The sequence below is a fragment of the Ochotona princeps genome, chromosome 14 (assembly GCF_030435755.1).
Source record: "Ochotona princeps isolate mOchPri1 chromosome 14, mOchPri1.hap1, whole genome shotgun sequence".
Classification (NCBI taxonomy): Eukaryota; Metazoa; Chordata; class Mammalia; order Lagomorpha; family Ochotonidae; genus Ochotona; species Ochotona princeps.
In genome coordinates this window covers 21,900,212-21,972,300 of record NC_080845.1, presented here as the reverse complement: position 1 = coordinate 21,972,300, position 72,089 = coordinate 21,900,212, and the positions used below count along the sequence as shown (strand labels likewise).

The following is a 72,089-nucleotide window of genomic DNA, read 5'->3' as shown; positions in this document are numbered from 1 at the left end:
TATTGTTATCTGTGTGATAGAAATTACCGTACTAAGCTTTTCAAATTGTATTCACATAGGTTGGCTATGGGGCAAGAGCTCAGCAAAAATTATAGAAAACTGGACCCAGGGTGGTAGCCTAGTGGCTAAGTCCTCACCTTGCAACTATTGTGATCCCAAATAGGCACCGGTTCATGTCCTGGCGGGCCCCACTTCCCATTCAGTTCCCTGTTTGTGGGCAGAGAAAGCAGTAGAGAGTGACCCAAAGTCTTGGGACCCTGCACCTGCATGGGATACCCAGAAAAGGCTCCAGGCTCCTGGCTCCTGGCTTTGGATCGGCTCAGCTCTGGCCTTGGCGGCCACTTGGGGAGTGAACCAGAAGATGGAAGATCTTTCTGTCTCTCCTTCTCTCTGTAAATGTGACTTTCCAATTAAAAAAAAATAACAATAAATCTTCAGCAAAGAAAAAACTACAGAAAACCTTGTATGAGAATCAGTTTGCTGTATGGAACATAAAGAATCGTGGCTCTCTTGCTGTAATGCATAAGTTGTGTGCTACACATTCTTTGCATCATCTAGTTCATAAAAGGATGATTTTTTCCCCTCCGGTGGACAGCCAGTTGTTTAACATTTCCCAGCCACTTCCTCCTGCCCTAGGATGAGTCCTATAGTTCCATTCATTCTATAGTTCTGTTTGCTTTCCATCCTGAGAGGCTGTCAGAGGGTGGGAAGTCATGTTCAACCCACTGTGACCTTGTCCATATGGAGAGACATCCACTTGCATAACACACCTGGAACCTTCCGCTCCCTCCCACGTCTCCCATCAAGCGAAGTAAATCAGCTTATCCAATGGCTGAATATAGAAAAATGAGTAAGCCCTGCTCCTCCTGGCTCTTTTTCCTGTTCTTAGGGGTAACTTGTACCAGACAGGACACCTATCCCGCTCTGGTAACAGCCCGAGGCTAACGGCTACATGGGCCAAATCTGGAGTTCACATGGCTGAGAACTGTACCTCCTTAAAATTAGCATCAGCAGCAGTAAGCACCACACAGTGGTCTCCATCTGCTGACTCCTTGGCCTCACTTGTAAGTTAGTTCAAAAAATGGAATAGGAGAAAGCAGTGTTCATTGGATCCTTTAGAAATGCCAAAAAGGTCCTATCCCACCAGCCTTTGCTTCTGAGGTCACAAAATGCCTCAGACTGTGCCGTATGTACGGTGTAAGCTTTTACTGTAAGATTACAAAAACCTAACTGCAAAGTAATTCTATTCAAAGTCCCTTCCTAATATGTGTATGAGATCATCATAATGCTTCATTTAGCAAGTGAGCAGGTTACATGCTGACATCATACATTCTCACATAAATCTCATACGCTTAGAGAACGAAGTCTGACTGTGTGTGTTACAGATGTGACTTGGCCAAAATCACCTCACTCTCTCTATTACACTTTTTCTCTCCCCTCATTCTTTCTCTTCTCAGCTCCATCCTTCCAGGCTCTCCCCTCCCTCTCGTCCACCCATTCCTCTTGTATACCTGCCCTCATTTCCACATCATCTAGCCTATTGACACTAAAAAAATAATAATAATAATAAACAAGCATTTGAACTGCAGAGATCTTGATCCAAATTTTTATTAAGCTATAAAATCTTAACCCAACCACTGGGCCCGCAAGAAACCTGGCAGCTTGCAGAAGAAAACCTGGCTGACTTTTCAGTCTCCTCCTCAGGTTTCCCAGGAGAAAGGTTCACCATCCCATTCAAGGGCCAGAGGGCAGGAGTCACAAAGAAACAAGTGTGTACACAGAGGCTTCCCCAGGCTGGAGCTGGAGGCTGGGCTCCGCGGGAAAGCAGCCTCTCCACAGCAGTGAGTCATCACCTGTGAGCGCAGGTGCCTTTCCCGGGTCAGCAGTTGTGTAACAGGTTCAGAGACTGAGCAAACAGTTTAGTGATTAACTCGGGGAATCAGTGAGAGAAGAAGAAAAAGAAGAGAAAAAAAAGGAAAAGGGTGAAAGCGAGGGGAGGCGAGAGAGGCGAAGCAGTAAAGGCACACACATACTTCACGTATAGCGTGCATCTTGAGTGTGGGTACTTCCCCACCCAAAGAGATGAAAATTGGTTCTTTGGGAAGACAGTAAAACACAAAACAAACAAAAAATCCTTGCTCCTCTGGAATTTGATTACTGTTTACAGCCTTTGTCTATACTTCTGAGGAATAGCAGGGGTTTTTGGTTTATTTTCTGCTTACTGTGTGTTGATCTCTTTACATAACTGAGTGTTAAGCCTGTGATTGTGAAGTGAGAGGAAATGAAAGTATGCCATCGAAAAACATGGAGACAAAAGAGAGAGGTGAGGAGGGAGGAGAGTGGGTGGGGAATGAAAAGGTGGAGTGTTGGGGTCCGTGCAGCGGATGTGGGGGACACGAGGGTGTGAAGACATTGTTCCATTGCTGGCAGGGCTCTGCGGATACCTACAGCCACCTGGATGCAGCTCCACCTTCCTTTGCATGGATACCGGACCACCCTGCGGAAGAATTCTAATCTGCCCAGGCATTTTTGCTACTGTGAGACTGGCTTTTTACACAATGTGAACTTGGAGGTTAATGTCAATGATAATGTCTTACAAAAGGGCCCTCTATTATTCCTACTGTTTTGGCTGTCCCCATTGACCTTACGCTAATCAAGGGACCTGTATTTAGGGTTTCATTCTTTCCTTAATCTTTAGGTTCTCCTTTTCTTTGTGATATAAGATTAGGTTGTAGGATAAGAATTGTAGCAGGAATTTCTATTGTTTTTGGATAAAGCAGATGGCAGGGTTGTCCTTAGAAACACCCACTTGACCATGACAAAGTCTGACCCAGAGTTTGACTGGTTCTGTATAAATAAAGCGGACAACTTTACTGCGTTGTCCACTATCATCATGGAATCCTAGTGGTCCGTCTCTTTCTTTCTCTCTTTGCGCCGTCTCCACGCACACTTCACGAGTTCTGAACCCCGGGCTGGAGCTGGACTCCAGCAGTGGAGGAGGGCAGGGTGGGACATGTCACTGTGCTCCTGAATCTGTACTGTGAAGTGTGGGAAATGTGCTCACTTTATATAAATAAAGGAGAAAAATCTCTTGTTCTTTTTTTTATGTAAAGCACGGATATAGCTAGAGTATCTAAGCATCTATGTCTAAGGAATGCAAATGTCGTGGAGAGGATGATTAAGGAAAATATATCTTTAAAAGCTTCTTAGGGAAACAGTGATTTTATAGAAAATGACTGGAGAACACCGGACTGTATAAAGAGCCTGGAAGTGCACATGCCACACAATAGTCGCTATGCAGTATATGAGAACTATAGCCGCTATTATTATGTGGTGATTGTCACCATGCTGTCCCTCAATGGTCAGGTGGAGACATGACCAGCTGTGGTACGTCTGCAGATGAAGTTCTCTTCCAGTCCATGCTGCCTGAGTTAGAGGTCTGAACTGTCAGAAGGTCTAGAGCGGCGCAGGCAAATTCTGCACAGCCAAGGGATAACCTCTGGGAGGCCTAGAAACTCTTCTGCACAAAGAACTTGCAATACAAGGACAGGGCAGTGTCCCAACAGCGACAATGCCCACCACACTCTCCTGAGAAAGAATATGTCAGCGGATTAACTCACATGTGGCTGGGTAAAAGGCTTCGCCTGCTGCCTGTGCTCTGCAAGCTTATGAAGCATTAACATCCAATGATTATTCTTAAAATCCATGTTCAAACTGCTCTTAGTGATTCCACATGCTAGGAAAGTCTTATTAAATAAGCATTATAATCCTACAAGCTCAACATTCTGTCCCCACTAGAACAATAGAGACACTGATGCCTCTAGAATCCACTTGGTTGCTTGTTCTCTGTAGCGACCCAGTAGTGTGAGAGTAAGCCTCTTTGTAGTGTACTGCTCCATCTCTCCAACATTCCTTTCTCACAAAGGAAAAAGACATATGAAATGGTAAGGCTGTGAATGGAAGGTGACGTGCTCTGACTTGGGGGCTGTCTCATGAGAGCTGTGAATCAATACAACTGAGCCATGCAAGGAGGAAATATCTTCACAACACAAAAACCTGGCCTAGGGTGGAACCTGCTGATCAAAGACATTGACTGCCAAGTTACCAGGAAATGAAAACCCATTCTGATGGAGTATGGAAGCATCAGGAAATGCTCTAAAGTATGGGATATAAAATGAAATGGGCACACAGAATGAGAATAAAAATGTTAAACCAATAAAAAAAAAGTGACTAGGTGTTTGCTGGAGGCTGGATTTTATCTCAGGGGCATAGCTCAGAATGTAGGAATGATGAATATTTGGCTAAGAATGGAGAGCATTTTTCAAAGACTGAAAAGAATGTGTTTAGTCAGAGACCAACTCATTTAGCCAAAGGGGCTGTAAATAGAAAACAGATGGGGATGGAGAGAAAAAAAAAAGAGACCCTTGATAAAACTGAAATGGATGAAGAATTTCAACTGTGAGGGAGGTTCCGTGACTCGATGACAAAACAATGGAGAAGGGCATCAGAAACAAAACAAAGGCAGCAGATGGCCAGCTATCAAGCTCAGCAAATGAGCAACACAGTAACCTTGAGATTACAACACTGGGTCAAGACCTTGCAGACATCACTGGGTACCTGTGGGCTGGGACGGAATCATGGGAATACAGTGATTCAGGACGCACTGTGTACAAAATACCTTTTGGGAGAAGGTGCGGTGGCACTGTGGCTGGGGATGACAAGAGATTAAGAGGAATCTCTGAAAACCTGGATGAAGAAGGAAGGAAAGAACCGAAGCGATCATTTCATGAGAGCAGACTCGATTTCACACAAAGCAAAGCCACAAAATCAGTACAATACACGTGATTCATGAGGACAGCATTCTGGACACTTCATTCATTAAAGCAGGGTTTTCTCCTTGTCTCCCTAACAATGTCATGTCCTAGGAGGTGGAAGGAGCAATAAAAATAATGGCTATAGGGCCCGGCAGCGTGGCCTAGCAGCTAAAGTCCTTGCCCTGAACGCGCCAGGATCCCATATGGGTGCCGGTTCTAATCCCGGCAGCTGCACTTCCCGTCCAGCTCCCTGCTTGTGGCCTGGGAAGGCAGTCGAGGACGGCCCAATGCATTGGAACACTGCACCCACATTGGAGACCTGGAAGAGGTTCCTGGTTCCTGGCTTCGGACTGGCGCCCACCGGCCGTTGCGGCTCACTTGGGGAGTGAACCATCGGACGGAAGATCTTCCTCTCTGTCTCTCCTCCTCTCAGTATATCTGACTTTGTAATAAGAATAAAATAAATCTTTAAAAAAAAAATGGTGAAAAGGAAGCCATTTGGCAGACAGGCCAGGATGCAAACCTGAGGAATGTGCTGTCTTGTGGGAGGGCAAAGATTGAGGGGCACCTAAGGTGCACAGGACTTCAGGAAGTTAGTTTTCGAAATATTTTAAGAGGATGTGACACAATTCCATATATTGTGAAAGAAAGAAAGAAAGAAACAAAGAAAGAAAGGAAGGAAAAGAGGGAAAAAAAGAAAAGAAAAAAGGAAGAGAAGGCAGTATCAGGAAGTAACCAGAAACACAACTTTGGGAAATTCCAATGGAAAAAAGGTAGGAAAAGTCTTAAAGAAACTAGAGCAATAACATAGAGTCTTTTTTCATTATTACTGTTTTTGATACATTTTAGTTGGCACTGGGCTCTCCCTTTGCCCTCCCCAAAGCTCCCAGCCCTCCCCTCTCTTCTCCCCTCCAGTTTCACAATGTGTGTCTTTTGTGAATTTTCCCAAGTCCATCACGCTGCCGCTGGAGTGTCTCCCAACCATGTCATTTTGTTGTGAACTCATTCTTGTATTCTAGGGCCTCATGTAGGTACAATGAAGATTAAATATTCATTGCTTATGAGCAGTACCAATAACAGTAATACAGAGTCTTATCAGCTGGAATCTAGAATGGGTGCTCAAAAAGATGAAGGCAACAACATCTCTGGGAAAGTAGCAGAGAATAACTCAAGCACTAGTAGGAATATTAAAATCCTGGGAACATCAAAGCACACAACAACATGAAGAAACAACGAAAATGTTATAGGACTAAGGGGATTATGGTATTGGGTGTCACTGTCCCTATAAAATTTTTTAAAATTTTACTTTATTTGGGAGGCAGAGATGCACATTCATCAAGAGAATTCCATCTGCTGGTTGACTCCCCAAATGCCACAATGGTTAGGGGTCAAAGTTAAGTCATGAACTGAGTTCAAGTTTCTCATGTGGGTATCAGGAACTCAGTTCTTTGCCAGAATGTGAATTAGCAGAAAGCTGGAATGGGAAGTGGAGCTGGGCCTTGAACCTAGGCACTTCGGTATGCGATGTGGGTGTCTTGATGCAACTGGCACCTGACGGATACTCCATTTTGTGAAGCTCAAGAATAAATCAAATTAATTTGTGGGGACAGAAGTCACAACAGTGGTTGCCAGGGAAGCTGAGCAGAGAAGCTGTGAAAATGCAAAGGAGCACTGGCTAACTTCCCAGGATGATGCTGTTAGTTTTTCAACTGGGACAACTGAACACTGATTGAACAGATCTGTGCATTTTTCAACCTTTACAGCCATTTGGGGAGCAAGTCAGTGGATGGAAAATCTTTCTCTTTGTCTCTTGATTTCTCTGTAATTTGTCTTTCTAACAAAAATTAAATATTTAAAAAGAGAAAAACTAGCAGTGCTTCCCAAGTATATATAGTGGTCTCTCTTTTTTTTCCTAAGGATTTATTTATTTTTATTGGAAAGGCAGATACACAGAGAAGAGGAGAGACAGAGAGGAGGATCTTCCATCTGCTGATTCACTGCCCAAGTAGCCACAACTGTGGGAGCTGAACCTATCTGTTGCTGAAGCCAGAAGCTAGGAGCCTTTTCCAGGTCTCCCATGCGGGTGCAGGGTAGCAAGACTTTGGGCCGCCCTCCACTGCTTTCCCAGGCCACAAGCAGGGAGCTGGATGGGAAGCAGTGCCTATATGGGATCCCATAGGGTTACGGTTAGGTGCACGTGAAAGGTGAGGCCTTTGGCTGCTAGGCTACCATGCTGGGCCCAGGAAGGACATGTCTTACCAGCAGCAAGTTGTTAATTTTCTACTAACAAAATCTCCCATATTTTGCAGGAGTGATCCAGCACTACTTTCTCTCCCATCTCCAGTACGAGAGGTTTTCAGACTTCCATACATATATTATCTTGGGTAGCTGTTCAATTTGCAGATGCTGAGGCTATTGTTGTGGCACATCAGCTTTAAGCTATCACTTGTTATGCAGGCACACCATATTTGAGTGCTGGTTTAAGTACCCATTGCTCTGATACCAATTCATCTCACTTTAATGTACCTTAGAGGGCAGCAAAAGATAATACACTTAGTTGGGTCCCTGCCATTCATATGGAAGTTTCTGGATGCAGTCCTTGGCTCCAGGCATCAGCCTGGCCCAGACCTAGCTGTTGCAGCCATTTGCCGAATGAACTGATTGATGGAAAATCCCTTTCTTTCTGTTTCTGTCATTCTATCGTTAAAAAATAATTTTTTTTAAATCTCTCTCTTTTTTTTTTAATTTGGAGCCTGAGTTCACGGTTGAAATCAGTCCAAGTTACTGTCTCAGATTCGGTGTTTTCATGAATCTCCTGGGTGATTGACAGAAATGGCCCACAGACCTACACCTTGAGAAACACCTCATGAGATAATCAACTCCTAACACAATCTCCTACTTGATCTAATCTCAGGCTCTCCAGGCACTCTTCTGCTAGTAAAAACCTTCTCCATGCCTTCACAGAGAAAATATGTGCTTAGCTCAACATGGAATTCAGCCATGTGACAGCAGTCAGCCTTATTTTAAACAAATAGTCACTGGGTCTGTATCTCAGTCTGACGAGCTTGTTAAAGACTTGATTTACTCCTGATAGATGAATGTGCACACCATGTGATGGGGGGAAAATCATGCTCCTGGTCTTGTGAGGGACAGAAACACATAGTTGTCCCAAATTTACCAAGATAAACACATAACCTCTTCAAAGAAATCCTATACCTAACCTTACAATGCTGGTGATGGTTTACAAGCAAATGAACTCACCAACAGATACACACAGAAATAGATTTTCATTTTAAATTAACCCAATACTTTTTTAATTTGTGTTATGGCTTAGTTTTTATTTCAAATAAATGTTTATTATTGGCATTTTGAGAAAATAGTTGTATCTATTTAAAAAAAAAAAAACTAGCTGTTATACCTAGGATAACCAGAACTGGCAAGATTTTTTTCTTCAGGCTTTTTTTTTTTCTCTATGTCCTTACATACATGTCATTATTGTGATGGTGGTTGTGGTTTACTTCTATTTTTTTATTTTTCTGGGTTTTTTGGTAGGTAATTTTTTTTTTGAAAAAAACTTTATTATGCTGTATAAACATCTCCTAACATAGTATTAATTTGTCATAATATCATATTTTAAAAGTATTTACTCTCCTCTGAGAGGACTGTTTTTTCTTGTTGCTTACCACATATGATACCATATATATTAACATTTATTTTATTTATTTGTAGCAAAGAGATGGATAGAAGGAATCTTCTTTGCACTAGTTGTCATCCCCACATGACCACAGTGGCCAGGGCTGGGTCAGGCAGATGATACCAGAGGTCCAGCAGATGCGGAGATCCATCGAGATCTCCCCTGTGGGGAGCAGGGGCCCAAGGGCACTTGGACCATCATCCCCTGCTGTTCCAGACACACTAACAGGAAGCTTGCAGGAAGTGAAACAGTTACGACCCCAGTTGGCACTGGCAATGTAATACAGGATGATGACGTAACAAACAGCATCTTAACCAGCTGCACCACAGCATGGGCCCCTATATATCACTTCAGTTACATATTTTCCTCTCTTGAATGTGGGCGCCAAGAGATTAAGTCTTTCACTATGCAAATCAGTAACTTCAACAGTGCCTGGTCTACGTTAGTCACCAATAGAAATGAGTGAACAAAAACAAAGCAGAGTATCCTGATGTGTCAGTACATGTGCTTCCGAAGCATGAGACACAATGAGTACCCAACTCTTAAATGAGTAGAATAATTGGTCTAGCAGAGTGTTCATTACAATTTTTTTTAATAAGATCAATGATAATGTGTAAATCTTTACAAAAAGGAATTCATAGGCCAGTGGAGTAGCTTAGCATGCTAACCCCCCTCCTACAGCACCAGCATTCCATAAGGGCACCTGTTCGTATCCCGATTGCTGCAGTTCCGATCCAGCACCCTGCTTATGGTTTGGGAAAGCAGTGGAGGATGGTTCAATTCCTGGGGCCCCTTACCTGCATGGGAGACTTGGAGGAAGGTCCTGGCTCCTGGCTTCAGATCGGCTCTGCTTTGGCCACAGCAGTTTGACCCTGGCTGCTGTGGCCACTGGAAGAGTAAACCAGAAGATGGAAGAGTTCCCTCTCCTCTCTTTTTCTCTCTCTCGTTCTGTGTGCAGGTGTGTGTGTGTGACTTGGCCTTTCCAACGAATGAATGAATACATAGATTTTTTACAGGAAGGTGTTCATCCAGGTCTCTCATGTGGGTATCAGTCACTCAAGTGTTTGAGCCAGAACTGGCAGGCTTCCATACCCGTTATCAAGAGGCTGGATCAGAAGCAGAGGCCGGGATGGGACTTGCTCTCAGGCATGCGGATATGGCATATGAGTGTCACAAATGGTGGCTTAACATGTCGCACCACAACAAGCTCTCATGATTTTCTTTAAAAGTACATCAGAGCGGACCTGGCGGCACAGTAGCTCAGTGGCTAGCCTTGGCCTTGCACATGCCAGGATCCCACATGAGCACTGGTTCTAACTTTGGCAGCCCACTTCCCATCCAGCTCCTTGTTTGTGGCCTGGCAAAGCAGTCAAGGACGGCCCAAGGCCTTGGGACCCTGCACCCATGGGGGAGACCAGGAGGAAGTCCTGGCTCCTGACTTCAGATCGGCACAGCACCAGCAGTTGCAGTACTTGGGGAGTGAATCATTGGATGGAAGATCTTCCTCTCTGTCTCTCCTCCTCTCTGTATACCTGTCTTTCCAATAAAAATAAATAAATCTTAAAAAAAAAAAAGAGCACCTGGCTCCTGGCTTCGGATCGGCTCAGCTCCAGCCGTTGCAGCTACTTGGGGAGAGAACCAGCAGACGGAAGATCTTTCTCTGTTTCTCCTTCTCTCTGTATATCTGACCTTGCAATAAACATAAAAATAAATCTTAAAAAAAAATACATCATAACTTTTGAGGTTAAATCTTTGACTTTGTAATATATTCCATTATTTTAAATCTATTAATTAAATATGAGTATAGTATGTGGTTAATTCTTGTCTTCGTTTTTATTCTTTATCTTTTCCATGAGTGCAGCTAACTGGAGCATTGGCCACTTCTAAAAATGGCCTCATTTCTGCATTAGAAGCTTGCTAATATTGAAGCATCTAGTCTTTTCCCCTGATTTGAAATGTCACCACTATCACATTCTGTCTAGCGGTTAACAGTGAGGACCCTGGAATTAGAATTCTGCCTTCATGTGTCACTAACCCCTGTAGAAAACGCAGTTTTCCGTAAGGCTGCAAGTGAATTGAAACAGTGGCCTTTAGCACATGGTAAATGCCGTGTAAGTGTTAGCTGCTATTATTGTACCTGCCAAAAGAGCTCTCTCGTTGTGGTTTTATTCATTTTCCTTCTGTGCTTTGCGTGGTGAGCAAAAGGAGCTCAATAAGGCTCAGTTTAGAAACTGCCTTGGGTCAGATAAACGGAGTTCTCCAAATCCTTACCTTTGATGTGCCTCCCTCTGACCCTCAATATTTTTCAAGCATTCCAGTCTGTGTCCTTGGAATGCCATGGATGGGAGGTGACATGCTGAATTTATCATGGCATACTCAGTTTATTGGGGCAACGTGGAGAGGCACAGTAACTACCAAACTCCTTACCACTAAATTTAGGATCTGGCTATGGAAAATTCCTTCTTGAGCAAATACGACTAGCAAAGTGAAGGCTAAGACTTCCTACAGTTACTCAGTTCATCCCTCAACCCCACAACCTCATGCATTATCTTTTTTTGTTTTTTTAAGATTTACTTACTTTTATTGTAAAGGCAGATTTACAGAGAGAAGGACAGACAGAAGGAAAGATAGATCTTTCATCTGCTGGTTCACTCCCCAGTTGACTGCATCGGCCAGAGCTAAACTGATCCGAAGCCAGAAACCGGGAACTTCTAGGTCTCCAATGCAGTTGCCAGAACCCATATGGGATCCCAGTGCATGCAAGCTAAAGACGTTAGCCTCTAGACTACCACACAGGACCTGTGCATTGGCTTTTGATAGATGGCTCTTGACAGTGGTCTTTGAGTCATCTCTGATCTTGGAACAAACTTCCTTAAACTCATTTCAGAAAATCTACTTATCTGAGTATGGTTTTCTTTTTTTCTCATTAGCTCACTTCCAGATGCTCGAGAGAGTCCAGAACCACAGATGAGCCAACGATGTACCAAATACTTAGTAGATGCATGCAACAATGTCTTCCTGTCTCATGATCTCCTGTGTCGGCTGAGTTTGAGCAGTTCTTCTGGTCTCACTGTAGCTCTCATGTGGTTACCCAGTTACCGTCAGATGACAGCTTGACCACAAGCCCCTGCAGGCTCTGCAGATGGACACTTCTAGGCTGACTTATCCACATGCCTACATGGCCTTTTTATGAGGCTCTGCTCCCTAACCTCTGGAGCATCTGATCCTCTGAACTCCTACACATGGTCTCTCTCTACTGCCTGATTGGGTTTCACACACACTGATCTGCTTTCACAAGTTCAAAAGAGTAAGGTGCCAAGTCTTTGAAAAGCAGAACTATAAAAAGGCACAGGATCTCTCCCCACATTCTGTTGTTTCAAGTTCAGCTTCAGGACGAGCAGGGACTACACACAGGCACAAATTCCAGTAAGGGTAATTCACTGAGTTAGTTTTTTGTTACTAACACAGCACTTTATTCTTGTTTCTAATGTGGTTGTATTCTCTGATTTAAAAAATAATAATAAATTTTCAAACATTTACTTATTTATTTATTTAGACAGGAAGATCTTCCATCCAATAATTTACTCCCGAGGCGACTGCAACAGCCAGAGCTGCACTGATCCGAAGCTAGGAGCCAGGACCTTCTTCTGGGTCTCCCACGCGGGTGTGGGATCTCAATGCTTTGGGCCATCCTAGACTGCTTACCCAGACCACAAGCAGGGAAAGCGGGGCTGCTGGGATTAGAACCAGTGCCCATATGGGATCCTGACACATTCAAGGCAAGGAGTTTAGCTGCTAGGCCACTGTGCAGAGCCCAAATTCTGAAATATTTAAAAGAGAAAAATGAAAAATTCCTATTTCTTTTTTAAAATTAATTTTTTAATTGGGAAAGCAGATATACAGAGAGAAGGAGAAACAGAGAAATATCTTCCGTCTGCTGGTTCTCTCTCCAAGTTGCTGCAACAGCCAGAGCTGAGCTGATCTGAAGCCAGGAGCCAGGAGACAGGAGCTTTCTCTGGGTCTCCCATGTCGGTACAAGGTCTCAAGGCTCTGGGCCATCCGCAACTGCTTTCCCAAGTCACAAGCAGGGAGCTGAATGGGAAGTGCAGCAGCCTGTATATGAACTGGCACCCATATGGGCGCTGTTTGGTGTCACAGCTGCTCCCATTCCTATCCAGCTCCCTGCTTGTGGCCTGGGAAAGCAGTCAAGGATGGTCCAAAACCTTGGGACCCTGCACCAGTGTGGGAGATCTGGAAGAAGTTTCTGGTTCCTGGTTTTGGATCAGCTCAGTTCCAGCTATTGTGGAATGGAAGATCTTTCTATCTCTGCTTCTTTTCATAAATGTGATCTGCCTTCCCAATAAAATAAATAAATCTTTTAAAAAATATTTTTTACATTTGTGTCATTCTCTTTTTATGTTTATTTGCTAGTGCAGCATTTAAATAATCTTGATTCTTCTCCCCGTCAACATCAATGAATCAATAGCATTTTTTCTTTGAAAATACAAACCCATATCCTAGCCCAGCCCCAGCTGTTGAGGGATTTGGGAGTGAACCAGTGGACAGATGATCTCTCTCTCTCTCTTTCTATGTTTTATCCTCTCTTTGTGCTACTCTGTTTTTCAAATAAACAATAAATCTTTTTTCAAAAAAATGAAAAAGATAATATCTGGAACAAAAATATGCATATTAAATTCCTTAACTAAAAAAATCAAAATACTCTTATTTTCTGAGTCCTATAATCAAGATGCACACAAATATTTTCAATTCAATTCAATTCAATAGTCAGTAACCCTGAAGCATTTATTACTAGGTATTTTAAGTGTACTGAGCATTTATTAAATACAAGGTGCTCTGATAGGGAATATTATAAAGCACAGTATTATTCTGAAGAATGTTAGTAATTAAAACAAAGAAATCAAATGCAAAAAATGAACATATATTATCCACACACAAAAGTTGGACTTTTATCTAATACCACATACAAAAATTACCTCCAAATGGACCAAAAGCTAAGTCAGAATATAACTAATTAATAACTGATAAAAATGTATAATATATACATACATAATTAGTAAACAATAAAAATATATAACCAATTAATAGTAAATAAAAGTTAATTCAAATGGATCAAAGACTGAAACAATATGTACTAATTAATAGCTAATAGGTACATATTATATAAATATATTTTATAACTAATATATAACCAATTAATAATTAATGGAAATAACTCCAAAGGGATCAAATATTGAACCAATAACAATTTTTTAAATACATAAAACATTATACTACCATAAACATTTTTTCCAATTAAAGATTGTAGAATGAAATTCTGTTGGGCCATCAGAGTCTAAATTAAATGTATGCATGCCAAAGTCTCTTTCAGATTCTCATTTTTTATACTTTTTTCTTGTATGAGGAGATACATCTTTAAGTGCTTTTTAGTACTACTTACAAGTCATACTTATGAAGACATTTTAAGAAGTCACATAACGTAACAACATAATCAGTTTATTTCCTTCCACCTGAAGTGTGCATCCTGATCAGCAGACTTCTTCATCTCTAGCTTTCTCACAGTCATTGGTTTTGTCAGGAAAGCCATACAAAAGGGCAATTTGCACTATATTTAGGAACATGTCAAATTCACAGACTGCTTCTCTAATTTTTCCTTTAATTTTTAACTAAACTTCAATGTGTGATATATTTGCCTTATCTGTAATTTTGAACTTCACTAAGGAACCAAAGAAAGAATGAGACTGACATAGAATTCTGAGGGCACATGAAAGACAACTATTACCTATTCAAACACTGGAGGGGAGAACTAAGCAGGGGTGGGGGAGGAAAGGGGAAACCCCAATGCCTATTAAACTGTGCTATAAAATAAAGAATAATAATTTCAAAAAGAATATCAATGGTAAAGAGAAACTACAAAACCAATTTCACAGGCCAGCTCTGTGCCACTGTGGGTAAAGTCATGAGCTATAGTATCAGCAACCTATACAGGCACTGTTTTGAGACATGGCTGCTTCACTTCCAGTCTAGCTTCCTGATAATGCAGGAAAATCTGGGAAAGCAGCAGAAGTGTGTGGGCCCCTGCACCCATGCAGGAGACCCAGAAGAAATTTTAGGCTCCCAGTTTTGGTCTGGCACGGCCCCGACTGTTGCAGTCACTTGAGGAGCAAACCAATGGATGAAAGATATCTTTCTCTCTCTCTCTCTTTATCTGTTTCTCCCCCTCTTTTGTTGTTCATCATAACCCCAAGAGAAACAAATGTTCATTACACTGAAGTCCATACGCTAAGCTGAAGACTTATGTTCCAGCTTCCCCAACAATATAAGTTATCCTAAGAGACATACAATGAGCAACCTGGACACACTTACAAAGCTGCAGACATTCACCTTTCCCTGGCTTCTCTGCCCACATTCCACTACTGCTAGGCCTCACCTCTCCTGGAACTCCTGATGGTATACAAATTAGAAATACAAAGCATCTTAGCGTTGCTATCTTCATTGTCCCACCCAAGTCCTCAGAGGTACTGGGGAGGCCAAGAGTCAGAGTGCCAGAGCAAAGGAAGAATGATAAGAGTGATAAAGAAAGTGAGCCCCTCCTTATCACCAGCCTTTATAGCAGCTTGTGAGGAAAGTGGCTACACAACAATGCAATACCACTCTCTCTCAGGTGATAGCTGAGAGTCACAGGTGCCCAGGAGGGAAAACCTAGCTGGTGGGAGAGTGACTTCCAAGCTTGTGACCCTGAACTTGCTGCCTACCTCACCACACTGTAACTCTGCTTTTCAAATAAATAAATCTTGAAAAAAAAAATGAATGAGGGAACCATTTAAAGATTTTGTCAGTAAAAGATCTATTTTACATTTATTGCTATCGATTTTACTCTCTTGCAAAACTAATGAGAAATTCAGTTCAAATAAGAAGACAAAATGTTGAGTTGTGTAAATAGCACTGTTTAAACACAAAAATATTGAATGTCAGGGCATTGCCCCAGTAGCTCACTAAGTTCTTCATGAAACCAACTTTCCAAATCAGTTATGCAGCTTAACCAAGAAAAGCAGTTCTAGCAGTATTCAGGCGGAAAGAACAAGGCTTGGACATGTACAAGAGTTGAAATCCAAAGAGTTAAGAACCACCTATATAGCTAAATGGCTTCCTAAATTAGTATAACAAATACAAGTTTAGGAGCAAATTATGAAAGCACCATGCTTACCACCTCTTGGAATCATTAAAGGTTATGAAGTCTTAATTGTTTAATCAATATAACAATAATATTTTGTTCTAGTTTGCTTTAATAAGTGGCTAAGATTTCCTTTCATTATTTAGAATTTTCTGATGCTTCAAGAATGGGAGCACATAAACTATGTGGCTTCTGCTAGGTGAAGCGCCTTTAAAGAATAAATAAAGAAGCTATGCAGTGTGTTAGAAGATAGTAAGCCTTAGCCGTAGCATCAGCTGGCAGAAGCTGGCACTGGGGGCTAGTTCTGTCAAGTTAAACCACAGAACCACCTGGACAGTGCATAATCCAGGAGTGGGAGTGGCCTGGGAGGGAAATAGTGGGCTCCTCCCTCTTGGGTTACCACCCCCCACAGGCAGGCAAGAAAACTAGGACAGGAGCTGGGGTGGCTAGACAGAGAGACACCCAACAACATCCGTGAAGGCTGGATAGTTGAGCTGGTTAGTTGGAACAAGGTTTTAATACCCACTGACATGGGAGCTTTCAATTGACTGGGATGATACTCTGCTGGCTCTGTCTTTAGACCAGAGAGGGTATACCTAAGAAGCCGTTGAACTTGACTGGACAATAAGATGTTGGACTCTATGTTTGGTATACGCTTGCAATGGGGGAATCTCAACTGAACTTGAGCTGTGGTTATGCAACAAGGTGGAGGAATCCACCATGGTGGGAGGGTTTGGGGAGGGGTGGGGAGAACCCAAGTATCTATGTAACTGTGTCACATAATACAATGTAATTAATGAAGTTAAATAATAAATAATTAAAAAAAAATACCCATTGACATGTATGAGAGCAGAAGGGGAAGTGGGACAGACTGGACTAGTCTGCCACACATATTGGCAAACCAGGGTAGGGGGTGGGCCTGGTGGGGGTTATTGTGGGCCGCTCCAACTAGGCTGCAGCTCCCACATGTTTATGTGAGGGCCGAGTATGTGCTGGGCAGAACCAGGCAGGACTGCGACACCCATTGGTTCCAGTGGAAGACAGGGATGGAAACAGAATCAACCCAGCAATTGCAACCAACAGCTCATGGGGCAATGGACTGTGCCGGGCCCTGTGCTTGCTAGTACATACAGGAGTCTGGTTTGGGAACACCTCATACAAAGTTTCTTTGGGGATCCCCCCAATCGAGCTTCCGGACTCAGAACCCTAACCATCAAAAGACAGAGGACAGAACAAGTCAATCAACCACCTCAGAAACATGTTGGCAGTGAAAAACTGGGCAAACAGAGACTCTATGAGGGACTATGTCAATCAGTGGATTCTTCAACGACCTCATGGTGCTTGGCGTGGTGAGAGTGGTGGCAATTCAGAACTGTTGTACTATCAAAACCACTTGAGCGAGACCCTCGGAGCATGCCCCACATCTGGGACCTGGGGTGGGTGGGAGACTGGGTGGGGCTTCTCCCTTAAAAATCCCCTTTTACCTCAGATATATTAAGGAAACAATGCGGAACTAATTGTCTTGCCCATCTTCCTGTAGCGCTTGAACCTTTTTACCCTAATTATGTCAAGGTTGTCAAAAAATAAATTAAAAAAAAAGAAAAAGATAGTAAGCTTAAAAGGGAAGGCAGGGTCATTTGGGGAATGTGAAACTGGCAAGTTCTAGGTATTCTGCTGTAGAGTATCAAATTCACTGACCAATGAGCCAGGGTAGGGCTCATTGAAAAGGTGAGATTTGAGCAAATGTGAGAAAAAAGTGAAGGAGAGGTAGAAATATACAACATGTTTCAGGAACAGAGAACAAAAACCCTAGATGGGAATGGGGTTGGCCAGTTCCAGGGGCAGAAGGAAGCCTTGAGTGGCTGAAGAAGAGTGAACTTGGGGGAATGTGTAACTGATGAAATCAGAAAAGGGAGAGGGGAGGAAGACAAATCAAGCAGAGCTATCTAGACCACTGTGAGCACTGGACTCAATGAAGCAGGGAGCAACAATAAGGTTTTCAGCATGGGTTAAGTGTTCAGTTTTAAAATGACCTGGCTATTGTGTTTAGAATAGATTATAAGCAGGCAGACCAGAAGCATCATGAATAGAGTGACTCTGGAGATGGAGATCATGCGTGACCCCTCACACCGGCTCCCACAAGGCTGAAACAGCTAACACAGTCTCTGAAGAACCAAACTGCCAGAAACAGAAAGCATGGCTGGATTCCCAATCTGGCACTCTGAAGGATCAACTGCCCTGGGCCTTTGGCACTCTGGAATGTCAAGCAATTTGTTCTTATGGGAATAGATGTTAACACTCGCATGGGTTTATATTTCCTGCCCACAGAGCTTTAGCCTGTACCACTATGCAGGCGTTTAGGATGTGTGATTGATAGACATTGCATCTCAACCAACAGAACATCACAGTCAGGGAATCTGTTTCACAGTGAGGAAAGTTTCAGAGTGATCCTACCATCAAAGTTTCACTGGTCTTACAGCATCCCTGCATGTTAGTGAGTTTTTCATCATTGTGGGCATGGACCATGCAAAGAGTCCAGCATTCTATTGTCAAGATAAATTTAACAGTTTCATTGGGAGTCCATCCTTGATCTGAAAGCAGAGATGGCAGAATATCCCCACATCTAGATATGATAGTCTCCAATAAACAGTTATTATAAATCCCCTTAAATGAAAAGCCACAATACAAAATCAACAGGAAGAAAAATGGAAATTTACAACATCATGAAGTCAAACATGCTACTGAATGACCAATGTGTTAGAAAGCACAAGTTCTTTTTTTTTTTTTTTAAGTGCAATTTTTTATAAATCTCCAACTCCCAGCTAGACTCAACTTCCACCCTGAGAAAGCACAAGTTCTTAACCAAGTCCTGTAACTACTTTATTGACATCTCAATTTTAGTTTATACATAACCAACTGTTGTAAACCTTAAAATGGTTGTAGGGTACTATTTGGCTGTCTTGGGTCTTTATATATATATATATTTATATCTAGCAGCTTATAGTATTCAAGCTAGATTTTATTGAACTTTGTGAATTTTAAGATAATCCAAACAGGCTTAAAATTCTAACCAGCCATATATTAACAATTGAGGAATAGGACAGTTTTAGGAGGGGTGCACAGACAAATGTCCAATAAAAATTCCAATAAAAATAAATAAATCTTAAAAAAAAAGAAAAGTGGTTTATTTAGCTCATGATTTGGAGGTTCAAAAGTATGGTACCTGCTGCATTAGCTCTGTTCTGGTGAGGGTACTCTTGCTTGTGTCACACTGGAGTAGAACAAAGAAGCAAGTGATCACATTGCCAGACAGGAATCAAGAAAGTTGGGCAGGGCCAGGCTCAGGTTGAGGTAAGAAGGCAGGCAACTACAGAGAGGAGCTGAGTACTGGCAGCCCCACTGATCCAGAGTTTAACATCTCGAGTGACCTGCTGTGGGACAGTGCCAGCCTAGTAGCCAGCATGACTGGCCACACCATGAGAAGTTCAGTCCAATCCATGTGACAGCCCAGTCTATGCCACCCAAACCTCCATTCTGTATACAGCAAATGACTCTGCATCACCAGGTCCCTCTCTATCAGTTCATCCCCACATCTGCCCCTGAGGTACCATCAGCTGGAAATATCCAGCTTGGATGCAGGATATGCGTGCTGGCCCCCAGGGTGGATGTTGTCTTTTGCACCTGTACCCAGGCAGCAGGCTCACGGGAGTGTGGGCATTCAGGGTCCTGGGGACTCACATCCAGGCAGGCAGACCAAGCCTGGGGATTTTCCCACAAATACAGTGCACGTGGAGTGGGGGAGGGGAGGGGAGAGCCCTCAGCATGCTGGCCTAGTGTGCTGATGGACCAGGCTTGGGGAACTTTAAATGAGCCTGGATCTTGGGTGTGCGGAGGGCTAAGATCCCAAGTCAGCACACATGCCAGGAGCTTGGGACCCTACTGGGAGGGCAGAGTTCCAGGTCAGCACATCAAACCACTGGAAAACTGGCCTTTGGAAGCTTGGTCTGGGGAACCCATGTGCTCCAGGGCACAGGGACTGTGGATTGATCAGGAAAGGGGGTAAGGGGATGTGTGGGAGGGAGGACCACTGAAGGAGTATGCTGCAAGTGAGGGATCATTTCTGGGGGAGTTCCATTGACAAGGCCACCTGCAGGGAAGCAAGGGGGCTGAGACCAAGTACTTTGGAGCGGGGAAACTGGAAGACCTTTATAGGTCACATAGATGCACCGTCCACTTGGGAGATCTCAGCTGGGGTAGTAGGCACGGATCACAGCCGACCACCACCCACCAGTGCATACTAAACCTAGGGCTTGAGGGTCTGCTAGGCAAGGCTAGCTCACAGTTCCCACCAGTAAGAGTAGGAACAGGAGTCAGGTAATGTTAGGCTGGGCCATGGCACTAACTAGCACATGAGAGAACCAGGTCTGGGGGTAGATTCTATGGAGGATAAGTGGGCTCACCACTGAAGAATGAAATTTCCGTTGGTCTGTTTAAGAGCTGGAGGTAGTGATGCACTGATTTAAGCATGACCGTGGAAACCTTCCACAATCATGGGTACTGGAGTAGAAAACAGGCCTGGCAGGTACAGGCTGCAGCACCAGCAGGCACACCCAAGAATAGGGTATGAAGTAGGCTAGGTCACAACAACCATCAGCTCATACAAAGGCCAGGGCTGAGGGGACAGACTATGACAGAAAAAGGGCCTAGAACCCACTGGCAAGTGTGAGATCTGGGTCTGGGAGTGGGCCTGGTGGGGGAACTCGGGAAACTGCCCTGATGGGCCACAGTTCCTGCTGCTGAGCATGTGAATCGGGCCTGGGTCTTGGCCAGGCCAGGCCAGGCAAGGCAAGCTCCACCTGTCGGCAAGTGCATGGGTTGGTTCTGGAGGGGGGCGGACAAGGCAGGACTGGCCCAAACCTTAGCCCATTGACATGTACAGGATCCAGGCTGGAATGCTGGTCATGCTGGGCTAGGCTAACACACGTACTGGTTTGCATTAGCCAGGGATGGGAGCATACTGGGCAGGGCTAAGCTACAGAACCCACCAGTGCGAACTGGGATGCAGGGGGTGAGAGGGCGGGCCAGGATATACCAGACTGCAGCATCCAATGGCAAAGGCCAAGTTTGGGAAACTCCTCTGTCAGGATTCAGTCCCTGCAGGTGAGCATAAGAATGAAGGCTGGGAGCAGCCCAGACCAGGTCAGGTTAGGGTATCCACCAGCATACATGTGGGTTGTATGCTGGGCAGCAGCATGAGATAGAACTGGAGCCAGGCCAGGGCAGGCCAGGCTACAGCACCTACTGGCAAATGCTAAGGTGAGGTGAGCCATGCCAGACTGGGCCCAGCAGCTACGACCACACGTGAGACCCAGCGGCAGGGTATAAGCCTGGTGGGGGGCTGCAGGGGGTTGCCCCCTGCTGGGTCACTGCTCCCAATGGTGAATGTAAGAACTGGGTTCAGGGGCAGACCAGACCAGACAGGGTTGCAACACCTGTTGGTCTGCATGTCAACTGGGTTAATGGGGACAGCCAGGCTGGGCTAACCGACTGTACCTACTGGTACATGCATGATCTCGAGAAAGTGCAGGCTGGGTGGGCTTTGTTGCAGCATCAGCTGGCAAGTGTTGGGACCGGGGGCAAGTCCTGTTAAGCTAAACTTCAGAACCACCTGAGGAGTGCAAGATCCAGAACTGGGAGTGAGCCCAGTAGGGAAATTGTGGGAATCACTCTGATGGGTTGCAACTCCCATTGGTGAGTATGAGAACCAGGGTTGGGGGCGGGCCTAGCTATATAGGGTGTGGCACGTGCTGGCATGAGTGTGGGCTAGATAGTCAGGTCTGCTGTGTTGAGCTAGGCTTCAATGCTCATTGATGTGTATGAGATCTGAATGGGATGTGGGACAGACTAGATGAGTCTGCTACATATACTGGCAAGCAAAGGAAACACGCTGGGGGCAGGCCTAATTGGGGTTATTGGGGGTCACTCCAACTGGGTTACAGTTCCCACTGGTGTACATAAGAGCAGAGTGTATGGTGGGCAGGGCCTCAGCATCTATTGAATTATGTAAGAGATGGGGCTGGATGCAGAACTGACCCAGCAATTACAGCTATTAGTATGTGTGTAGGTTGATGTGGGTGATAGACTATGCTGGGCCCCCATACAGGCAAGCACATACAAGAGTCAGGTATGGAATCACTTCAGACTAGGTTTCTTTGAGGATCTCCTCAACTAAATTGCTGGACTCAGAACTCCAACCACGGGGAGAATAACAGGATCTGTGATCTGACCATGGAGTTGTCAGAACTGGGCTTCCTCAGTGGAAAAAACAGAGCAGTAGACGGCTGCCCAGATGCACATGGAGGATATGGCAGTCCACTGGGGCCTGCAGAGGACATCTGGTATCATAGTAGAGAAAAGAGGACAGAACCAGTGAGTCAACTACCCCAGCCACACATTGACAGCTAGTGTCTGGGTGAATGGAGACTCAGAGGTGAACGATGTTAGCCAATGGACCTCAGAAGGATTTCCTCATCCTTGGAGAGGCGGGATTGGCAGCATTTCAGAATTGTTCAAACCACTTGAGCAGAACCATCAAAGCATGCTCCACACTGGGACCCTGGGATGACACTGGGTAGCCATTCCTCATCCCTGGGTACTGAGGTAGTTGGGGTACTGAGTGTGGCTTCTCTTATCCCTCCTCTTCCCCCACACACAGGAAGAAGAAAAAGAAAGTCTGGAAACAATGGTCTCATTCACTTTCCCCTAACCTTCGACCCTTCCCACTCCAATTAACTATGTGAACACCATCAAAAATAAAATTTAAAAAGAAGAAATGGGCCATACTCAAGTCCCATTCTAAATTTTGCCTTTTCTGCATATTTGGTTAAGCTCTACCTCACATACCATCATTCATGCTCCAAAAGTTCTTGATGGAAGGTTTAATTTTAGTTCATTTGTGCCTTTTGCTCTGTCTCTTCTCCCTCTTTCTTTCTGCTGCCTTCTCCTGTCTGCTTCTCTTTTATTTGCCTGCATTTATATATTGAGTGTGTACTATTCATTTGCCTTTAACAAATTTTCCTTTCTGTATACTTTTATGCCTCCACCTTGAATTCTTTTACGCTTAAAGAGTCGAGCCATGGGAGCCCTGTTGCCCACAACATAGGCTTTTCTTTTTTTTTTTTTAAGATTTCTTTCATTGGAAAGTCATACTTACTTTCCAATATGAGAGAAGTGAAAGAAAGAAAGATCTTTCGTCCGCTGGCTCACTCCCTAAGTGGCTGTAATGGCCAGAACTGAGCTGATCTAAGGCTAGGAGCCAGGAGCTTCTTGCAGGTCTCCCATGTGGGTGCAGGGTCGCAAAGCTTTGGGCCATCCTCTGCCACTTTCTCAAGCCACAGCTGGATGGGAAGTGGAATAGCCAGGATATTAACTGGTGCCATATGGGATCCCAGTGTGTGCAAGACGTGTGTAAGGCATGTGCTGGGCCCACAACAAAGGCTTTTATAAGAATTTTCTTGGGCTCGGCAGCGTGGCCTAGTGGTTAAGGTCCTCGCCTTGATCCCATATGGCTGCTGGTTCTAATCCCAGCAGCTCCACTTCCTCCCTATCTCTCCTCCTCTCAGTATATCTGACTTTGTAATTAAGAATTTTCTCACAACAGTTGTCAAGGGATCCCATGAAAAATATTTTAGTCCTGCAATGACCAATCGGGCATATTCCCAATGACCTGAAGACTTCCCACAAGTACTATAATGCATTTCTTAAAGGTCTCACACTACTGCCCACCACCACACTAAGGACTAACCCTGCAACACCTTAACTTTGGGATACACTGAAACCATGCTCAAACTGTAGTACCATCCCAACCACCAGCCTGAGAGCATGATAGAACAGACTGCAGGTGGCATAGCTGAAGTATTGTATTAGAGACAATACTTACAGGAACAGATTCTTACTCTGTAGGATGCCACATGAATATTCAAGTACAGTTAATTGACAGCCCTCCCAAGAGAACCCTGAGCAACTGAGCATGACCAGGGTAACCGACTTGGCAGTTTTGTCCAAGCAGTGCCTGCTGCAACAGGCAATCTTTACTCCAGAGCTTCCCACTGAGTTTGCCAACATTACATCAGATCTATATGTCAGTTTGATTCTTCCTCTGCCCAGTTCTGCTCCCTACCTCCCTCCTTCCTAGGAAACACACCAGCATCACCAGCTGGACACTTCCTCGACAAATCCTGCTTCTCCCTCTGTATTTTTGCACTACTTGATATCCACTTCAACAGCATTTTGTACTCCTGCTCTCCATCTCTGTCTTATCTCAGGATATCTGAGTTGATATAGTAACAAAGTGAGAAAAAGAATCACAAGCTGAGAAAAAGGGAATGGGGCAGTGGGATAGAGGAAGGCTGAAGTGTAAACTAAAAAAAAAACCATTTTTAAAGGTTAATGTTTTAGACTGATATTGTTTTTAAGAGGATTTTTTGACTGTGATGTTTCAACAGGTCTTTCAATAATGAGTTGAAATATTTCCATAAGGAAATACTTTTGTACCTTACAAAATGTCACCACTTTACAGACAACTAGAATTTGGAAAGACATTTTATGAACCTCAAATATATGTCATAAATCACTCATCAGCTTAGAAATAATAGAAAAAGAAGTTACAGCTCCCTAGATAGAGTAATGTGATTTTTATTGTGTTTTCTTTCTCAACTGGTCATAAGGTCTCTTGAGAGTGGCCATGAGCCAAAATGACTACTCTCTATGACAGTCCTAACTGGGGCACAAATAGGTTCAGGTACGTGTCAGGCGAGACAAAAGAACTGAAGCCAAAACACATGAAACGGGAGCCAGCACAATGGCTCAACTGGCTAGGACACCACCTCCAAACACTGGCATCCCATATGGGCACTGGTTCATACCCCAGCTGCTCCACTTCCCATTCAGCTCCCTGCCTGTGACCTGGGAACGTGGCAGAGGATGCCCAAAGCCTTAGGACCCTGCAGCCATGTGGGAAACTTGGAAGAGATTCCTGGCTCTTGGCTTCAGATCAGCTTAGCTCTGGCTGTTGTGGGCATTCGGGAAATGAACTGTGGATGTAAGATCTTTCTCTCTGTCACTCCTTTTGTAAATCTGCCTTTCCAGTAAAAATAAATAAATATTTTTGTAATACATAAAGCAGAAGACATTTATTACTTTGGGATCCAAAATAGTTCATGGTGCAGGGAGGGTAGACACGACTCTAATGCTGGCCTTTAGGCTTTGCTCTGGTCAACAGCTGTGAGATGTGCTGGCTTCAGGTCAGGTAGATGAGTGGAAAAAAAACAACAACTAGGCTATAATGCAATCACCTACACAGAAGGGAAAGTTTTGACTATTCCAAAGATGGTGGGTACAACTGAGTTTAACTCTATCAAACAAATCAATGGGAGTTTGTGTTTTACCTGTGGCAGGACTCAAGCAAAACTGCCATTTTTCTGAATAGAATGCAGAATCAGACTTTGCCCCTGATTAAACTTGGTACAGAATGGTTGTTCAGGGCACATTTGCAGGATACACTGGTGCCCTGTAGTATACTGTCATCCAGGGTATACGCTCTAGAATAAGGGAGTTTTCTGTGTTCTGTGCTCCTTTTTTTCTTACATCCCATACCAACTCCATCAGAAACCCCTATAAATTTTTCAATAAATCATGAATCAAAGCACTTCTTATTACTTGTATGGCTTTCATCACAATGTAACTCAGCACTTCTTTCTGTATGGTTGCAATAACCTATCTGGTCTCTTTGCACGTATGCCTTGCTATGGGAAGTTGTCCCCAAAGCAATCAGAGTAATTTTTTCAAATGTGTGAGTCAAATGATGCTGCCTCTCGGATGGGACCCTCCAGTGACATTCCATGTTATCCAGCATTCACCGGTTGAACACTTCCTCCTACTTCCACAGCTCCTCCATCTGACCTTGCAGTTCCTCCAAGGTCTCAATGCATGACTCTGCATCCACACAGGGTAAGTGCTATATGAGAAGGAATTTCCGGCTGATATCCTTGTTTCTCTGCTTGGCTCCCTGTATTTTCACACCAGCATCTGAGTGACTATATTCTTTTATTTCTCCTTCTTCTGAAACTTACATTTTTTTTTTTTGAGAAACAGAGACAGATACAAAAATAATTTCCACCTGCTGATTTACTCCCTAAATTTTCTTTTCTTTTTCTTTTTTTTTTTTTTTTTTTTTTAAGATTTATTCATTTTATTACAGCCAGATATACACAGAGGAGGAGAGACAGAGAGGAAGATCTTCGTCCGATGATTCACTCCCCAAGTGAGCCGCAACAGGCCGGTGCGCGCCAATCCAAAGCCGGGAACCTGGAACCTCTTCTGGGTCTCCCACGCGGGTGCAGTGTCCCAATGCATTGGGCCGTCCTCAACTGCTTTCCCAGGCCACAAGCAGGGAGCTGGATGGGAAGTGGAGCTGCCGGGATTAGAACCGGCGCCCATATGGGATCCCGGGGCTTTCAAGGCGAGGACTTTAGCCGCTAGGCCACGCCGCCGGGCCCACTCCCTAAATTTTCACAATGGCCAGGAAGCCAAAACTGGAAATCAAGAACTCAGTCCAAGTCTCCTACCAGAATGGCAGGAAATCAAACCTTAGAGTTATCACTGCTGTTCCTCAAGGTCTAAATCAGCAGGAAACCGGAATCAAACCTAGGCACTCCAATATGGAACATGGATGCCTAACCAGCAGCTTCTCCAACTAGTCTCTAGATTCTAACATCATCTCACCAGGGAGACTTATCTTGATTATCTTGTATGCCAGTCAGGGTCTCAGAAGAACAATGGCTGTCACATTCCAATCAGGAATTGAGTGGTGTCCCCTCTAACAAGACATATGAAGCTCCTAAATCATGATACTCCAGACTGTGACTTCATTTGCAGGTGGAGTTATCCTTTATGGAGATGAATTCTTTTTTTTTTTTTTAAGATTTATGTTTTTATTGGAAAAGCAGATATACAGAGAGAAGGATCTTTTGACTGCTGGTTCACTCCCCAAGTAGCTACAACAGCCAAAGCCAGGAGCAAGAGCTTCTTCTGGGTCTCCCACATGGGCACATGGGTACCAAGGCTTAGGGCCATCCTCGACTGCTTTCCCAGGCCACAAGCAGGGAGCTGAATGGGAAGAGGAACAGGTGGGATATAAATCAGCATCATATGGGATCCTGGTGGATGCAAGGTGAGGATTTAGCCACTATGCTATTGCACTAGGCCAAGAGATGGAGTCTTAATCCAATATAATTGGGTTCTTAAGGACACGGGCACAGACACACGGTGGGGGGAGCGTCATACGGTTACAGAGACTGAAGGGCTGTAGCTGTAGCTACAAGTCAAGACATTCTGCTTGATGAACTGCAGCAGGAGGAGCACAGCCCTGCCAACACCTTCATTTTGGACTTAGCTTTCATAACCGTTAGACCATTCATTTTGGCTGTTTGAAGCCACTCATATTGTGGCATTTCGTTACAGCAGGCTGGGAAAGCTAACACAGGTCCATTCCCGGGGGGAAAGTAAAGGGAAGCCACAGGAAGAGTACATTGTCCTGGAGTGAGAAGAGTGGTCCCTCTGAAGAGGCCTACTGGAACTGAAAGGAGTATGGAAGTGGCATGTGTTGGATCTAGGAGTTAAGTTACTGGTTAGGATGGTCTGCCCTCAGAGGGCCTGGGTTCGAGTCCTGGATTTGGATCTGGACCCCGGGGCCTCCAAACCTCCAGTAGCAAAGCAGGAAGCAATGGCCAGAACCCGGAAGAGGATCACACGCAAGGAAGCAATGACTCGGTACACAGTGCACTGCCACTCACAACAAGGAAGACGTCTCTTAGCTTCACTCTCCTCCCTCCTTCCTACCTTTTGCTGAGACGTCCCAGGAAAGCCAGTTGAGGTAGTCCATGTAGGTCATCCCTCTTGGGGCACGCTGAGGCATAAAGAAATGGAAGGGAACAAATTATGCGGAGGTTAATCGAAAGGAAACCGATCTGGTACATTTTCCCTGGCAATATTCCTTCCCCTGAGCACTATTGTTCCTCTTTAGTCACAAAAGAAAACAGTACATATCATCATCTGATTGATATATATATATATATATATTTAATTAATTTGAAAGGGAGAGAGAATCTTCTATCCACTGCACTCTCCAAATGACTGCAACAGCTGAATCTTAGCCAAACCACAGTCTAGTTCTGGAAACTTCATCCTAGTCTCTCACATGGGTACCAGAGGCCCACATCCTCGGGTCATTTTCCCTTGCCCTGCCAGATGCATTAGCAGGGCAGACAAACTAAAAGTGGAGCATCTGAGACTGGAACCAGCACCAATGTAGAACCTAAAATCATAAGCAGTAGCTTATCGCACTGAGCTACAACATCAGTGTCAATATTTTACTTTTAGTTGATGCTCCCACTTGAAAAGCCCCAAGGAGCAGGACTTCTGTTTTGCTTCCTACTCTTTCCTCAGCATCCAGAACAGTTCCTGACAATGGAGAGAGTCTTAGCACCTCTTTGTAGAAAGAATAGTTTAAAAACTGGCATTTTTGCCCCAGTATTTTCTAAGTCAGCAGCTGGTACATCTTCTCTTGCACATCTTCTTCCATGAAAACATTTGACTGATTTCCAAAAATGCAAGCAGAGTATGTCTGCTTATGACCAAACATTTGGAAACCGCAACTTCCTCCTATCAATATATCTTGGCCCAATAGCTCCAGAAGGGAAGCCCAAGGCCTACTTTGCAAGACTTTGCTGATCAAGAACCTCAGCTCTGCAGTCTTGGTATCAAGAGGTAGGAGTGGGGTCTTAGCACCCAGCATGTGAGCTGGGGGATTCTGGGCTCACATCCTACAAGGAGGCATACAGGTCCAAACTGCACTGGTGGGTCAAGAGGGTGTGTCTAGCCTGTGGTTCTTCTCCAAAAAATAAATAAATAAATAAATAAATAAATAAATAAATAAAACAATACACTTTGATCTGAACTCTAAAAATCTGTTGTGGTGGGGAAGAGGATGGAGTGGCATTGTGGCTAACGATGAGGCTCCTGTCTGAAATGCCAAGATCCCACACTGATCCCAGTTTGTCTCCTGGCTGCCCCACTTCCAATCCAGCTCCCTGCAAATGGCCTGGAAAAAGTAGCAGAAGATGGCCGTGGTGTTTGGGTCCTTGCAACCATGCAGGAGGCCTGGCAGCAGCTCCTAGCTCCTGGTTTCTGCCCAGTTCTTCCCTGATCGTTGCAGCTATTTAGAGAGCAGGACAGCAGATAGAAGCTCACTTGCTCGCTCTGTCCCTCTGTGTATGTCTCCCTCCTGTCATTCTTTCAAATAAATGAACACATCTTTTTAAAAGCTGGTGGGTAAACACTGTCATTAATTAACACTTAAAACCTACTATTGTCACAGTTATTTGAGAAATTCACTGGCATTCTTGTATATGTCTAAAAAGTTTTAAAGATATTAAGAAACAACTCTTTCTTATTTCTAACGATGGGAAGGAGGGGTTTTTATTGTCATTCACTTCCTTTGTACATTGCTATAATTTGCTTTTTCCATGAGCAGAACACAATTCTTTATATTCACTGATACATGCAAAGGCCTGCAGAGATAATAATAGTTATAGCAGCAAATAATATTCCAGCTTTTACAATTTTTTTATCTTCTATATTATAACTATTGTACATTACAAAATGACTCCACCAACTTTTCAGTCAACAAATACTGGATTTTCACTTTGTGTTACTCACGGTGAATCAGAAAGACAATAGCTGGCTGTAGAGATTCAGCCACCACACACTACGGGAGCACACTGTGGAAGAGGCGTTGTTTTAGGTGCTAGGGCAACATTATTAAATAAAGTTCCTCTCCCCAAGAGGAGAGTCTTGCCTAGAAGAAAACACTTAGCATGGGGTTATCATAAGTCACTGAATTTGGTGGAGCAGGCTTAAGGAAGTACAGCTCATTTTGGAACCTGCCTCAGCCGTTTTCTGCTGCTACGTACAAACTGGGTAACTTATAAACAACGGAAGTGTCTTTGGCTCATGGTTCTGGAAGTTGGGGAGACAGGGTGTGGAGCTGGCCTCTGGAAAGAACCTCAATGCTGTCCTGACACAGCAAAGGGAAAGCACACACCTGAGAGCAAGAGAGTTGAACTCGTATTTAGCAGGGATTCACGCCTATGGCGACAACATGAATACACAGTCTCATGAGCTGTGCCCCTATGAGCTCATCATCTCTTCAAGGCCTCACTCCTCAGAACGCTACATTGGCCACTAAACTTCAAAGTGAGCTTTGGAGGGGACCCCACACCACACTAGGATCTGAAGACAGGCTGGAGAATGTCATTCAAAAGATCAAATTCTCTGTCTCTCCTCCCTGTAACTTTGCTTTTCAAGTAAAAATAGAAACAAAACCTTAAAAAACAAAAAGTTTTTTGGCGGGGAAGGCTGGGCTGTGGCATAGTAAGCTAAGCCTCTGCTTGTGGCATCAGCATTCCATATGGGCACAGGTTCATATCCAGACTGCTCCATTTTTGATCCAGCTTCCTGCTTAGGGACTGGAAAAGCAGGAGAGGATGGCGCAAGTCCTTGGGCCCTTGGCCTCATGTGGGAGACCTGGAAGAAGCTCCTGGCTCCTGGCTTTGGCTCAGCTGGCTTTGGCTGTTGTAGCCAACTGGGCTGGCGAACCAGTGGATGAGAGATTTCCCTTTCCTTCTTTCTGTAACTCTGCCTTTCAAATAAAAACAAAATCTTAAAAACAAAAAAGAAAAAAATGGAGGAATCTCAAATCTGAAGGCACTGAGGTTCCCCCCAGGTTCGCCTGTAAGAGGGGTAAAACAGAGTGACAAAGGATGACTGTGAATGAGAGGCAGGGGGGAGAGACTTTGAGACGAATCACATCACCTTCGTGCTCCCAGGCCAAGACAAATCTGAACTTTACTGTAACGTGTAAGCAAGTATTAAGCACAGATGTGACATGATCTGATTCCCAAGGCTGTTGGTGAGGCAGCTGGGGGGAAAACAGCAGAAATAGACTGCCAATGGTGGCTTACATTTGTTAGAAGCAGAAATGGCGGGAGGTGGCTGAATTTGGCCTGTGATTCAGAGACCAATATTGACAGACTTCACAATGCATTTATGTAGAGGCTATGGGGGGCTGCAGTGAGGTTAGGTTTTTTTTTTTTTTTTTTTTTTATATTAGGAATCAAGACAAAATTTTTCTGCCTGAGCAGCTAGGTAAAGGGTGGCACTATAAGCTAAAAAGGAAAAACTGAGAAAGAAGCAGTTTGTCCATGAACTGGAGGTCCAAAAAGAAACCAGTGTGTCTGCTTGGCCCTGCCAGTGCAGAGGCTTGCTGCCCTTCAGGGGAAGATATTGCGAGACAAGCCTGTCTATAGCTAACGGGGGAAGTCCAGGCTGCAGGCACTTTCAAAGAAGGGCAAATTACCTGCTGCTGCCTGCAGGGAGACAGAGGGCAGAGGCCAGGGATTGGATCGCAGTGCCCAGAGATGCGCTGTGAAGGCGGACACTCCACCTTGGGTGGAGAGGGAGGGGAAAACCCCGGAAACCCATGGCCAGCCAAGCAGGGGCCTGTATCGCTAGGATGCTGGCCCAGAGACACAGTTTATAGTCTGTCATGCTGCTGGACTAGAACTGCTTTTTTTAAGATCTTTTTTTAAACTTCCTAGTCAGATATATAGAGAGGAAGAGAGACAGAGAGGAATATCTCCATCTGTTGATTCACTCCCCAAGCAGCTACAATGGTCGGAGCTGAGCTAATCCAAAGCCAGGAGCCAGGAGTCTCTTCCGGGTCTCCCAAATGGGCGCAGGGTCCCAATGGACCATCGTCGACTGCTTTCTCAAGCCACAAGCAGGGAGCTGGATGGGAAGTGGGGCAGCCAGGATTAGAAGTGGCGCCCATATGGGATCCTGGTGCATTCAAAGTGAGGACTTCAACTACTGCGCTACCGCGCCAGGCCCTAGAACTTTTTTTACAGTTGAACCACTTTAAGCCACATATGTTCCAGGGAATCGCTCTGGGCAGTCCAGGCTGGGTATGCCCCTTCATAGCTGACTGACGGAGTCAGATGCATAACACCCCTGACTTCAGCTTTCTCTTCTGTTACTCAGGGACTGTCGGCCAGGCTCCTTATACCAAGATTTTACAGACATTACTCAACTCCACTCCAACAACCAACGAGTCGGGTGCCATTATTGACCCGTGTTTCTGCTGAGGAGACGCATCCTTTCCATGAATACTGATGGTCTGCCCACCAGTAAACAAAGTAAAACCCACGCCTTTTTGTAACTTCAGTCTGGAGCTTAAAGGAAAGGGAGAAAGGTGATAAACTCAGTAAATATGTACTTTGGGTGGTAATTAGGTGATAAACGCTACCATAAAAATGATCAGGATAGACGAGCTAGAGAAGTTTAGTGATTTTTTTAAGCAGGGTAGCCAAGGAGGGCCTCACCGAGAAACTGCGCAAAAACTGACAGGAAGGCAAGCCCGAACTGCAAACGCAAGCAGTGAGTGGGGTGGCTGCTGCCCCCAGTGCGAGGACTCGGTGAGGACTCAGCGCAGACATCCCATCCCCTCGGGTTTCCCAGAGCCCCTTCCCGAGGTTTGAGCCCAGGAAGTCTGCGCCTTCTGGATGAAGAATGGACGCATTACACACCGGCTCATCCCGTAGGAGCTGGCCCGGGACTCCGGCTCCTGCGAGCCTTCCACTTTCCGCCCTCTCAGCGTCTACTCAGACAGGTTTCCGCGTAGGGCTGCTCCCCGGCAGCTACCGATGGCGCAATGGGACGCGCCGGGTGGGGACGGGAGCTGGGCGGAGCGGCTGCCTCCTGGGCGGACGCCCCGGCCATCCACGCACAGCAGCGTGCCCCGACCGCACCGGACGCACGCGGCGTGCGCCTGCGCACACCCCATCCAGGCCCACGGCGTTCCAGTCGCCAGGCGCCACTCCTCCAGTTCCGGGGCGGGGTTCCAGACCGCGCCTGCGCGCTGCGCCGCCGTGCCCTGCGCCTGCGCATTGCGCCCGCCCGGCCCCCGTTCCGCCCTCCCCCCAGGTTTTCCAGGTGGGGGAGGGGGCGCGTCTCGGCGAGTCACGATGATGGCGGCCACCATCGTGTGGTGAGCTAGCGGATTCCCTGCTGTTCTCTCCGAGTCCTTCGCGTCTCCGGCTGCAGACTCAGGGGGCTGGCGGCGGGCACGTGAGGAAGCCCGGAGGCCCGAGCTCGCGCGGGGGGGAAGGCCGCAGTCGCGGAGGCAGCGGCGGCGCGGCCCGGGGCCCGGGGCCCGGAGGAGAGGCCGCTCGGCTGGCTGGGCGAATGTGACAAGCCCCCACCCCCATCGCCTTCCTCCCGAGACCGCGAGCAGCGCGGGCGACCCCAGGATCCGGCCGGGCTCCAGACCCCGCCCAGCGGCCAGCGACCCGGCGGAGGCCCGGCAGCAGCCGAGCTGCGCGGCGGCGGCGGCAACCATGCAGGTCACTCTCAAGACCCTTCAGCAGCAGACCTTCAAGATCGACATCGACCCGGAGGAGACGGTGCGGGCGGCGGGCCGGGCGGCTGTGCGCGCGTCCAGGGGGCGGGAGGCGCACCCGGGAGCGGGACTGAGGCCCTCGGGAGCCGGCCGCGGGGCTTTGTGGCCGGCCGCCGGAGGCCTGCGGGCACATGGCGTGGAGAAGCGCACGGCTGCCCTGGGGCCGAACGGGGCAGGGGAGGCGGTGGGGGGACCCGACCCTGGGGCTGCCGCTGCACCGGTGGGGGAGGGCGGTGTAGACGTGGAGGGCTAGGAGTAGGTAACCCGAGCTGACGGGTGCTTCAAAAAGAACTCTCAGGTTCCATCTGTTGGCTTGGTGAGCGGGGAGAGGGGGTGGTGACAATACATTCGATGCCCCCTTCTCGGGAGGGGATGGTACCCCCTTTGTTGGCGTGCACCTCGAGCCGTTTTGCTGCCGCCCCCCTGGCCCCTCCAGCACACACGCAGACGCCGAGCACTCCTGCCGAGCTCCGCGCTGGCGGGGATCCGTGCAGCCGAGCCCTCGGATCCAGGCTGCATTCCAGGTTTCGCGGGTCTTCTGTTGAAAGTCTGGGAATTGTTGGGGCTGGAACCCTGCACCCTTCTCTCACCCCCACCCTCCTTCCCCCATGTTAGCTATTCAGGGCAAAGAACGTGAAAACTTTGGATTTCTTCTGTAGTTAGTCTTCGAGCCTTAGGCCCACGTGATACGTTCTCGTGCCATCTTCTCTACTTGTGACTGCAGAAAGGCGCTGCTGGGTCGAAGTCAGTGCAGCGTTTTGCCAGGAGTCTAAAAATGTCACGAGTGTATATGCTGTGTGTGTTGTGCCGACCGCACGCCGTTAAGACTGTCATGTCAAGTTGAAACCAGCAGCTTGCTGCTGCTTTATATATGAAAAAAAATAGGCAGTTTTATTCAGGGTGGAGACTGGGGCCTTGTGTTCCATTTGTGGCTTTGTGACTTAATTTGTTCTGACCTTGAACACTTTGCTGTTTTCCTTCTCCGTAATAGATATGATACCTGTGGATTAAATGGTGTTGGGTTGGAGGTCAATCAATGGAATTGTTTAATCAGCAGGTGCCTTTGAATGACGATAGTGTTAAGTTTTTACCTGTCGCTTTCAGTCTTCTAAGTTTTTCAACAAACCGGGAGAGTTTCCAAGCGTTTATGACTTGGAAAGAAATTTCCGAGTAATTCATCAAATGCAGATGGATGCTGTGTGATGAAGTCCCAAAGGTGCAGGCGGTCTGCGAAACCTGCTGTGTGTCAGAAGTAACCGACAAGCACCTCTGGCTGATGCTGCTGATAGAATCAGATTCTTCTGGAATATTCCAGTTGCTAGAGTTTGCTAATGGGTTACAACGACGCAGTTGTTTATTTAATGATTTCAGACCAAACTACATCAACCGCTTCTTTGGCTCTGTGTGGTAATAAATGTTGGCCCCTTAGTAACTGTCAGTTTGTAATAGTTAATTCCAAATTATTGGAACCTGAAGGTTCCTCCCCCCCCCCCACCTTTTTTTTTTTTTAAGGGAAAAGGGTATGTTGGAGTTACAGGGCTGCCCTGCCCGGCTTCAGGGCCAGCTATTTACTCTAGAGACCTACGTTGGTCTTTTGGCATGGTACAGGTAGAGCCAGTGCTGCAGTGATGTAAGTTGTTAACTGCATTTACTTTTTTCGTTTGTTTCTAATGAAAATTATACAAAAGTATACTTCCCAGAAAGACCTGTGTTTGCGGGGGGGGGGGGGGTTCTTTTTTTGTTGCTATTACTATGATTCTATAAACTAATATTGCTACCTTAGTCTAGGGTAAGAAATGAAAAAGCATTTACATTAAAATGACTCATCAGTTTTCACTAATAACTTCTGAGTTTCAGAGATTTTTTTTAAAGACAACTTTTAGATATTTACTAATTTTTTGTTTTAGTATTCCAGTAAGAAAAGAAGTAGTAACTATGGTGCAAGTGACTCTGTCTTGCTCTAATTTGGTGTGATAATTAGATAACCAAAGATAATGTAACTAGATAAAAATAAAGTTAGGATTTCATTGTGACTTCATGGGGAGAATTTTTATTTTTAAGATTTATTTTATTTTTTATTGGAAAGTCACATTTACTGAGAGAAACAGATCTTCCATCTGCTGTTTCACTTCCCAAGCAGCCGCAGTGTCCGGAGCTGAGCTGATCTGAAGCCAGAAGCCAGAAACTTCTTACAGGTTTCTCACATGGGTACAGAGTTCCAAGGCTTTGGGCCATCCTCGACTGCTTTCCCAGGCCACAAGCAGGGAGCTGGATGGGCAGCTGGGACACTGGGATTAGAACCGGCGCCTGTAAGGGATTCCTGCGTGTTCAAGGAGAGGACTTTGGCCACTAGGCCTGCACCCACACGCATACAGGGTGCCAAGACTTTGGGCCATCCTCAGCTGCTTTCCCAGGCCACAAGCAGGGAGCTGGAAGGGAAATGGAGCTGCCGGAAGTAGAATCGGTGCCCACATGGGATCCCAGCGCGCTCAAGGCGAGAACTTCAGCCACTAGGCTACCACTCCGGGCCCTCCCTTTTAAAAAAAATTTGCTTGTATTGGAAAGGCAGATACACAGAGAGGAGGCAAGAAAGAGAGGAAGATCTTCCATTTGATGATTTACTCCCAAAGCAGCCTCAACAGCCAGAGCTGAGCCAATTCAAAACCAGCAGCCAGGAGCTCTTCCAGGTCTCCCACACCGGTACAGGGTCCCAAGGCTTTGAGCTGTTCTGGACTGCTTTCCCAGGCCACAAAGAGGGAGCTGGTTGGGACGAGGGGCTGCTGAGATTAAAACAGGCACCCACATGGGATCCTGGTGCTTGCAAAGTGAGGATTTTAACCGCTAGGTTACTGTGCTAGGCCCTCAGTGTTTTTTTTCTAAACTAACTTTCTTGCACTTATTAACCATTTTGTACCATGGTTTGATCAACACCATGCAGTGTTTCTAGTGTTAACCATTTGCAAAGGTCTTTGCTTGTGTGGTACTAATGCATCCCCTTTAAAAAGGTGTAGAAACGAGAAGGTGGTATACGTGGAGTGAGAATGGAGCTGAAAAGTTTTCTTTACCGTGTGTTTGGTTTTAAATGGGCAGTACTGTTAAGAGGTAGGATTTACATTGGCTAACTTCTAAAGTATTCAAATATGTCTGATAGACCAATATTCAGTATGCCTATAAATACTTGGCATGCTGGAGATTTTTAGGAAAATTAAGTTAACTTTTCAAAAGCTTAAATCCAAAATTAGATAGTGGTTGTTTTCTGTGTTTGGTGGTACTGCTGCTCTTTCATTAAGAACAGGCAAATTAAAGAACTGTACTGTTAAGATAATTGCAACTCAGTGGAATGTGTTATTGCATCAGTGCGAGATGATAAGTGAAGCTGCGTGGTATGCGGATAGATCCTATGATCTGTAACTCTTGGCAGTGGGTATGTGCTTTGTATGGCAGGGCATGAAAGCAGTATTTTTGACAAAATTTTAAATGCAGAAGTTGGAATGTTGGTGTTTCTCTATAAATGACATTAAAACTGAATGTGCACTGGATATTTTTGATAAGAGAATTGTTAAGTTATAATGGCTTTAGTTTCTGTAAGCCACTTAGTGTGCTGTGCAGTAATGCAAAGAATTGCTTTGTGATTTACCTTGTAGTGTTGTTGACCGTTAAAAAATACTACTTTAGCGTTTGTTATGAGCAGTATTGCCTAGTCACTGTTGATTAGTGGATTGTCCCTGTTTTACTGTATTTTTTTTGTTTTTATTTGAAAGGCAGAGCTAGAGAGGCAGAAGGAGGTACGAGTCTTCCATGTGCTGGTCACTCCCCAGATGATCACAGTGGCTGAAGCCACGAGCCGGGAACTGCAAGGGCCCAAACACCCTAGCTATCCTGCCTCTCACCTGCCCAGGACGGCAGCAGGGAGCTGGATCATAGCGGAGCGACCATGGAAATAGTACCCATTTGGGATGCTGGGTGAGGTCCAGCCTGCTGTGCCACAGTGTTGGCCCCAGTTCATTGATGTTCAACATAGTTGTGCCGTGTATAGCACCTTATTTATAGCAGTTTATCAAAGTATTTAAAAGATAAATATGTAAGAATACTAAATAATAGGTGAGCTTAAGGGTTCTTAACATCGTAGGCCAAATTGCAGGAAGAAACTGGAAAATGTGATATGATTTCAATGTGTTCTTTTTTCAACTATAGCGTAGTTTGGATGTTCATTTTTAAAGTGAATATTTGTTATTAGGCCCTCGCTGCTGTTAATGGTGCATATGATCTAGTGAGAGATAAAGCATTCCAAAATGTGAAAGAACAGGTCATGCTAAGGCTGTGCGGAACATTTCTAGGTGACGTGTTGTGGTTCTTTTAATTGACTAGTTACACAAAGCCTTTCTGAATATTAATGATCACTCAATGCAAATAACCCTAGGGCACTAACTGCTAAGACACGGGGCTTTGAGAGTTTGGGAATGTGTTTTGGGAATCAAATGCCTGTGTTCCTGAAGTGAGGGGAAAGAAGAGTTAAGAGGTTAGAGATGGTTACTAGACCAGAGTTTGTAGAACGTTCGTTGTAGGCTAGAGTCTTTGGAGGTTAAATTGAAAGAAATATTTATGATTTTGAAAAGGTTTTGGTGTTTTAAGGGCAAGAGAGACCTTGTAAACTTGTGAAGAGTTTGAAGTTAGAGCTTGGGACCAACAAAGGAGCAGTGAGAAAATGAAAAATGTAGATTAAAGTAGAGATACATTGAGAGGTAGGGCAGGGAGGATTTTTGATGTATAGAAATGAGAACTAAAGGTCAGTGGTTGCACCGAAGATGCGGCTGGGGCTCCTGCATCGCTGGGGCCGAGTCTTGGCTAGTTCGCAGCCTGGAGTCAGCAGCTGATGCTCACACACTTGCCTCTGGTCGCCAGGCTTGAGCCTGGCTTAGCTCTGGCTGTTGCAGGCATTTGGGAGTGTGAACCAACAGATCTGTGTATGTACTGCTTTGTCTTTCAAATAAGAAGCAATATTAAATAATTCCACCTTGATTTTGTTTTTATAAGTTGTTTTGTCTTGAGTTGTAGAAGATTTGGAGGAGCAGAATTGGGAATCAAGGCTTAAAGATTCCTCTTAAGCATTCAGTATTCATGTGGCAATTATGAGATGTATGAGTCTGGTTTCCAGAGAGGTTTGAGCTGGAGTTAGAAACATGAAAATAGCCAACATAAATGGTCAACCTCAGTCCATGGGACTGAATGAAATAATCTGGGAGTCTTTCAGTGCCTTTTGCTCTTTCTCGAAAATTAAATTCTCATGCTGAAGTTACTCATTAGATGTAATTGATTACTCTGTATATAGTTGTGGGACCTTTCAGCTAGGGAAAAAGTTGAGGAAGGTAGATCCACAGTCAAATGAGAACAGACATGATGGTTTTGACAGCTCGAAGTCAGTCAGTAGGTAGTAGTAGTAGTAGTAGGTAGTAGTAGTCTGCTGGTAGAAGTGGAAGCAAGAGTAGATTGTCGTGAAGTGAGGAATGGAAGGTGAGTAAGTGGAGATGTAGCAGCCACGGGCATAGAACATTTATCAACCTTGAGTTATTCCTTCTGATGTAGTTGCCCTTATGTGTGGGTTAGAAACATACAAAATAACCACAGTTGTGACGGTACATTAATGGGCCCGGCAGAGTGGCTAAATCCTCACTTTGCATGTGCCAGGATCCCGCCTGTGTGTCAGTTCATGTCCCGGCTGAATCAGCTCCAGCCATTGCGGCCGCTTAGGGAGTGAATCAGTGGATGGAAGATCTCTGTCTTCTCTGTAAATCTGACTTTCCAATAAAAATAGATACATTAATAAAGGGGAGGGGAACTGGCACCCATATGTAATGCTGACACCACAGTAGAAGGATTAGTTTGCTACACCATTGTACTGACCCCAACAGAGTTTTTTTGTTTAAATAAGAAGCCCACAGTAAATGGTTTAGTGAGTTTCAGTATCTATGGCCTTGTCTAAACATTGGTTTCCTGCTCCTTATCTCTTAAGCACTGATCTCTCCTTTTGCTTAACCTCATTAATTCAGTATTGAATTGGTAACTAGGCCTTATCATTACTGTTCATTGTAGCTTTTTGTCTTCCTCATTGTTTTTAGCATCTTAAACCACATTCCTTCTGATTCCAACTCCTGAGGTGAGGTCTATAAGCCATGTGATCCAGCTTTGTTTTCATTGGCCCTGTACTTCCCTCATGTTATCTCTTCCACCCTAGCCCTGTTAAAATAGAAGCAGTGCTTTGAATTGCCGTCTTGGAGGAGTTGCTTTAGCAAGACCAAACTTTGATGCCTAAGGTTGGATCCTGCCTGTAATGCATGTTGTGTGACCTTGGGCAGGTGACCATGTCCTTGTGTGCTGGATTCCTCATCTGTAAGATGAGGATACTAGTACCCTTGTTATTGACCTTAGGGGATTTTGAAGGGTCTAAGAGTTGAGGTAATACAATTCCAATGCTTAGGGCAGTAATCTTACTAGGATATTAATAGTCTTACTCATAAACTCCATCATTGAAAACGACAGATATGGTTAAGTTCAACTAATCACATGGATTTTTCTCATTTGTAACATTAACCTTGACGAGCCCTTAGCCTGCTGCTTGAGAGTCATAAATTTGACTAGTGGAAGATTCACATCACCTGCTGTGTTTATTTTCACCTGATGACCACAGCTTTACCTAGTAGAGAAGTTAGAAATGGTTGATACAGAACTTCTGTAAGATTCCACTATAGGCACTACCTGGTCATCTTCCCCTTGGGGTTAAGATGAAAACCAAGTGAGATGATGGGCCTCAAAATAAGTTAAGCAGGGCCACTGGTACTGTCATAAAGTGGGGTAAACACCCAATTATGACACTGGTGTTCCATGTCTGAGTTCTTGTTTGAGTCCTGGCTGTTCGCTCCACTTCTGATTAGGTTTCCTGTTAATGCACATAGGAAGGTGCCAGAAGACAACTCAAGTGATTGGCTACCACTACTTGAGACCCACATGGAAATCCTGTTTCTGGTTCTGGTCTGGCCCAGACCTGGCTGTCGGGACATTTCAGGAATAAATCAGCCAGTGATAGATCTGTTTCTGTCTCTCCCTTTCAGTGACACTCTGCCTTTCAAATAAATAAATAATTTTTCTTTTTAAGAAATGTACAGAGACAAATCCGCAGTAGGTGTTCTTTTTATTGAAAGCTTTGCATTGAATAGTATATGAATGCCCTGCCATGTTGGCTTGAAGATTGGAATTTTTAAAGTGGGCAATATATAAAGTATCTATTAATTTCTGAAAGAACTGCCCTACATTTGAGCCTCCTGTAGCAGAGTAAATCCTGTTAGATGACGTTCTACCATTCAATTGTGTAAATTTAAACAAATGTGCTTCTTCTGCAGTGTCTCAGAAAGATCATTGTACAAGTGAATGGACTTTTATAAACTCTTAAAGCATGTGAGTACCCATTACAGCAGAAAAGATAGACTAGCCACAAATGATCTAGAGACATGAACATGTCCTAGATATTTAAATCGGTAGATAAAATTATATCCCCTCCTCTCCCACACTCTTCTGATTGAATTAGGTGGGGAACTTTTTCTTGTAATGTTGCTGCATGGATCCGGTCTGCACATATAGAAGCATCCAAAATGACAGATTGGGAGCTCTACCTACTCAGTACCCCAAACTGAAACCATGCTACTAGGAATATGTTTTGGGGTAGATCAAACGGACATATATAGATTGGATTGACAGTCAGTATTTTATATAGACTCTTCTGGAGAAATGGGTTCTGGATTTCAGATCATATATTTAAGATAACAGCCTTTGGATTCATAGCCCCAATATAGGCACTGCCTTTGCTTACTATGTCTTCTGACATAAAATCTTTTATCGGGCCTGGCGCAATAGCATAGTGGTTGAAGTTCTCACCTTGAACATGCCAGGGTCCCATATGGGCACTGGTTCTAATCCCGGCAGCTCCACTTCCCATCCAGCTCCCTGCTGTGGCCTGGGAATGCAGTTGAATACTGCCCAAAGCTTTGGGACCCTGCACCCACGTGGGAGACCCGGCAGAGGCTCCTAGCTTCGGACTGGCTCAGCTCTAACCGTTGTGGTCACTTGGGGAGTGAACCATCGGACGGAAGATCTTCCTCTCTTTCTCTCCTCCTCTGTGTATATCCTCCTTTCCAATAAAAAATAAAGAAGTCTTGTATTCCATTCCCTGAGTCCTTGGATCTAGTGGGACAACTTTTTTCCGATTTATGCTAAAATCAGCTGATGTCTTTGTAATGGATTTTGTTTTTAAAATGATCAGTCTACTCTGGGGGAAAATTTGAGGAAATACTTGTATTGGTGCCATTTTTTCTTTTTGAAAAAGATTAGGAGGAATAAAAAATCTTAGCAATAGAAGGTTTCAAAGCTTAAATGTTCTTGCAGAACCATTTCATAGATTTCTAAAAAGGAAAAATTTTTGTTGTTAGTGTCAATGAGGATAATAATACTGTCTTCCTGTGTACTGGTTTCTGCTTTCTGTGTGCCATTGCCACTAACTGGGGCTTAAAGCAGCAGTAGCCAGTTATTTCCGTTTCTGAGAGGAATTGAGGAATTGTTTAGCTTTGTGGTTCTCATTCAGCCTTAGGAGGTTATTACGGGCCACGATCATCTCATCTAAAGGCTTTAGTGTGGCTGGAGGGGCCCTCACGGCTAACAACCTGTGCTGTTTATTGGCTAGCAACTATAGTTCCTCCCCAGATGGGCTTCTTCCCAGACTGCTCAAGTTTCCTCAAGACATTCTTTTCCCAATGTGAGTGATCCGAGAGAGCAAAACGGAAGCAATAGCTTTTCTGTATAAACCAGCCTTGGAAATTACGTATTTCACATTGACAGTATTTTACTGCTGTTGTGGGCTGGCTCATAATTCATTGTGAAAGGGCATATACAGTGGGCTTGAATAGTAGGAAGTGGGGTCATCTTGGAATTTGGCTACTACAGAGGTATAGTCACAATTAATAGTTGATTAGGGGCTGGCACTGTGGCTGGTGCAGTAAGCTACTGCCTGCAATGTTGCCCTTATGGGGGTGGGTTTGGGTCCTGGCTGGTTGGCTTCCAATCCAGCCTGCCACCTGAGAAAACAGTGGAAAATGGCCCAAGTCCCTAGCTCTTGCCAAGCATGTGAGAGACCCAGATGGAGCTCTTGGTTGCTGGCTGGCCCAGTCCTGCTCATTGTGGCCCTTTGGGGAAAGGACCAGCAGATGGAAGATCCAGTTCTCCCTCTCTGTTGTAAATCCACCTTTCAAATAAATATTAAAAATAAAATCTTTTTTTAAAGATGCTGGCACTGCAAGGTGGAGGATTAGCTGGTTGAACTATCGTGCTAGCCCCTATTATGATTCTTGAGTTTACCATTTTCTATCTTGTTTGAGTGGTGATAAAGTCGTGCGCTATATGTAGGGGCCAGTAAGCAGCAAAATTAACGTTCAGTTCCTGCTTCATATCAGCCTTGGGTAAGTGACCCTAGTTATTTCCTGGAACTGCAGTGCACAGTTTTACATCCATTCTGCAGAGATGACCTTCTAGTTACTGAATCATAAGCAACAGTTCAGAGGGAGTCATAATTGCATCCATTGCTTTCCGAGAGACTATATGCAGAGTTTACACCTCTTCCTTCCCGTGAAAGATTTGGACAAACTAGTGTAGGTGCCATCCTTGAGCAAATACATTATGATTGAAATGCCTATGGAACATCCATTGGAAGTGTCAGTAGAGAGAGGAGAATTAAGGTAGAAATAAGGATGACATTTGCATCATTACTAGAACTAGAAGCAAATACCGTTGGTTATCCTTGAAGTTTGGAAGAAAGGCAGTCATGAGCATAACCAGGCAAAACTTACAGAGAGCTAGCCAAGGAAGGGAATTTCACAAAGCTGTAAAGAGGAAACCCAGAGAAGTGTGGCAGTATGAAAACAGGGTACCAGTCAGTGGATATTTGGCACAGTGGTTAAGACATTGCATGGGACACCTTAATACCATACCTTTGAAGTGCCCAGGTTCGAGTCCTGGCCTTGCTCCAGGTTGCTTCTTCCTGCCAGTGTGTACCCTAGGAGGCAGTAAGTAACGGCTCAAGTAGTTTGCTCTTTGGCCCCTGTATTGGAGATGCAGCAGATTGAGTTCCTGGCTTTGGAATAACCCGGTCTCAGCATTTGAAGGTATTTGAGCAATTGATCAGTGGGTGTAAGATCGATCTCTAATTCTTGCTCTTTCTGTACCTCGCTCTGCCCCCACCCCCCAATCATAGCATTTTCCAAATACCTTAGGATGGTGGTAGGCCCTGTCAGAATAAGCAGCAAAATGAGAATTTTTTTCTATTAAGGTGACAGAACTGGGTATGAGGGAGTTTGGCAGTAAAGCTAGGGGAGGACAGACAATGTTAAGGGTCTGTAAGGCACTGGAGAGCACTGGGAGGGGAACCAAAACCAGAACCAGTGGAAGGAAAGGGAGGGGCCCGGCAGTGTGGCCTAGCGGCTAAAGTCCTCGCCTTGAAAGCCCCGGGATCCCATATGGGCACCAGTTTTAATCCCGGCAGCTCCACTTCCCATCCAGCTCCCTGCCTGTGGCCTGGGAAAGCAGTTGAGGACGGCCCAATGCATTGGGACACTGCACCCGTGTGGGAGACCCGGAAGAGGTTCCAGGTTCCCGGCATTGGATCGGCGTGCACCGGCCCATTGCGGCTCACTTGGGGAGTGAATCATCGGACGAAGATCTTCCTCTCTGTCTCTCCTCCTCTGTGTATATCTGGCTGTAATAAAATGAATAAATCTTTTTTAAAAAAAAAAGAAAGGGAGGCCTGTTTCACTTGGTAGTTTGCAAGGAGATTATGGATCAGCATGCAGTGAGGTGTGTCAGTTTGATGGGACTGTGTTGGGGATTAGTTAATCTGTTATTTCCTTTTAAATGAGGTGGAAAGCGATCATCTGCAGAGATGGGCATAGGGTTTGGGGAGTCAGATTCAGAGGAAAATGCAGATTTGAAAATGACCATTGTTGAGAATGGAAGATGGGTTCACAGGGAGAAGAGAAAAGTGAATTTATCTGTTCTTTTTCTGATAGCATTTGGAAGACTGGATGTCAGGATAAGTTCACAGATGGTTAGATAGACAAAAGGTTAAGATTTGCTAGCCAGTTGAGGTAAGAATATGACCCCAGAGTGGGTGGATACTGATAGAAAGAAATTCACTTGTGTTTGTCCAAACACAGAATTCTGCCTGGCAGAAGCAGCAGAAAGACAAGGCAGTTCATAGAAAGATGATGTGAGAAGGAGTAGCTGTGCTATTTAAGAGCTGGTGAAGATTGAAGCGAAAGGAGAAACGGTAGCCACCAAAAATTTAATGAGATTTAGGACCAAATACTAGTAATCACGGGGGAGTAGAGGATTGGCTCCTAAAGTTGTGTTTGGATGACCAAATTTCACCTGTGTCCTGTGAATGTTTGACTTAAATAGGTGTAAAGTAAAGATTATTGTAGTATTGAGCTTAAAGAACAGTGCTAGAATTTGGACAGATCAGTGAACTGTTCAGAGACAGGTCACATATTTTCTTTGATTCATTATCAATAGAGGTATTATGGGGAAAATCCCTGTCACTTTAAAAATGCAGAGTTATTTTGGTACATTGCCCTTAAAAGTTGGTCACTTGATACTCTCATTCTAGGAGGTTATCTCCTCACGTTTGTTAACACCAAGAATCACTGCGAGTAGTCTTCCCAGTCCCTCGTGTTGAGGATGCTTGAGATCAGAATGTGTGTTTTGGATTACTAGTGAATCTTTTCTGTCCAGTGACTGCAATTGAGTTGTCTTTCCTGTCATTTGTCCACTTTTTTGTTGGTTCAAGAACTGGGTGTGTTTTTTCCTTAATTTATTTTCATTTTTCTTTTTCTGTTTGAATTAGCTGCTTTGCTTATTAATTTCCATTGTTGACTAATCAGCACTCTTAGATTATGATTACTTTGGGCAAATCATGTAGGCATTGTGTTCAGCATTTTCTCATTGTTCGTAGACTTTTTATTCATTAGTTATTTTTTTTTCAGTTTAAACTGTTGGAGCTTAGAAGCATCTTGTATTGACATTGCTGTCATTTTGTAAGTGTTTTCAGGTACAGATATTAAAAATATGGTAACTTACATTTGCCTATGAAGAAATTGGTACTAGATATTTTCTTCTTTTGTTTTCATTTATATATTTAATGTCAATTCCTCTACTACCTTTCTAGCCCATTAGTGGGGAACTGGCTCCAAAGTGGAACAGCCGGGACTTGAACTGGTATTCATAAACGGCTGGCAATACAGGCGGCATTTTAGCGCACTGTGTCACACACCTGGCTCCTGAGTTGTTTGTTTTAGGTGTAGCTGCTCTGTGAGGCACTCTTTCAGGGCCTGCAGTGGGTGGAGTGGGGTGGGGAGGAAATCCAGAAACTCAGTCTAGGTCATCTACCTGGATAACAGAGACTCAACCAGTGGAGCCTGCTGCCTCTCAGGATTCATGTTAATGTGAAGCTGGAATCAGGTGGAGCCAGGAATTGCATCTAGGCACTTGAACAAGATGCAAGCATCTCACATCTGCATCCTAACCATCAGACATAGTATGTAGTAAATTATGGTTACACACCAGTGTCATCTTACTGATCTCTAGAATATGTTGTGAACTGGATCTTCTTGTGCTTTAACCACTGTTTTGATTTCTTTTTTTTTTTTTTTTTAAGATTTATTTATTTTATTACAAAGTCAGATATACACAGAGGAAGATCTTCTGTCCGATGATTCACTCCCCAAGTGACCACAACAGCTGGTGCGCGCCAATCCGAAGCTGGGAACCAGGAACCTCTTCCGGGTCTCACACAGGGGTGCAGGGTCCCAATGCATTGGGCCGTCCTCGACTGCTTTCCCAGGCCACAAGCAGGGAGCTGGATGGGAAGTGGAGCTGCCGGGATTAGAACCAGCGCCCATATGGGCTCCCAGGGCTTTCAAGGCGAGGACTTTAGTTGCTAGGCCACACCGCTGGGCCCTGTTTTGATTTCTTTAAAAATTCTATAATTACTAGTTACATATTTAATAGTTAAAATTACATAGTTACTAGTAAACTATGTAAACATCATCCAAAATTCTATAGTGGTAGCCCCAGCTGTGGGCAACAGCCTAGGTTGCCTTGTACCTAAACAAGTGTTACACAGCTGGGAGAAAAGCAGCCATAGCTAGTGAGCATCCTAGAATTTTACTCTATGGCAGAGAATGAAATACTATGTTGGATAACGATTTTGTAAGCCAGAGTTTACTGCTGTAAATGTTTTCCTAGTTATTAAAAAAAGTCTTTCAGGGTCTGTTGCCATGGTGTAGTGGGCCAACACTTTTCCCATGGTGCCAGCATCCCTGTGGCAGCAGTTCATGTCCTGGCTGCTGCCCCTGCAGTCCAGCTCTGCTTATAACTTGGGAAAGCAGGAGAAGATGACTCAAATTTCCCAGCCCCGCCACCCACATGAGAGACCTGGAGGAAGCTCCTGCTTTGGATGGACCTAGCACTGGCTCTAGAGGCCAGTTGGGGAATAAACATCTCTTTCCCTCTGGAACTCTGCCTTTCAAATAAAAATAAATGAACATATGTTTAGATTTACTTATTTTAAGAAGTTCAGGTTTATAAAGAAAAAGAGAGGAAAAGGTTTCCCATTGTTTGTTCACTCCCCAAATGGCTACAGTAGCTGGAGCTCAGCCGGTCCAGAGCCAGGAGCCTGGAGCCAGGAGCTTTATCTGGGACTCCCATGTAGGTACAGGGGCCTAAGAACTTGAGTCATCCTCTCCTGCTTTCCCAGGTGATATTAAAAGTAGGCATCTGTATGGAAAGTGGAGCAGGAGGGACATGAGCCGTCCATCACCCATGTGGGATGCAGACAAGTTGAGCCATCTCACTGACCCCGAATCTTTTTTTTTAAAATCTTTTACTTGTTAGCATTGAAATTCAGGGCAGTGGAAAATGTATTGAGATTTTTATGATGTGCAGGTATTTTTCCTTGGGAAATGTTAGAATAGCAGTGATGCTACTGACCCATTTTAGAAAGATCAAGTGTAGTGTGGGTGATTTACATAGCAATGCTCTGCTCTAAATATAGCTTTAGAGATGGTTTTGAATTTTAGCTTCTGTATAGTAGGGTGGATAAGGGCAAATGATTTGCCTATTTCCTTGTTGTCCTCTATCAAATCTGGTGAATAATGTTGTTTTAGTCTCAGAGTTTTCAGAATTAAATGAAATGTGTGTCTTAAATGTACTTGCAGCTAATCAGTATTTATGTTTTTTTATTTGTGGGGTGGTACATGCCATCACTTTGTAATTATATAAAGCAGCTCTTGTAGTCTTATCCCTTTCTGACAGACCATTTTTCTTATAAAGCCCACAGTGGTCAACTTATGATTTTTAGAACTATTCTGGAAAATCTAAAAAAATAAATTTCCCCTTGACTCTTGTGCCGTTAAAGTTACATAGATTTGTGAGGGCACAGGGAAAGCCAGGTTTCCTTGCCTTTCCTGCTCCTGGGCCATCCTTCATTCTTAACAGTTTAAACAGCTAATTGAAAGACTGGTTTTCTAGAAATGACGGAATTGTGTCGTGGAGTTTAAGGACCTAAGGGGGTTATAAAATAGATCCAAGATCCTAGTCCCTTTCCTAGATGAGGCTGGCACTGAGGGATGCTTAAGCTGTTGTTAACCTCCTGCAAGTAAGCCAGTCTTACCAGCTTTGGCTAAACTTTGGAACCACCGGGAAAGCTCCTATAACACACTGATATTCAGGTCCCACCTCCAGATTCTGTTTCTGTTGGAACTGCTCAAGTTCTTCCCTGCTCCCACAATTACACTGAAACATTACAACACTCCTAAAATAAATCATTTGCCTTTTACCATCCACGCTTAGCCTCAACATTGAAGCATTCTTTTATAAAAAATGAGCCCGGGCCCGGGGGCGTGGCCTAGCAGCTAAAGTCCTCGCCTTGAAAGCCCCAGGATCCCATATGGGCGCTGGTTCTAATCCCGGCAGCTCCACTTCCCATCCAGCTCCCTGCTTGTGGCCTGGGAAAGCAGTCGAGGACGGCCCAGTGCATTGGGACACTGCACCCGTGTGGGAGACCTGGAAGAGGTTCCAGGTTCCCAGCTTCGGATCGGCGCGCATTGGCCCGTCGCAGCTCACTTGGGGAGTGAATCATCGGACGAAGATCTTCCTCTCTGTCTCTCCTCCTCTGTGTATATCTGGCTGTAATAAAATGAATAAATCTTAAAAAAAAAAAAAAGATGAGCCCATTTTGGTTTTTTTTAGGCTTTTCAGGTCATGGAGCTTTTTCTTTGCTTTTCATGCTCAGTGGAAAATAAGCCTATGAACTTATGTGAATCAGAATCTAACTTTTGTTAGAGTTTTTTAAAAATTAATTTACTAAGTCAAATAGTGACGTTTTTGAAATCTGAATGTGTAGAACAGATGGTGCTAGAAGAACATTTATGTCTGTCGTTCCTGTAGTTTGATTTAGTGGAAAGGAATGATGTAACAATAAAAAGACATTGTTTTTGGAAACTTTAGTAAGTAAGAGGTAAAAATCATTTAGTCAGATTTTAGATTGGTTTATGTAGACTTTCTGAAAAGTTTTTTTTTTATTTTTCCTATAGGTAAAAGCTCTGAAAGAGAAGATTGAATCTGAAAAGGGGAAAGACGCCTTTCCAGTAGCAGGTCAAAAATTGATTTATGCAGGTATGAAGCAAATGATATTAATATAACATCTCTGGCTTACAGTAATATTCTTTATAGTTTTAGAAATTGTTATCTTACAGATGATAGTACATTCAGATTGAGCCTGTCAGAAACATAATTGTAACAGTAAGTTGTTTGATGTTAACATTCAACATTTTTTCATGTTTATGGTTACTTTAGTTTTATCTTCGTAAGCATTGTATAGTTTACTTTTTTGTTTTATTAAAACTTAGCATCTTTTTTTGTTTAGTAGAGTGGAACCTTCTGTTCTGAGTATGTTTATTGATGCAGTTGAAATCATTCTTGTAAAATTAATGTTTCTATCTGCTTTTTAAGTGAACTACCAAAATTTACTCTACAGTATAAATTTATTTGTCAAAGGATACTATAATGACTGACAAGAGAAAGAAATTAATGCTTGCATTGTATGAGGAGGTCTTCGAAGTATAAGTGACCCAGTTAACAAACAACTGAGTGGGCAGGTGTCTAGCCTAGCTTTGAGACGCCTGTGTCTCCTGCCTGCGACCAGGAAGTGAAGGTCTAGCCTGCAGGCCCGGTGAGAGTCAGTAAATCTATAGCAGGCTAATCTTTAAGTTTATGATTTTGTGTGGGCCACAAATGATGCTGTAAATATCCAAATAGCTCTTGACAGAATGATGGTTTTCCACTCCCTGTCTAGTAGGAATACCTTGCTTTGAGACCCACATCCAGCTCCTAATTTCAGCATTCTCGCTTCCTGGGAGGCACAGGTGGTTGGGGGAGTGAACCAGCAGATGGGGTGTGTGTTCTCTTTCCTTCCCCTCCCTCCTCTTACCTCTCCTTTCCTTCCCTCCCTTCTCTTCCCTTTTTCTTTTATTTTCCTTTTCCTTCCTTCTTTAATTGCCGGATGATTTTTGTTAAATTTAAAGCAAAATTGTTTGAAAAAGTGACAGAAAAGAGACAGAGAGCTTCTTTCGGCTGCTTGGCCCTCAAATGATTGCAGTTGGCCAAAGCAAGAAACCAGGAACTGTATCTGGATTACTCATGTGGTTATTAGGAACGCTCAAGTATTTGAGCCATCCTCCAGTGGCTTCCCAGGAGTGTTAGAAGGCAGCTGAAGTGAAACAGTTGGGATCTCTAATAGGGAATCTGAGCGTCGTAAGTGGTGTGTTCTTCCTTTCAGTTTAAATCTTTTTTTCCAAATAGGAGCAGCCATGCTGTCAACAAAAATTCAAATTTATCTAGCTAGCCATGCTGATAACCAAGATAAAAGCATGTCCAAAACATAGTCTTGAATTTAGTAGAGAAAATTAAAATTCTTTTAGGAAGTATTTGAACACTGTCTTGGCAGATGTCAATAGAGTGAGATTTGGGCCCGGCGGCGTGGCCTAGCGGCTAAAGTCCGCGCCTTGAAAGCCCTGGGAGCCCATATGGGCGCCGGTTCTAATCCCGGCAGCTCCACTTCCCATCCAGCTCCCTGCTTGTGGCCTGGGAAAACAGTTGAGGACGGCCCAAAGCTTTGGGACCCTGCACCCACATGGGAGACCCGGAAGAGGTTCCAGGTTCCCGGCATTGGATCGGCGTGGATCGGCCCTTCGTGGCTCACTTGGGGAGTGAATCATCGGATGGAAGATCTTCCTCTCTGTATATCCGGCTTTCCAATAATAATAAATCTTTAAAAAAAAAATAGACTGAGATTTGATTGCCTCTGGATTCTTGTCTTGCTGAATAGAAATTTTGTACTATTTCCTTTCATAAGATTTATGGGGGCCCAGTGTGGTAGCTTAGTGGCCAAAGTCCTCACCTTGAACATGTGTGGATCCCATATGGGTGCCAGTTCTAACCCCGGCTGTTGTGGTCACTTGGGGAGTAAATCATCGGACAGAGGATCTTCCTCTCTGTCTCTCCTCTCTATATATACCCAACTTTGCAATAAAAATAAATAAATTTAAAAAGATTTTTGGGAAAGGCTAGCCAGTATAGGTCAGAATACAGAAGCCTGAAGAAACAGGCATGAAACTCCAGTTTCTGGTTACTGGTCTGCCTCTTTTCTCATTTCTGTACGTAATAGACTAGGTTTTTGCTCTTAATATTTCTGGCTTTTAATTTAGTAAAACCTGTTGCTAGCATTGCATGTGAGCATTGCCGGTGGCTGTTTTGTTTTCATTTGCCTGGGAAAATGATGGGACATGGTTTGAGCACTAAAGCCCTGCTAACCACAAGGGAAATCAAGATGGAGTTCCTGACTTGTGGCTTTACCCTGGCCTAACTAAGGTAGTTGTAGCCATTTGGGGAGTGAACCAGCAGGTGCAAAATCTCTCCCCCTCCCCCCAATTCTGTAATTCTGCATTCCAAATAAATCTCCATGGAAATAGCATAAAAATGTATGAGTAAATTCAAGGAAGAGGTGCTCTGCAGGAGTTAGGAGGTGATGTTTACCTTAGTCCTGATACTGGTTCTGTGAACTTTGTGCATTACTGACTTGTAGTATCTTGCCTTGTATATACCATTTTCTGAAGTATCTTTCCATATGTCACTTTCTAGTGTTGAATTCTGTTTTGTTAGGTGTCTAGTGTTTTTTGGGGGGGCACGAAAAAGGTGTGTTCCTCTCCACCTCTTCCTCCCATAAGAAAAGATTATAGTTTATTCTCAGGGGAGTCCATAAACATTCTGTAAACATTTGTGTCAAATTTTCTTTGTTTTCACAATCTCCCCTTTCTCAAGATGTAATTGTATCTCTTTGCCCAGCAAGTCTTCTATATAATCAATGCATTTTTTAAAAATACTTGGCATTCTAAATATAGCATTATGTTTGACATCTTATTCAAATAATTTTAACCATTTCCTTTTATGTTGATCTTGGATACTGATAATTGGATATTGTTTGGGAGAAAATATTAATAAAAATTGATTTTAGTAACAGTTACATTAATTTAGTTGTTTGTATAAGATAAAAAGGTGACTTAATATTTTTTCTTCCAATGTATTAGGCAAAATTCTCAATGATGACACTGCTCTCAAAGAATACAAAATTGATGAGAAAAACTTTGTGGTGGTTATGGTGACCAAAGTAAGTTTTACTCTCATTCTATATGTCTGTCTGCATGTGAATGTTTTAAAAACATTGATCCCAAGTCTACACAGTGGGCCGAGTTTATACACATCCAGAGCTGTGTCCATGTAACTGATGTTTGAGATTTTTGGTGTTTACATTTGTTATACATAGCACATGGAAATATTTGATGTTATGCTAAAATTGTGCTTTCTGGAGTAGTAAAACACATGTAATTCTTTTAAAAATACACTTAGAAATAGACTAGTTGTTTCTTCTGAGGTTTTAGGAAAGGATGCTTGAAGGTACTTGCTGAATTACATACTAGACCTCAGAGGCCCTCAAGGCAAAGGACCGTGTAAGCTCAGTATTTCAGTGATATTTCTTAGTGAAGAAGCAGATGTTTGGAAACTGAAAGAAGAACAGGCCAACTAAAGGTTGTGGGGTAGTGGGGGCAGCATTGTTGCATGACAGGTAATGCTGCCAGTGGTGCCATCATCGCACGTGGGTGCCAGTTTGAGTCCTGGCTGCTCTACTTCAAATCTAGCTCCCTGCTAATGTACTTGGGAAAACAGCAGAAGATGGCCCAGGTGACTACACCCACATGGGAGACCTGGAAGAGGCTCCTGGCTTCTGGTTTCTACCTGACCCAGCTCCGGCTGTTGCAGGTATTTGGGGAGTGAACCAGTGGACAGAAGGTTGCCCTTTGTCCCTCCATTCCCCTAAACAACACACACACACCTTTGTGTCTCTCTGTTTCTCCCTTCCTGCCTTAACTTCTGCCTTTCAGAAATGATAATGTTCCCGTGAAAGAGGTTTTTTTTGTTGGGTTGTTGTTTTTGCATTGTTTTAGCCAAATAGTTTCCATCCACTGGTTCACTCCCCAAATGACCCCAATGGCTGGAGATAACTGTAACCAGGAGCAGCAGCTCAAGGACCTGGCTTTCACAGGCCATGAAGAAGTTGCTGAATTGGAAGTGGAACAGCTAGGGCATGAACCAGTGCCCATGTGGGATGCTGACACTTGCGGCAGCAGATTAGCCAGTTGGACCACTGCATTGGCCCTCTTGTGAGAAAATTTCCAGAAAGTTTGTCTGTGATTCATTGGAGTGGAGTGTGTATGGGTTGAAAATGCAAGTGAAAAGGTTTTTTGTCTGTTTGCAAAAAAAATTGAACATGTATTCTTTAGACAATGTGTGCTTTTTTTTTCACGATACATGATCAGACAATGGAGAGATAAAACATGAAGAAGTGGTGGTATTCATCACATTAATTTTTTTAATGATTGAATCCTACTTAATCTAAGAAGAAATAATATTACTTGTAACAGTGCACATGGGGTTAAGTGGGTAATTGAAACCAGTTCATCAAAGACCAAAATGGAAGTAAATGTATTTTCCCAATTCACAAAATAATTGATAGTATAAAGTAGCATTGGTGGGTGAACTGCTGCCTGCAGCAATAGTGCCCTATATGGGTGCCCTTTCTTGTCCCAGCTGCTCCACTGCTCCCTGCTGACAGGTCTGAGAAAGCAGCAGGGGATGGTCCAGATGTTTGGGCGCCTGCACTCACATGGATCTGGGCGAAGCTCCTGGCTCCCGGCTTTAGCCTGGCCTAGGCTTGGCTGTTGCAGCTTTTTGTAGGGACTGAACCAGTGGATGGAAACCTCTTTCTTAGTCTCCTACTGCTGCCTCACACTTGGCCTTTCAAAATAAATCTTAAGAAAAAAAAAAATAAAAGTATCACCTTTGTGAGGCTTTAGTTTGTCCAAAATGACTTACTGCTTGAGTAGTTGAGCCCATTAGACTTGTAAGACATTAGCATCTCCAGAGTACGTTCACATGTAAGGCCGTTAGAATAGGAGGAGGAGGAATAAATGCCGCTGGTAGTTCTGAAGCCTCCCTCCCTCCAACTTGTACTAGCCACGTTTCAGTGCGGTCTGCACCAGCTCCGATTGAACAAGATACAAGGCAGCTTGATGCTTTTACAGGTTGTTGATTTGTACTTATAGCAAATTATGTTTAATTTTAATGCCATTAAAGCAGTTACCTTTTGTTCTTAGGAAAGTTATGAGCTGAATGAGTATAAAATCCGCTTAGCCTGATTTTATACATAATTAGTTTTTGCTCTGTGGGAAGATTTATGTGTTTGCTTCTAGAAAGTGCTCAGCATGTGATTACAACTTTATGTGGCTTTTTTTTTTCTTAGCTACATATGCATCTCAAAATGTTGCTTCTCTCTATACACGTTGTCAGTGTTGGGATTTTTTTCTCCCTTTTCTAAAATATAACAGTATATTTGGCATGCTCATTAGTAATCATTTCTGTTTCATTTCAACAAATGATTCTGATACTGCTTCCAAATGACAGCAGGTACTTAAAGGTTATAGCTAACGTACATAGTTTTTTCAAGAAATCAGCTGGCTGTAGGTTTTACATACATGTTCTGTATTTAAATACTGACTTCCTTTTGTTCTTTTTTATATTAACTTAATAGAAAGTTTAAATCTGATTGAGTTCATGGTTAAGCGTGCAGTCAACAGGCTACCAAAGAGTAGCAGTGAGTAGGATTGCTAATGTTAAGCATTTCCATGTTTAATGTGTTTAGCCCAAAGCAGTGACAACACCAGCACCAGCTACAACTCAGCAATCAAGTGCTGCCACCACTACCACAGTTAGTTCCTCTACAGCAGCAGCTGTCACTCAGGCCTCAGCACCTGCCGCTGCTTCGGCCCCTACGTCCACGCCTGCATCCGTTGCTCCTGCATCAACGACGGCGTCTTCTGAACCTGTACCTGCTAGTGCAACTAAGCCAGAGAAACCTGTAGAACAGCCAGCAGAGACACCAGTGGCTACTAGTCCAACATCAACTGACAGGTAAAAACCGGATACCGGAAATTATGTATCAGGATACACGTGTAACAAGAACTTCACACATATTTGTTTTGATCATACTTTCAGGCATACCAGGTTTCTAAGTACTATGCTAAGTTTTGCTAAGCTTTGAACATTGACTGAAACATACTAGTGTGTCTATTTAGTTAACTAAAGAGAATAGTATAGGTTTCTGTGATCCAAATCTCCATGCTATAGGTTGATTCCCGTCCCCTCTCTTAAGTAAGAAGAGTCAAAAATCATTCATTTTGAGTAAGAATGTTAGGAAACAAATGGCGTGGTGGTGGGTCAGGCCAATCTGCCACCTGCTAGTACCAGCATCTCATATGGGTGCAGGTTCGTGTCCTGGCTGCTCCAATTCTCTACCTAAGGCCTGGAAAAACAGTAGAGGGTGGCAGATGGTTCGAGGCCTTTGGCCCCTGCATTCGCACTGGGAGACCAGGAATAAGGTCCTGGCTCTCAGCTTCTGTCGGTTCAGCTCTGGTTATTACGGCCGTTTGGAGAGTGAGCCAGCAAATGGGAGACCTCTGTAAAATCTGCCTCCTCCTCCCGCCCCAAATAAATAAATAAATCTTTAAAAAAAAAAAGAAAAATTTTGTTGTGACTTGATGTGTATATTTTTAACCTCTTTATAAATTCTTTCAGGGATAAAATCATTAGAGCAAACTATCTGTAAGGATATTTTATATCTTCAGATACATGAAATGATAATAGTCTTCAGAATAGGAGTGGTAAGGTTGAAACTTTTTCTTGAACAGTCAGTGTTACGGATGGGTTAAGCTAGAAGAGACTGCATGTACTGTAGCCAGGCTTTTGTGTTGTTTAGAATCAAATAATATTTTTGCAAGTTAGTTACTAAGCTCATGTTATTACTTTTGCTTGCATTTTGAATTGAGAGTTTTCTACGACCTTTACAGTACGTCGGGAGATGCATCTCGGTCAAACCTTTTTGAAGATGCAACAAGTGCACTTGGTGAGTGCTGGCCTTGCCTTGTAAGTGACTGCTAGGAGGGTGGAAGTTTATATTTTGGTTTTCTAGAGCATGGTTTTGTGTTAATTTATGTGGGTACTTCTAATTAAGCTATAAAATTATTTAGATAATAGTATTTCTAAAGACTGTACATCAAATATTTTTCATATTGAATCCTTGAACATTACTCTGTAAGCATGTTGCATTTTCTGAATGTGAAATTTTAGATGTGGTTTTAGAAGACTTGATCTACGTACAGGTTCATTATAAAGTATCTTTAAAATCGATATAAAATTTTCCTCATTTAGGATCCCACATTGTGTTTATTTATCTGTAGGTTTTTTCCTTTGTAACCTGTTAGTCTTGTAAGTTTCTATACATTGGCCTGCAACAAAAATACGTTTTTGTCTCAACTCTTGGTTTTTATCTATTGAGCAATAATGCCTTTCCCTCTCCCTTCATTCCTAGTCTACCCAAATTGGAATTTTTTTCCCTATTGTAACATCTTAACAGTTCCTGTCACTTACTAGTTTATTAACTGGCAGCCACATTCCCACTCTTTGATCAGGTTTGTTATTGAATGATAGGAAGGTTGAAGGCTGGAATCAGGTGGGAATTGCATCTTTGGTGGAGTTTTGGCTTTTGGATCATGCTTATCTCTTACAGCAACAATATTTTAACAGCAGTGGCACCTTTTAGGATCTAGGGTCGACCTTCTGACTTAATCGAGGTGAACTCTGTGGTAGATGGCATGTAGTAATTGCAAAAAAAAAAATAGCTGATTAAATCAGCCTAAGATAACACAAATTTCCATCTTTGAGAGATTGCTTTAAGGGACTGCTGTGCTACCAAATACTATATGAGTTAAGTCCAGTAAGAGAAAGAGTTATTTCAAACTGGGAAAAGCTTAACTGCGGGAAATTGTTTCGAAGATTTTAGAAGGTCCAGAGAAGAGGATTGGCTCAATGGCTAAATCCTGATCTTACAACGCCAGCATCCCAGATGGGTGTTGATTCATGTCCCAGCAATCCTGCTTCCCATCCAGCTCCCTGCTTGTGGCCTGGGAAAGCAGTAAGAGGATGAGCCAAAGCCTTGGGACCCTGCACCCACATGGTGGTATGTTAGATGCTCCTGGCTTCAGATTGGCTCATTCCCAGCCTTTGCAGCCACTGGGGGAATGAACCAGAAGATGGAAGATCTTTCTCTCTCTCTCTCTCTTTTTTTAAAGATTTATTTATTTATTTATTTATTTATTTTTAATTGGAAAGGCAGATATACAGAGGAAGATCTTCCATCTGATGGTTCACTCCCCAAGTGACCACAACGGTTGGAGCCAAGCCAATCCGAAGCCAGGAGCCAGGAGCTCTTCCAGGTCTCCCACACTGGTGCAGGGTCCCAAGGCTTTGAGCCGTCCTCGACTGCTTTCCCAGGCCACAAGCAGGGAGCTGGATGGGAAGTGGGGCTGCCGGGAATAGAACTGGCAACCATATGGGATCCTGGCGTGTGCAAGGCAAGGACTTTAACCACTACACTATTGCACCTGGCCCCAAGATTTTTCTCTCTTGTCTGTCCTCTTTTTATTTTTTAAGTTTTATAACTAAGTTAGGAAACATTTTAGAAGGCACGGTATGAAGGCTGTCAGCACCAGCGCTGACAGCATATGTTTATATCTCTGCACTTGGCTTGCCAGATGTTGATATTTTGCTCATGTTTGGTATCCTAAAACCCTGTCCTCATCTCTAATACAATTTTTTTATGTTGCCAATTTCTGCATCTGGAAAGTAGGTTTTTGTTTTTGCTATTCAGTGTCTGTATGCTAACATTATATTCGTGCATAATGAAGAAAGCTGAAAAGTGGATTTAGGTGGTAGGAAAAGGAAGGTCATACTATAATGAAATACTTGAGACTAATGAAGAAAGAAGAAAAGTTTACCCCCTCCCCAATACATGAAGCTCATACAAACCCTTGGAGAACCTGTGGAAAGTGGCATATAGGAGATTATTATGGTACTGCTTGGGGCATTGGTTTTCAGTGCGACTTTGTCACCTTCTAGTTCCTAACCTCCTCCACCCACTGTTTTTGATTATATATGATGTCAAGTGAAAACTGCAAGACAGTAGTATTTTAGCACAATGGTGTCTAAACAGAAACATATGCAATCAAGAAATGTATAGAGAATGTTTCCCCCCTTCTTCCCTCTCTCTAGTGACAGGCCAGTCTTACGAGAATATGGTAACTGAGATCATGTCGATGGGCTATGAACGAGAGCAAGTCATTGCAGCCTTGAGAGCCAGTTTCAACAACCCTGACAGAGCTGTGGAGTATCTTCTAATGGTAAGAAGCTTTTATTTTTCTTCTTTCTAATTGCTTAAGATAAAAATCTCAAGAAATAATGTAATTTAAAGACAGGTTAACAGTTCACTAAAGAAGCATAATGTATGCTAGATAATTTATGTATTTTTCCAAATATATAAATGTTTTGTGTTGATAAGATATAATTTCTAAAAAAAAGTTCTGATGTGGTTTTACTTAGAAAACAGCGTGACTACGTGAGTTGTGAAATTAGCTACCTGGTTGGAGAAAGTACCTTGTAGCCCAGTTGTTGTGTTAGAGAGTGAAATTAATGATCTAACATGTCAGTAGCTTTTTAGAACCCAATATAATCCTGCATGGACTATTTAGAGCAGACACTTTGACAAAATTTTATTTGCTTATACTGTGTAGAATTTTGTAATTTGTTGCCATCTTTTGAAAATTAGGAGATTTCACGTATAGTTGAGATTTCTGATTATCTGAACTGCTTTGATAGCATGTTTTTGTGAATCAATTCAGGAAGAATTAAAGCCACGCTGTCTCTAAATCACTACTTCCCTCTATTTGATTACCCACATAGAATCATTTGCTCAATGTGATGTGTATCTTGTCTGGTTCTGTTGACATTTGAATTTGTTAGTTTATTTTTTATTAGTATCAGTTGAGAGATTGAGTAAAATTTTTTTAAGATCAGTTTTATTTGAAAGGCAGAGTTACAGAGAAAAGGAGAGACAAAGAGACCTTCTGACTGTTGATTCTCTCCCCAAATGGCTACAGCAGCCAGTGGTGGGCAGACCCGAAGCCAGGAGCTTCTTCCAGGTCTCCCATGTAAGTGCAGGTGCCCAAGAACTTGAGCCAACCTTCACTACTTTCCCAGGTTATAAGCAGGAAAATGAATCTGAAATGGAGCCTCCAGGACTCATGCTGCCATTCATATGTGATGCCGGCACCGCAGGCAGGAGCTTGGCCTGCCATTGGCATGGCACCAACCCCTGAATAAGATATTTTATTAGCAGTAGAAATTGTTAAGAAATGGCTTATTGTGGACATTAGCTGGAAAACTGGTGTTTATTAGAATGAAAGTTTGCTAGATGAATAGATGGGATGCAGAGTAAAGCAACAATTTTGGAATAGCAAATTGTCAACCTTTTTTTGTATTTAAAATTTTTCCTATAAATATCTTTGATGTTTATCTGAAATTGTCCTAAATACTGACTTAAAGAAGCACAACCCTAAGTCTTTGGGAAATGTACTCCAGGCCTTTTTTCTAGAAGTAGTTCTGTTAAGAGGTTCTTTAAGCCAGCCAGTTGGCCTGGTGGCTTGAGGAGGATTTCAGTTGTACGTTGAGTGCGTGACCCCTACCTCTATAGTTGTTGTCTGTGCACAAACCCTTTTTTAGGTGCACAGTTCTATCTATTTGCAATCATTTTCCCATTGTCCTATTGGGTGCTTTCTTTAAATGCTAGTGTCTGTTTATGATCAGATTTGTTTGGAATAAGTATTATCTTTGCTTTTATGGAACAACTTTAAATTATACCTGTTTTAGAATTTTGTCTGCTGCATGAGTTTAATAGTGTTAGGTATTTGGATGTGGAATTTTGAGGTTTTAATAAGAGTCACTATTTCCAAAAATACTGTATTTTAATATTGCTACTTAGTTTCATTTTACAGTATTTGGTAGACTCACTATTTCAAGTGAAGATGAATAGATGGGAAGAAATGCTGCTTGTTTACACAGTGAGAGTCTGATGCATGTGAGATTCAGAGGGATATGTAGCCGTGAGAGGTAACTCCAGTTCAGCAAATCTGTGTGCATAGTTTATTAGTTCTTACTAACTCCTCATTTAAGGGTTAGAATTAGTGAACTTTGAGCTGTTTCCACTGCCTGTGGTTACAACTTGTTTGTCATATGTATGACATACAAGGCAGTTCATTCTGTACATATAAGAGTTTAGTTTCTGGTTTTTTGGCAAGTTAAGCATTTATTCTCCTACTGTAGTTGTACTATTGCTTTATTCTGCCCTTTTCAAAATCTGTAAGAATTTAACGAAGACTTTTTAAGTGGTTGTAAATAGGAAATCTATAAATCGTGTATGTCAAAATAGGGTCTCAGAGGTTATAGTGCAGTTTTAAATTTTAATAACTTCAGAAAATAGATACAACTGACTTAAATAGAAAGCATCACACAAGTGTTATGTCAGTTACTTTATGTTTATTGTCTGTATTTTGACAATATTTTGTTGGTGGTAGCTCTGGATGGCACTTTCTCAGAACCATGGGCTAGTGGCGGAGACCCTTACCTGGCCGCTGTGGTTATCCAGTCTGCATCTATTAGAAGTTTATCTCACAGCTGTCAAGTGTGTATCTAAACTTTATGTGGAAGAGCTTAAGACTGGTGTTTCAAATGTGATCCTTCAACACTGATGAGCAGCAGCTGATGAAAATGCCTAATAGTTACAAAATCAAAGCAAAATAGTACAAAGACTTTGGTCAATATTAATAAGATATGTATAGATAATTTTTTGTGACTAATAGATATCTTTTAAGGGAAAACTCAGCCAAAGAACATTCCCGTGATTCTGGGAGGTGCTGTTGGACAATGCTGCCTGCGAGTAGCATATTCTATCCACTGTCACACCATACTCTGGCCAATTTAAACCTAACTTGAATTCATAGGGTTTAATACTCTTAAATTTTTGTTTTTTGTGATACAGTATGAAAGTCTCGGGGATTTCCCCTTCTACCTTCGTCCCTTCCAAGCCATGCACACACTGTTTTCCTCTCTAGTATTACAGTGGTATAGTCCTTTACTTGTAATTTGAACTGGGGAGCTAGACAGATATTAACTAGGCTATAATAAATCTTTTTACTCTAATAACTAATTTCGTGTGATAGGATATCTTAAAGCTTGGAAATTGTGTTGCAGGGAATCCCAGGAGATAGAGAAAGCCAAGCTGTGGTTGAGCCCCCTCAAGCAGCTAGTACTGGAGCCCCTCCGTCTTCAGCCGTGGCCACAGGTGCGGCGACCACAGCCGCGACGACGACAACAGCAAGTTCTGGAGGTAAAGTAGGCTCGTGAATAGGGAAAGATATTTTCATCTGAAACTTCAGTGTAAAATAATGTAATTGAAATATTTTAGAGATGAGTTTATTCCCAGATTGTTTGTATCGCTCCCTAAGGGAAGAAAGCAAGATTTGTTTATTTTGAAAGAATAAGAAATTAATCTTCATTCACTTGTTCACTCCCCATATTGCCACGATGGCCATTTCTAGGCAAGACCAAAGCCAAGAGTCAGGTACTTCGTCCAGGTCTCCCAGTGGGAAGCAGGGCCCAACACCTGGGCCATCTTCCATTGATTTCCCAGACCTGCTGGTAGGGGTACTGGATTGAAAGTAGAGCAGCTAGGGCATACAAACCATCACCCATGTGGGATGTTAGCATCCCAAGCAGTGGCTCACCTGCTTGCTAGTCCACATTGCTGGTCCCCCTTGCATAACTCTTAATGTTAGAATGAGACTCAAAAGAAATTCTTCCAAGTGGGCATCATTGTGTATATTAAACATCAGTGCTGCATTTGAGTCAAAGGGCATATTCTTTTTTATTCTACGGAAAAGATGTCCCCAGTTTGCATTTATGTCATTTCTGAAGTTAAAGTGATTAGCTCACCTTGTTTCTTTGTCGCCCTATAAATGTTACAAAGCATGTGTAATTTCAAAACTAATAAGATCTTAATAGTTATTATAGAACCAGGAAATAGAGCCCTGGAAGGTTTAAGATCATGCTGGAGAGGAATGGAAACCTTGTATTTCAGTCTCCTTAGTAGAGAGTATCCACTTTTTAATTTAAGAACACTGTCTGGAGCCCAAAATCTCTTCTGAATCATTTGGGAAATGACAATATCTTTAAAAATCTCATTAGTCACCTCAGAAATCATTTTGTATCAATATTTTTCATATTGCATAAGCAGATAAGGACCAACACGCTGAAAGTTACAAGCTTTATACCTTGTGCTTCATTTTTTGTTACTCACTTTGTAATGGGATATGAGATTAAAGAACTTTAGATACACTATCATTAGATTGTCTTGCATCTTACTTAACTGAAATAATCACAAGTATTTTAGGTCTATTATTCAAGTTCATATTTTTGTTTTGTCTTTATTTTTGATTTTGTTTTGTTTTTAAGTTCGTATTTTTAAACAGAAAACCTGAACTCTTTGTGTATTAAATATTTTTGTCACAATGGTTTAACATTTCCTAGAAATTCAGGTTCAGATTGTGTTCTTTGAAGAATTTTTGACTGTAATGTCATTTCAGTCAGTGAAAACTCACATATGTGATGCCTTAAGACTGTGCCACCCGGTGGTGGTGTAACTGAGTCTAAAAGCCCATGCTGTGGGGGACACACAGTGACAGTTACCTCACTACTCATTCTCAGAAGATATCCCCATCATTAAGAGACTCGTGAGTGTATTATTGCAAAGTGAGATTTTCTTATTGTCAGTCCTGCTATGTTTTTCTTTTAGAATCCTGTGAGCAGCAGAAATGACTTTTATTACTCCTTATTTATTTTTAATAGACACAACTCAAGCAGGACCCAGTTCTTAGTATTTTTTGGATTTTATTGTGTGCTCAGGCACTTGTAAGAAAGTGATTCCTACAGTGTTCTACACCCCCCAACTTTCCTGCACAAAATGATTTCTGTGGTATTAAGACTTGCCAATGCACTATTTGTCATTTTTAGTACATGTGAAAACTCGGGTTTTACTTGATAGTGTTTGCTTACTGTATGATTAAAACTATTTTGTATTGATTATCTTTGTTTAAAAATGCATCCCTTTCAGGACATCCTCTTGAATTTTTACGGAATCAACCTCAGTTTCAACAAATGAGACAAATTATCCAACAGAATCCTTCCCTGCTTCCAGCATTGCTACAACAGATAGGTAGAGAGAATCCTCAGTTACTACAGGTAAATGTTTCCCCGTGTCAATGTGTAAGGGCTGGCGTGCAGTATATTCTGAAATGCTTTGTGACTCTTTCTTCCCCCTCACTCTTTGACGATAGACCAACCATTTTTCCAGCCTGCAGTCAGAGTGTTATGCTCTAGAAGGATATACTGAGAATAAGTTATTTGTCGTAAAGTATAGAAATTGTGTTAATTTAAGTCAGTTAATAAGTTTGGGAAACATTTGCTTCTTAGAAACTTCCAGTGTACATTAAGGTATTAAAGAATCTGAGAAGCTGCTTAACAAAGACTCTGTGTAACTTTTTAAACCACTTTCCCCCAATGTTTTTGCCAGAGGGTCAGAAAGTACAGCTGTATGCTTATTTGATGTGCAGGTCACCAAGTGTTCAGAGTTTTGCACAGTACTGTACTTTGTATTAGTGTGTAAAATATGAAATATATATATATATACACATATATATATACTACCTCTAGTATTTGAGGTAATTTTATGGGCAAAGGAGGATGATTATAAAACATAATTTTAATTCTGTTTACTGTTTGCCTTACTCAGTAGTGCCAGGTTCATAGTATGTCAGAAATATATCCTTGTAAAGACAAAATTCTAGAATTATTACAAGTTACTATAGTAGCAAAATTGCGATCTCTCCTTAACTGCATCAAAATATTCTATTTTGCTTGGGTTAATATTAATATATTGTTATTTTCTGCCCTTCAAATCACCACAGCAAATTAGCCAACACCAGGAGCATTTTATTCAGATGTTAAATGAACCAGTTCAGGAAGCTGGCAGTCAAGGTGGGGGAAGTGGAAGTGGTAGTGCTGGAATTGCAGAAGCTGGAAGTGGTCACATGAACTACATTCAAGTAACACCTCAGGAGAAAGAAGCTATAGAACGGGTGAGTCACGTTTGGACGGCCCTGATCACGTGGGGCTGCTGTTAGGTGGAACAGATATCCAGGGTTCCTTCACTGGAGATGATGCTGCTGCACTCAGCAGAAGGGACCCGCCCACGTGACTGGTAAGGCAGTCTCTCAGGCTTTGCAAAGCCGAGGGTCTAGGGGTAATTTACCAGTCTTGAAAGAAACAGGTTAAATATGTCAAGAAACTCTAAAAATTTTCACTGGTGTTTTTAAAATTTAAAGCAGGAAAAGTACCTTAAAGCATATATATAATTCTAGATTATCAATTTTTGTTTGTATTTCAAATTTTACTTTATTGCTACTAAGCTGTGTATTAAGATTATGTGCTACAAACACAGTATATGTGGTCTGACTTTTGTGTGCATGAGTGGGGCTGGACCTCCTGAACTGGATGGCTCAGCCCCAGTCATTGTTGGGGACTGAACCAGCATATGGAAAGTCTCTCTCTCTCTCTCTCTCTCTCTCTCTCTCTCTCTCTCTGTCTCTCTCTCTCTCTCCGCCCTCCTCTCTTTCCCTGTCTGTAATTTTGCCTTTCAAATAAATAAATCTCAGAAAAATAAAGATAAGCATGTCCAATTTCTGCCCGCCCCCACCCCTCAGAAACAAAAATCTGGCTTGAGTTTTTGATAGCGATTACCCTTATTCTGGCAGATGAATTTGCGGAGTGTGACCATGTTGACGTCTTTCATTTTTTGTGTTTTATATAACTTCCTTCAGTCATCTGTCCATTTTCACTGTAAAGTTTCTGCTCTTGTTACATTGATTCCTGGGTGGATACCTTTTTGTCTTGCTTTCTAATTGCCTTATCTAAAGCCTCCAGTGTATTGGCAGATAGACATAGCAAGAGGCTGCTTCGTGGTCTTGTTCTTGATCACAGGGTAAAGCAGTCATTCATTCACCAGTGGGTTTTTTTCCCCCCTGGATGCCTTTTGTAAGGTCATTAATGTTTTCATCACCAAGGGGCTTTGGATTTTTGCAAGTGGCTCTCTGTATTAAGATAACAATGTGGTTTTTGCCTATTTCTTTTCTATGTTTTGTTTATTTGTTCCCAAGTTACAGAATGAGAGGGGTTGGCACCTCCAGGCGAAGGTCCAGCGTGGGTGGTAGAGGCCAAGTGCTTGGGCCATCTCCTGATGCCTTCCCAGGCCTGCTAGTAGGGAGCTGGATGGGCAGCCACAGCTAGGACTGAGCTGGCTCTCTGATACCGAGTGCCATGTTACAGGTGATGACATAACCTACAGCACCACAGTGCTGGGTTTATTACACTGGTGAGTTTTTACATACTGAGCCAGCTGTGAATTTGTTGGATTACTCACACTCATAGTGTGCAGTCCTTTTTCTGTGTTTGCCAGATTCAGTCTGTGAATGAGATTTTGAGGATTTTCATGCATTTATAATGGATGTTGAACTGTACTTTCCCATGGTATTTTATCTAATTAAAAATTAGTGTGTATTCTTCATTAAATGGTTGGAAGGATTTACCAGCAAAGCTGTCTGGATCTCGCCTTTTGTCTAAGGAAGTCTTGTTATTATTCTCGTGTCTTGCTTTGTTTTTTAAATATGTAATAATTGTAACATCTCTGCATGTATACCTGATTTCTATAATTTGAGTTCTCAGTTTTTTTTGATCTGCCTAGCTAAAGATTTATCAATCTTGTTCTTTTGAAAAAGAACTAACTTGATTTTGTTGAGTCTCTTAGCTGGTTTCCTAGTCTTACTTTTTTCTTTTTTAAAAAATAATTAATTATTTTTTATTGATTACATTGCATTTTGTGACACAGTTTTATAGGCACTGGGTTCCCCCCCATTTCTTTTCTAATATATATTTTCCTGTGCTTGCCTTGGGTTTGCTCCCTTTTCTGGTTTGCTAATGCAGGAGATCAGATTACTGGATTTTGTGTTGCTTGGTGTAGTTGTTTATTGCCTTAGACATCCCTCTGAGCATTGCTGTAGCAGTGCCATGTAAGTTTAGTATTACATATTTTTGTCTTTTGCATATTGTATATTTTTCTCATATTTTTCCTGTGATTTCTTTGACACATTTGTTATTTAGAATTGATTTCCACATTTATAAATTTTCCAAAATATTCTGTTGACTTCTAAAGTTATTGCATTGTGGTCAGTGAATATCTTTGTAAAACGTCTTTTTGAACTTAAAGGATAGCGTGGATTGAGGAGAATGTGTAATGTGGTCTAGTTGGTAGATAGTGCCAGCCAAGTCTTTATAAATTGCATTGTTGGCCTTCTGTCTAGCTGATGTATCCATTACTAAAAGTGACAATAATGAGATTTCTAATTGTTGGATTGTCAGTTTCTCTCTTTGATGTTTTCAGCTTTTGTTTTGTATATTTTGGGGTTTGTTGTTACTGTATGTGTTTCTCCCGACCCAACCCTTCTAAACATCACAGAATGTTCCATATCTCCAGTAATGTTGAAGACCTACCTGTGCTGGTACAGTATCTTCAACCATTCCAGCTCTCCCTTAATGATTTTTCCATGTTAGATAGCTCTTTTTATCCTTTTGCTCTCAGTGTATTTGTAGCTTTGCGTATAAAACAGATGCCTATACAACTATGTAGTTGAATTTTGCCCTGTGTGTTCTTGTGTTTTATCTGGCCTATGTTAAATCTGGATGGGACCTAGTTAACAAGCTAGTTATTTTTTTTCTCCTTTTATGGGTGAATCATTATTTGTGCTGAATTAAAATACTTGCCTAGTTCTTTAAGATCATTTCTGGAAATCTAACATAATGCAGTCAAGTTGGTGAAGACAAAGTGTTTGTCCTCAACTAGGAAGGTGAAATGTAAGAGCTGATATCACCTTTGGCTATGCTTTGAAGGTTAAAACAGAAAAAATAGAATGCTCTCTCTCTCTCACTCTCTCTCTCGCTCTCGCTCTCTCTCTCTCTCTCTCTCTCTCTCTTTTAAATGGAAAGGCAGATTTACAGAGGGAAAAATCTTCTGCTGATCCACTCCCCATGGCCACTACAGCTGGAGCTAAGCCAGTCTGGAGCCAGAGCCCCTTTCAGGTCCCCCAGATGGGTGCAGGATCCCAAAGCTTTGGACATCTTCTGTTACTTTCCCAGGCCACAAGCAGGTAGTTAGATGGGAAGTGAAGCAGCAGGAACACGAACTGGTTCCCGTATGGGCTGCTGACACCGAAGGTGGAGGATTAGCCAATTGAGCCCTTGCATCAGCCCCTAGAATACTGTCTTGACTTCAAAATATAACATGTAGTGTTAATTTTTATAACATAATTATTATATATATAATTATTCACTTGTTTTTCTAGTATGAAGTATTAAATAAAGCAAGGAGATTGAAAATGATCCAAACTAAGAAATAAAGCGTATTTGCTTTTGCCAAAAACGGGGGAAAGTTAAACTCTTGTTTAGATTCTGTCATGCTTGTTGCCTTCCACCACAATATGCTGAAAGCCATTTGAGTTACCAGTTTCTATAGGGTTATTTTTAAGCTGCTCTAGTTAACTTTCTTAGTATTAACACCAATTACTGTTTGCATAGAGCTGTTAGTCTAATAACTAGGAACACGTAGACTTTCTTATGTGGTTGTTAAGGAACAGTGTCTAGTTTGGTCCAGCTGCATGAACGTGGAATGGACTCGTGTCAGCTGTCAAGAGCTTCAGTAACCAGTAATATTATGCTGGAATCCATAGGATGTTAAGCAGATTTAGTGTTTGCATTCTGGTGAGTTGAATCTATGTATTTTTCTTTTTCTCTTGCAGTTAAAGGCATTAGGATTTCCTGAAGGACTTGTGATACAAGCATATTTTGCTTGTGAGAAGAATGAGAATTTGGCTGCCAATTTTCTTCTACAGCAGAACTTTGATGAAGATTGATTGAAAGGGACTCTTTTGTATCTCACACGTCACACCAGTGCATTACACTAACTTTGTTCACTGGATTGTCTGGGATGACTTGGGCTCATATCCACAATGCTTGGTATACGGTAGTAGATCGTTGGGGGGTGGGGAGGGAGGGGTCTAGGACATAGGGCAGGGATAAATACAGTGCATGTCTGCTTCAAGTAGCAGATGCCGCAAATCCACACAGTGTGTAAAATATGATACAACCAAAAATCAGCTTTTGCAGGTCTTTACTTCTTCGATAAAGCAGTAGGTAACTTTTCCTAGGTTTCACTCTTTTTAGTGTACTAGATCCAGAATTTAGTGTAATGCCCTGCTTTATTTCTTTGACTTAACATCAGTTTCAGAAAGAGTCTTTGCTACCTAGAATTTTGGTCTCTGTCTCATGGCAACACTGGATAATAGCTTTGTCAGCAAGATCGTTTGGAGCAACTACAGACAGAAATGCCAAGTTATTGATGGTTGTTGCTGCTTCACTTGACTATAAACTTAATATGTAAGGAAGCCCATTTGATGTTAAATACTTGGGGTGGGGAAGGGGAGAAAGGGAACCTTTTCTTAAAAAATGAAAATAATGACTGCTATTTTGAAATTTGCTGATCACTGAATTGAATGTGAGACCCTGCTAACATGATTTGGGAAGCTGTACAAGTATAGGCAGAGTTATTTTCCTGTTTACAATTTTTATGTTTGTTTTGGGGGAAGATTGATAGGTGTCTACTTACTGTTTACTTTATTGTTACGTTGCAGTAAAAAATTTAAAACCACCATTGCATGTTTGTTGTATCCCTTTGTGAAATTAGCACTTTGGGGGCTAATGGGGAAATGCAGCGTTCACACTCCCTCTCTTCCCCTTTGCGCAGCAGAAATGTGTTCAGGAGCAAACCTTAAGCCAAACTGCAGCCCGTCTTTAAAAAACCCACAGAATGCTGAGTCAGTTCAGAATTAGTGGAAATGTTTCAAAATTTGAGTTTTTGATGTTTGTGAGTGTTGTGCTTTATTAGAGAAGAGTTTGTTGCCATTGAAGTCATTAGTGCTATCTTGCTTTCACACAGAGAGGCTAGGAATGAGAAGCCAGCCTGGTGAGAGCTTGGGGAGGGCTGGGAGACGTGGCTGGGAAGTGCTGTGGAAAATGCACAACCAGGCTTATTCAAAGAAGACTCTTACTAGCAGTGTTGGTTTTTATTTGGATTTTTCTTTTCCAGTTCAGTTTTTGTTCTTTGAAATCTCCATTGGCACTGTTACTTCATCAGAAAGAGGGGCTGATGCCTACTTGTTCAGTTTATCAAATCTGCTTTTCTGAGTTTAAGCAAGACTAAAGAAGAAATAGCATTTTTTTTCTCCCGTCTGATGCAGAGCTGAACTTGCACAGTCTCTCCTGCGTCTGTTCGCCTGCAGTGTTCCTAGGGGTTTGGTGATGACTCCTGAGCTTTTACGTCATGCATTCATTACCTGTCTCTTAAGACATAAACAAAACCATGATTTTGCTTTGCAGTGTATCATGTTTAATATGTTTATTTCATGAACATAATAGGCTTTTGGGATTGATGTTACCTGTGTGTTTCATAATGAATTATGCATAATGTCTCAAGAATAAAATGACAAGTCTTACAGATGTTTATCTTTTAAGGCAGTTAGTTGGAAAGAAGGGTACCATTTCTGGTCATTTTTATGACATCATGTGTGCTGCATTGTCAGAGCAGCAGCCGCCACCTTTTGGACAGTGGCAGCAGAAGTTGGTGGCACAGAGCAGGTGGCCTTGGACACCGGAGCTGCAGCTAGGCTTGGTAATTAGCAGAAGACAGCTTAGACCAAGGTTTGTTCACTGTTCACCTTGTTAATCTCCTTGAAGAAGCAGCTGAGACACCATTTCAGAATGGAGTTTTTGGTACCTTTTATTGTCATTATTTAACTTAAAAATAACTTTTGGTAAATCTCAATGTTAGTGGCTACTTGACTTTGAAATTTTGCATTTGAGGTATACTGTCAATCTGTGTTCTTAAAATTCTTTATTGTTGAGTTGCTTTGTGGAAAATGTGAGGAAGCTGAAGTTTATATTTGTGAAATTCTGTGTCATCCTCTAATCAAACATTTCTTTTTCATTGTTTAAAAATATTGAAGTGTTCCATCATATAAAATCTTCCTGTACTAGACCAGGATTCTAGAGATTTGATTATAAACTATTTTCAATACATTTCAGCATTGCATTTCTCATTTTTTTAAGTGATTCTGTCATGTAGAGTCTTAGGTTGACAGTTGCCACCATCTCTATCACCAGTTCTTTCCTTTAGTAACAATGTAGCCTCGCCTCAGGCCAGGCATGGGCTCTTCTCTCAGCCAACACATGAACACAGAGGTGGGATACTTTGCGGGGCACAAATAAGTTCATCAGGGACTTCAATATCACACCATAGTTTGTATTTTTTTTTTCCATTTTTGTCTTAAAATACTGAACCATCCGCACCTCCTCTCACCTCCTCAACCCTCCACCAAAGGTCATTTCAGGAATGTGTGCTTCCTGGTCACATTTGTTTGGGTGAGATGTGCAGCGGTGAGGTTAGGATAAGTTACCCTCCTTTGTCAGTTTTTTGCTTTGTTCTAAACCTCAGCGAGTTGAATCTCACCTGGTTTGGTGTGGTCCATGTGCTAAGAGTGGACTTCACATTTTTGTAAGTGATTTAACAAACCAAAACTTACGTATGAAATTTGTGATTCACACTTCAGTGTCTGTAATAGCTGTGCTGAAAAACAGCCACATTCATTTGTGTATATTTTGTCTATAGCTGCTTTTGCACTTAAGAAAACTGCTTTTGGATGAATACAGTTAAGTTTGTTTCTTACAACACCTGATTAATTGGATATTTTATCAGAAAAGCTTACTATTCCTGTTGTAAACTTAATCCATGGTTTGTGAAGTTCTGTGCTGCTTACAAGTTGTTTCTTTTGGGGGGGGGTACTTTTGGCCTCTTGGCTACAGGTCATGGCTTAGTTAACTTTCCGTATAATATCACCCGTTTCACTGCCCAGACAAAATTGCATTTTCTTCTAAAACGATTCTAAAGTGGCTGTTTTGAAATTACTCTGCTATTGCTATACTGTTCTTTGTTCTCACGACAAAATACTAAAATTTTTCCCTGAACATACCAGGAAAACAACTGACAGTGAAAGATCAACTGCAATTTAAAAAATAATCAGTTGGGCCTGAATCAAGGCTAGAACATTTGGAAAAAACATCCATAGCTAGAGGAGAGTGAGTGGAAGCCCAGTGGGAAGAACCTGGATAAGGAGGCAGGCACACTGAGGGCCTGGGGAACTCCCAGGGTGGCGGGAAACACTGGTGGTTGGGAAACGCCTCCCTGCCCTAGCGTCAGTCCTAAAAGCAGTGATCCCTCCAGGACGAGCTTGCACTGTGGAGAGGAGGCTGGAGGATCACAGCAGCAGTGACAACAGGTTTGCTCTGTGTGTGGTGTGGTGGACCCAGAATCGTCTCCACTGTTGAGTGTGGAGTACTCTGTTGCTGTTTAAATAGAAGTGGGCCCTTTAGTCTAAGAGCAGAAATTGGGAAACAGCCACCCTGGACCTGGGTTTCCTGTATGTCAAACCCTCCATTGCTGCCTTTGATCCAGGCCTGGCTTGTTTTCCATGGCTTTCCTCCCCACCCGGGAGACTCATCAGGGTAGAACCACCAGGCCTTCACAACTTTAACCCCCTGTAGCCCAATCTGTTGACCCTAATGTGCTCCTTATCCATGGGGATTGGTTCAGGGCCTCAGCGGATCCTAGAGTCCATGGGTGCTCAAGAAGAAATGGCAGATTATTTGCCTATAACCTGTACACATCCTGTTGTGTACTATAGAACACGTGTAGGTTAAGTATAACCTTAGAATGTGAATGTAATGTAAATAGTGTTATTCACGGGGTAGGAAAGTATGTACTATTGAGTGCAGTTTTCTGGATGTCTTTCATTTGTGGTTGAATCGGGGATTGTGGCAGCAATGGACAGAGATCCCAGCGTTTGCCATGATGGAATGATGGGGCTCTGTCCTACACTCCTACTCGTT

At 42.9% G+C, this 72,089-nt stretch overlaps 1 protein-coding gene across 1 annotated transcript; it reads left to right on the top strand.

Moving 5' to 3' along the window:
* Positions 1–32,831: 32,831 nt before the first annotated feature.
* Positions 32,832–68,799, top strand: RAD23B (RAD23 homolog B, nucleotide excision repair protein). Its single transcript, XM_058672219.1, has 10 exons — positions 32,832–33,279; positions 48,962–49,043; positions 52,013–52,092; positions 54,682–54,950; positions 55,886–55,941; positions 58,146–58,273; positions 61,179–61,314; positions 63,097–63,224; positions 63,950–64,120; positions 67,889–68,799. Exons 1-10 carry the CDS (start codon positions 33,214–33,216, stop codon positions 68,000–68,002), a joined length of 1,230 nt encoding a protein of 409 aa, XP_058528202.1. The 5' UTR covers positions 32,832–33,213; the 3' UTR covers positions 68,003–68,799.
* The last annotated feature ends 3,290 nt before the right edge of the window (positions 68,800–72,089 follow it).

Coding starts and splice junctions, on each gene's coding strand:
- RAD23B (XM_058672219.1), top strand. CDS start 33,214: ATGCAGGTCACTCTCAAGACCCTTCAGCAGCAGACCTTCAAGATCGAC. Junction 54,951..55,885: donor AGTCCAACATCAACTGACAG/GTAAAAACCGGA, acceptor CGACCTTTACAG/TACGTCGGGAGATGCATCTC. Junction 63,225..63,949: donor AGAATCCTCAGTTACTACAG/GTAAATGTTTCC, acceptor AAATCACCACAG/CAAATTAGCCAACACCAGGA.